Below are 62,856 nucleotides of genomic sequence, written 5' to 3' on the forward strand. Positions count from 1 at the left end.
CACGTGGTCTAGACACTGATAGCTGAGAGTCATGATTATCTACTCTTCCATGTCTCCATAAATCTTAAGAAAAATATTATTGAATTAAAAAATCTAATCATAAAGATTATTAAAATCTTAGCTATACACTTCCTTTTAATTTTCACTTATGTGTGGAATCTAAAAAAAGTAAAAAATTTAACTCCTAGAAATAGTGAGTAGAAAAATGGTTGCCAGAGGCTGGGGGATGGGGAAATATGGAAGAGTTAGTAAAAGAGGACAAGCTTTCAGTTATAGATGAATAAGGTTTGAGGATCTAATGTATAACATGGTGACTATAGTTGATGACATTATAGTATAACTGAAATTTACCAAGACAGTAGAACTTAAATATTCTCACAGGGGGTGGGGGTGGGGGGCTGGAAGACTACTACCTGAAGTGATGGATGTATAACTAACTTGATGAGGGGAATTCTTTCACAATGTATATGTGTATCAAATCATCACACTGTATACTTTAAATTCTTTCAATTTTGGGGTGCCTGGGTGGCTCAGGTGTCTCGGGATTGAGCCTTATATTGGGCTCCACGCTCAGCTGGGAATTTGCTTGAAGATTCTCTCCCTCTGCCCCACCCCCTACTTGCGTGGGACCACACTCTCTCTCTTTCAAAAAAAAAAAAAAAAGAAATAAAATCAATCTTGAAAAATAAAAAAAAGAAAAAATACAGTATTTTCATCACATGTGATCGATGCTAGCCTCATACAATCCTGGGTTTTTGTGGACCTAGGTGAGGAAAAAATAAAGTAGACAATATTGGGCCTGTGGAGAAGCATGGGAAAGCAAAAGTAAAACATTTTAATTAGATCTGATTGTTAATACAACCAAACAAGAATAGGAAAAGTACCATACAGTTAGTTAGAATTAATGTCTAAAGTCTGGTAAAGAGGAAGACATAAATGTGGAAACAAAATTTAAGGCTACTGGAAAAAAAAAAAAACCACTTTGTTGGTTTACTATATTTCTGGTGGGTCTGCAGCTTGTGAAGGTGTAGTGTGAATTATTTTTGTGTAACCCAGATAATTGTAACACAATTCTTTTTATTTTCCTCAGAACCTCTTCTTCATATTGAAGATTTTCTACATTTGAGGCCCCACAATGAGTTATAAAATTGGAATGTAGCTGTTAATTTTAGTTCGATGTCTTTGTGAAATGCATTCTGCTATCCATACGATATTTCTCATTTCTTGTTCCTTCAGCTTTGTGTATGCGTAAAACACACCATAGTGGAATTGCCTGTTGAATGCCAGCACATTCATTTGTACCTGAGGAAGGAAAAGAAAAAAAAAAAAAAAAAAAACTGACCGTCACTTATTGGGAACATACTACATTTTTGAAATAATATTAAATTGCAGACTGGCTTGCGCTTGTATAGTGATTATTTGTATTTAAATAGGCAATGTCCAAATTTGGTCAAATAAAAGAAAGCGGTGACAACTCATCAAGTTCTAAAGGGAACTTTAGAGTCATTCTACAGATAGACCATAGTAGTTTTAAAAGTAAGTTTATAAAAATATAAAGAAATAAAATAAAGGAGGTTTATAGAATCACAAGACAAACTCCAAATCTTCTCAGCACTGCTAGTGAAAAGATTCCTGGGAAAATCTTGGTGTTTGTATGTGAATGTAAGTGCGGAACTTTGTAGTAATACACAGAGTTGGTTTCTAGCTAGTGGGCACATCTCATTTAGGTAGACTATTCATTCTTGGCCACAACTTTGAAAATTCTAAAAAGTTTGTAGGCTGCCTAACTCTCCTCCAGGGCAATGCCACAGGCCTCTGGAATTTGGAATGAGTGACATTTTGAGCTTTCTTAGGATACTCTACAGCAACTTGACATATGGTTGATTTTTTTTTTTTTTTCTGCAGAAGGTATATCAGTAAAAGAAAATTAAAAAAAATCATTCAACTGGGGTAAAGTCTGAACAATGGAACAATTCTTTTATTCTTTTCCATTTTGAAAAAAGTATGAGAGGTACTGAGTCCCTCATGCAGCCCTGAAAACGTCAAGCTAAATATTCAGGAAGTGGAGGTCCTTGCTTTCAGGAACAGATACTTATTTTTCCTGCCAAGGGCAGCTTTCTTAACAGCCTTCTTTGAAGCAGTTGTGCAATAGTGTGGAATTTTAAAAACATCCCTAATATATGGGAATAACTTGCATTGTTTTTACTCTTTTTGTGACAGGCAGTAGAGAGCTGTTGGAAAATATTTAGAGTAGGACTTACAGGAAGGGGCCCAAACTGCTTTCCGGAGTCAGTCCTACCCTAAAATTTGGATAGATTTCAGGGTTCTCTGTCAATCAATTGAAGGGGAAGGGCCAGTGGTTTTAGAGAAATGAATAGAATATATTAGAAAAATTCTCTAGATTTGAGATACCTTATCTGGTATCCCCATCCACCTCAAAAAAAAAAGCCCTTTTGTTGAATACTTTGGTAGCCCAGGAATTCACTATAAATGGAATAAGTACTCTTCTGCTTTTTAAGGAAAGAGAATAGTCTAGATGCTCCAGATGGATTTCCATACAAATAATTCCTAAGTGTGATAATTGTATTCCTAAATTATAATTGTAGACAAAGGCTTCTTAAGGAAGGGATGGATTAGAGAGTGAGAGAGGCACCTAATAGAGCATACACCTTGAAGATAGTCAATATATGATCATGAGAATGTCCTAGTTCTGATTCTTCAGTTAACTATGGAATAGCTGCATTCTTTCCAGAGCTTCACTATATGTACTATGGGTTTCTGGGTAGGACAATTCAGCAGAAAGCCATCATATGTGAACCCTGGGCCTCCAAGGCAGAGATATTAATACCCATTTGTTTGTCAAATTCTGTGCTTAATCACTGGAACTGATCAACTGTAAAAAGAAGCCCCCCAAAAGAAACCCCAAAGTAAGAAAACATCTAAAACCTAGAGCAAGAGAAAAAAAACATATATAAGCTAATAACATTTCCATGTATATCATACCTCACGCTCATAAAACACATCCTCCAATGTCTTTCCTCCATTGCCATCACCCACAGCCTCAAACAAAGGCTTGTATACCTAAAAAACAGAGACTATTTTTAAACAAATTCTCATTTCTTATAAACATAAAGATATTTTCCTAGCAATACAGAAATGATGTGTCTGTTCTTTAAAAAAACCTGTCCAAAAAGACTGAATGTTTTTTGTAGGCTCTTGGTCTCCTAAAAAAAATACCCAAAAATCCAGATAAAAGAGTACAGATGGATTTCTAGTCTAGTAGCTTATTCAGGCTTACAGGGCAAGAGGCAAAAGCAATTCTACTCTCAATGTGCATTGTATGAGCTAATTTCTACATTAGGTTCTTAGGGCTAGTTGGGCACCTTACTGAGGATAAATGGATGCTCATGGCTTAAGCAGCATGGGTTTATGGGCTCTTTGAAATGACAGTTGGTAAAATTCATATGGAATTTCAAGTATGGAAGAGGTGGAAATTGAGAAGCTCAAAATTTAATATTATGCTAAAAATAGCCTCTTGTGATGACATGAGCTACTGCAAAGGTTTATGCAGATTTCTGATTTCTCTTTCCCCGAAGACTTCAGAAACCCATAAGAAAAGGTAAGAGTGTCACTTCAGTTCTGAAAAAGTTACCTGGAAGGCATATGTTACCATAAATCAGGAGGAATGGAATCAGGGGATGAGCTGAGAAGCTGCAGGCTCTTCAGAGAGCATTTGGATGTGGAATAAGAGAAGGACACAGTAGCCCTCCTTCCATTCCTTATTTCTGGCCACTGATTAAAGGGAATGGTAGAAACCAATATGTTCATATTCTCTCTTGTATTTCAAGTAGACATTCTGTACCTAAGCCGGTTTACCCAATGCGCACTTGAAAAGACTGCTGGGCCAGGCTATTTTATATAACTTTGCCATGAGCTCACATATCCAGAACACTGCACCAGTTCCTTGGGGAACTTGCTTTATCAAGCACTTCAAAAGACGTGCTCAGATGACTGTCCCTTGGAGATTTAAACAAGTACTTGCTTGGCAGGAACCTCCAAAAAAAAAAAAAAAGAGAGAGAGAGAGAGACAGTTCTAGAATGACATTGCTTTCTACCTTACAAACCTAACTGTTTTAGAGAAGACATGTAAATTTGATGTGTGAACTTCTAAAGTCCATGTGATGAAGTAACGTGAGATGTTCAGGGCCCCTGGTCTAGTCACGTACTCCATAATGGTCTGCTACTCTTCTCATCTGATCGAAGTCTTCTGCTTGAGCCAACAGGCGCAATCCTTCAGGATAGAGCTTGCCACAGGTCGGGTAGAGGGTCTCCCGGTCATCCTTGCTCAGTTCGGTGCCAAAGGAGTTGAGAGTGATGATAAAAGCCCGTCTGTCAGCCTCAAACTGAATTGGCAAGACATAAAATCAGTGAAATCTAACCATGTACTAAATGCTATGAACAGAACATTTATAAGTAGACGAATTCATTTCCAGAGCGATTTGCTTTCCTTTCCGGATTTATGTCTAATTATAATACAAACATGTGTTATTAATGTTCCCTTAGCCTCTTCTTATAATGGAGTAACTTTGTTTGCCAGAGAAGGATCACACAGTGATAATGGCCCATGACTCTTGAAACCCCACTAAACTTCAGTTCCCAGGCACTCTGGGAACTCATGTGACTCTGTCACGTAGGTCCCTAGAGTCTCAAATGTCTCTTCCATAAAAATGGGAATAATACCTACTTGTCGGGGTCTGTTCAGGGATAGGACGAGATAATGTAAGCGGAAGTGCCTGTCAGGGTGTTCAGAATACAGAGTGCATGTCATAGATGTTAAACATCTCTTTCTGGTTATTGATGTTGGTCTGATTTCTTCTACATAATGAGATTTCATACTACTTGCCATTTGTTTGTACTTTGATGGTTGGGGTTTTCTTCTTGAAAGTCCCAGATTGGATATCAATAAATCTAACCCTGTAGCTCAGGATTATATGGCTCAGGACAAATTATCTTGCTTTGAGGACTGTTTCCTCACTTGTAAGATCATAGAGCTTGATCTCATGATCTTTCAAGTGGGTCACATATACTCACGTCCTGTCTTTGTGCTGAGTACCACTAGGCACTGGAGCAAACAGCTCCACGCCAGACCTATTTCCTCTAACCACTCAGTTTTTCTGGAAATTTCTTACTATTCCTTTGGTCTCCATATATATTCTGTCTCTTGGTTCTTCTCCTATCTTTTCTGCTCATTCCTTCTCAGTCTGTCCTTCATGGGATCCTCTCTGCCTTTCGTAGGAGTTTGTCACAGTGTCCTTGAGCTGAGAAACTCTTCTCTATATACCTGATACACCCTGCACTTACATTATTTTCAAATCTGGAAATTTTTTTTTTCCTACACTGTAAAATCTGAGGGAAATCGTGCCATTCTTGTTTTTATTTTTTAATATCTAGTACCTGACATGTAGGAAGATACATAACTGTTTTCTGAATCCAACAGAATGGCCTGTGATTCTACTATTGGAGAATGTTTTTCAATATTCTCTAATATTCTCTACAACGTTGCTACTCAAGGTGTGTTTCAAAGGTCAGTAGCTTTGATGTAACCCAGAAGCTTATTAGAAATGCAGAGTCTCCCGGTGCCTGGGTGGTTCAGTTCATTAAGTGTCCTACTCTTGGTTTCGCCTCAGGTCATGAAAAAAAAAGAAATGCAGAGTTTCAGGCCATAGCCCCGCCCTACTAAACCAGGGCTTGCATTTTAACAGGATTCCAAGATTATTTGTACACACACAATAGCTAAAATAAACTGCTCTGCGATATCCTTTGAGCAGCTTACTTTTGACTAATTAACAAATCCAGACTTGCCACAGATTTTACTGGAACTCTTGTTAGAACAGGTGTTTCCTATCAGGAGGGTGAGAGTTAGTTCCTTCTGATCCTTTTGATTGATCTCATGGAAAGTATGGGTGACCCAGAAGTCCGGAGTGGCCTCATTTGGAAACAAAGGCAGCTGCCTCTGGCTACTGAACGTAACCAGTACTGTCAGGAATTTTAGACTTTCCAGGGACAGAAGAAATGCAAGAGGGAGATTTCCTGGTGATCAGAAACCTTGAAATGAAAATTAGAGTGGGGGAGCAATAATAGAGTTAATTGTCCCACATGCCCTTTTATGTGTTTTCTAGCTCTAAAATGTTTTATTTTTTTCACTGCCCCCACTCCGCCCAGTTTTATTGAGAAATAATTGACATACATTGCTCTATAAGATGTTAGGATTTTCAGGAGAGAAGCAGGGTGGAATCAGCAGCATCACAGATATACCGGGCAGCAGAGGCCGTTCTGGAGGAGGATGATGCATGAAGTTATAAAGCATGATATTTTGGAGGAATGGTCAAGGCTCAAGACTAGGAAAATATATGAAGAAGTAGGCTGGACAGGTAGCTGTGAAGAGCACAGGACAGGCTTCACAGGCCATGCCAGGAGAGGACTTTGATACAATCAGGGATCTGAACATCCCCACACAACAGGTTATCTGAACACTCCAACTTCTTGTTCTTGTAAATACTTCTTCCTTTTGCCTACGTGTGTACTTCATTCCAGAACTCTCCATGTTGATATCTTACCTGCATTGGAGGCTCCATTAAATGCTTTTTTTTTTTTTTTTTACAAGTAGCCCCTCTATTTCTTCCCTAGTTGAATATGATTTCCTTTGATTCCCTACTATACCTTAATTTCCCTTTTATTATAATCGTGTGTCTTAGTACTTTTTTCTAGTCTAGATGTTCTTTGTGTATGAGTATGTCTATTTATTTATTTATTTATTTATTTATTTATTTATTTATTTATGAAAGACACAATGAGAGAGAGAGAGAGAGAGAGAGAGAGGCAGAGACATAGGCTAAGGGAGAAGCAGGCTCCCTGCAAGGAGCCCAATGTGGGACTCGATCCCGGATCCAGGGATCACGTCCTGGGTCAAAGGCAGATGCTCAACTTCTGAGCCACCCAGTCATCCCGAGTATGTCTATTCTTAGTGAAAACAGTTATACGGGGAGCTTGGGTGGCTCAGTCTCAAGTGTCTGCCTTCGGCTCAGGTCATGATCCAGGGTCCTGGGATCAAGCCTGGAGTTCGGCTCCCTAGCCTGCTTCTCCCTCTCCCTCTGCCACTCCCCTGCTTGTGCTCATGGTCTTGCTCTCTCTCTCTGTCAAATAAATAAAATCTTAATTAAAAAAAAAAAGAACTATAATCTTGAAATTGTGTAAAGGGCTATATTTTGTTTGACCCCCAGGCAGACAGTTTGACATAACAACTGATTATGGAAGATAGTGAATGGGGTGGTATTAGATTTCACTTAAGCTCCCTCTATCATTTATAGAGGGTTGGCATCCTGTGTGGCACAGATGATGCCAAATGTCCCATGTCCTTTCCCTCTTCCTTACACTCATTCATTTTAAAACCATAACTTATTTTTGGGTGTTGTTGCAAAAGGTAATAGTGTACTGTTGACTTACTCAAAATCATTATCAGTTGCACATGATAGAATTGGGCTGATTAGGTCACACATTCTTGCTGGTTCATTATTAGAGGAAAGGAATACCTTGTGGGGGCAGTGTGTGGAGGGGTCAATGGCAGTGCAAGAGAGTGGAGTGAACTGGAATAGAGTCCAGGCTTGCTAGTCAGGAAGATAAAACAACTGTATTCTGTGCTTGTTTTCACTGTTTTTTTTTTTTTTTTAATTTTTATTTATGATAGTCACAGAGAGAGAGAGACAGAGAGACAGAGACACAGGCAGAGGGAGAAGCAGGCTCCATGCACTGGGAGCCCGACGTGGGATTCGATCCCAGGTCTCCAGGATCGCGCCCTGGGCCAAAGGCAGGCGCCAAACCGCTGCGCCACCCAGGGATCCCTGTTTTCACTGTTTGATTAAACATATAGATTGTCAGAGGAGCAAAGACAAAACAAATAATACAAGGCATAAAAGCAAACAGTACGCTGCAGTGAACATAAGTCAATTTCTTTTTATTTCCTTATAAAGTCCCAATCTTGTAATTACGTCAAATTTTTGCATGCAAGGCCAGGTCAATGCTCTCTTTTACCATATTAAGTCTTTTGAAGTCAATTGAGATTAAATAAGAACATATATGGAAGAACTTTATGACTGCAAGTGCTCTGTTGCACAAATAAAATGGGGGGTAATTACATGGTCTGATATATTTACATAAACTTGACAAATCTCTTCTGATCATATCATTAGAATCATTATAATTGCATGCTATGTGTAACTAATACCTCTATATAATGTATAAAGATAATGAAATGGACTTTTATCTTTAACACAGCTTGAATAAAATCTAATCTAATGTGGTAATATCATGGGCATAGGAAAGGGATAATGGGAACACTGGATATATAGCAGTTTGAGCAAACCCTTAGAGTGATAAGGATTCTTTTAATACTATGCTGTCCTTTCTCATTACTGAAGATTACAGATATAATTCTTACCTATTTCTGATTTTTATAGCACACACAATATGATCTTGCTTATAAATTAGAATTTACTTTTTAAAAAAATCTTATTTTTTTGAGAGAGCACAAGCAGGAGCAGCAGCAGAAGGAAAGGGAGGAGAAGGCTCCCTGCTGAGCAAGGAGCCCAAGGCGGGGCTCCATCCCAGGACCCCGGGATCATAACCTGAGCACAAGGTAGACACTGACCCGATTGAGACACCCAGGTGCCCTGAATTAGAACTTGCTTTTGCGAACGGCGATTTTAATGTAGAAGTAATATTGTGGATAAACATTGAGGATCTGGAGCTAGGCTATGTGGGTTCAAATTCTGACATAACCCCTTCTTAGCTGTGTGTCATCAGGTAAGTTACTAGACTCCTTTGTGCCCCAGTTGCCTGTTCTGAAAAATAGATACTAATCTCCCATGTTGTTGTGCTGGTTTTTTATTTTCACTGTGCTGTTTTGAAGTCCAAGTGAATTTAAGTATATAAGCACTTAGGATAGTATCTGGCACATAATAAATGTTAACTATTAATAGTGTCATTGTAGATCTTTTGTAAGGTTATGAGCTTTGCCATAGCTCTTATTTCACATATTTTGTGGGTATAAAGCACACAAGCCATTTCTAAACCACAGGAATTATGCCAGTAGAAATCACACTTTCGAGCCATAGATAATGTGGCTTCTCATAGTGTGGCTAGTAGTTAAAAATTTATGAGAAGGAAGGAGAGGGCTTCATAGGGCCAGCAGGTTACTTATGTTATGTGATCAGAATGAAAGAGACCAGCTCACTTTCTGACGTTTACTATACCATAAAAAATGTTATTTATTTATCAATGCCCACTTCCTGTGTAATAAAGCAAAAATGGTTTTTTTTAGAGTTTTCCAGTGATAAATTTTTACTTCAAGGACTGCTTTTGCTTGAAGAGTTAACAAAGGATAGCAAAGTATCTTTAATTGTACAATTTTAATGATCAGATGTTTTGAGGGGAACTAATTTTATCATATGCAGTTTCAGAACATTAAAATATGTGCATATAAAAAAAGGCTAGGAAAGAATGAAAATAAAATAAATAAAATAAAATAAAATATATGCATATGAAGTTATCCAGGTTTTTTGTTTTCCTTTTTGCCAAAAGGGCAGTTCTTTTCAGGCTTTTCTTGAAATCAGAAGTCATTGAATTATTTAATCTACCTACCAATGAAGTCACCGTGACAGTCTAATGTTTAAAGATATTCTTTAGACAAAACTTCGTATCACAGGACAAAGCAAAGGGCTTTTCTGTCTAGAATGGTATCTGCCCCTGCCCCCTTTTTAAATTCAAGTTGAAGCCAGCAAAAGAGATCTATATGAAACACAATACAAACTATGCCCAGGATGTCCCTAGGTTCTTCTGAACTCTGGCCTAATCTCTGAGATCGACATGTGCAAGCAAGAGGATCTCTGAGCACAGATGAAATCTGTGATGATAAAGAGGAATTAAAAAGATTACAGCATCATTTAGACAGGTAGAAAGCAGTAGTGGCATTTGATATATAACTAAGTAAGCATGCCAACTGTGAATCATCTCACCCAAAGTCTTCCTACCCAGAGATGGAATGCTCAAGGACTGTTTTGTTTTAGTGTCCTTTATTTTGGGATTATATTAGGAACAAGGCCCATAGTGGACTTTGGTTCCATGTTGTGAGAATTCCCAACTTGCCCCATGTTCCTTGTTGGATGGAAGTTGGGTTATTATTACAAGTACTCATAGTCTACCAATTGCTCATCGTATACCAAATTTTTAACTAATTATACTGTACTTTGTTCATATTATATCAAAATGAATCATGACCAAAATTTTATTTATTTATTTATACATTTATTTTTAAAGATTTTATTTATTTATTCACGAGAGACAGAGAGACAGAGAGACAGAGAAACAGAGAGAGTGGCAGAGACACAGGCAGAGGGAACCCAACATGGGACCCGATCCCTGGTCCCCAGGATCAGGCCCTGGGCTGAAGGCTGTGCTAAACCACTGAGCCACCCAGGCCACCCAGCATTGTTCTTTTCGAATTCCAAAATAACTCTTTTATGTAGGAAACTTGGAAAATATCACTCTTAACTGAAGGCATCAAAAGATATGTATGATTAAATATGTTTTGGTTATTTTTAGATAAAGGAGCTTTTCTCCTGCTATCTTTCTCTCTCAAACAAATAAATATTTTATTTAGACAGGTAGAAAGCAGTAGTGGCATAAAATATAAATAATTATATTATTTATAATAAATATAAAATATATATAAGTAATATAATATAATAATATAATATAAAATAAATTTTATTATAATAAATAATATAAAATAAATATTTTATTTATTTGTGTGAGAGAGACAGAGAGCATGAGCAGGGAAGAAGGGGAGAAGGAAATGGAGAAGCAGGCTCCCTGCTAAGCAAGGAGCCTGACTCAGAGCTTGATTCCAGGACCGCAGGATCATGACCTGAGACAAAGGCAGACACTTAAACCACTGAACCACCCAGGCACCCAGCTCCTAGATAAAGGAGCTTCTAACTTAAAGAAATAAAAGTAAGATTATATAAATGAGAAGTATGTAAGCACATTATTTGACATAAAGAAATTGAAAGACTTTCTTACCTCAAGAATGGGACACATGATTTCTGCAGTGACATCACCATGATTCTTACAAAATTTATAGAATGCCTCGAGGTAAGACTTAAAAAGAAGAAAGATCATAAAACAATAAAATGAAGATATTTTCCTTTGGAAATTTCTAGATCAGCTCTTCATGGCTTATTAAATACTTTAATGGTGGTTGAATTACTTGTCCCGTAGGGCAATATTTTATTAAAAATTTGATACAAACTTTTGCATTGAAGCATGTTGCACAGGTTTAAAAAAGAACAAAATTGTACTTATCATACCTTATGATTCCTTAACAAGCAAGTGCTTTTTGCAAGCACTCTTTGCATGGTTCTTGTGTTTATTTCACATGATTAATTTTTGATATTCTAATAAAAGTGCCAAACTCTTTCATGAACTCAACAAATAATTCTAGATTTGTTCCTGTGCTGACATTTAATTTCTCTTGGTGCCCCGGAGACATGTTTGGGATGGCTTTGAATGCAGAGGACATACTGGGAAGGCAGAGCTTGGGCTGAACAATTGGAATGATTGTGTTTGAATGTCAACTCAGTTACTTACTAGCTAAGTGACTTCTCATCTGAGAAATGAGGATAGCACATAGTTTTGCTGGCTGGATTAAGCGAACTAATGCCTATAATTTGCTTAGAAAGGTGCCTTCTGTTAGCTATACCTCAAGGATGCCTCCTCTAAGTCCATACATCTCTTTATAAAAAGGAAAATTGCCTGCAACACAGTGCTCTTGGAAGGACCATACTTTTAGCATAAATATTTATATATACACATATGGCATGACACTATATTCTCCATATATACAGTATACAGTATGTATTCCTTCAGTTACTCAGTGAGAGTATCAAAGATGCTATGGTTGTATGAGTGAAAATGGGCAGATTTTGCTCAGCCCCCAGGACACAGAGCTACTCAAATGGTGGTGGCATAGTACAGATAGCTGGCCAGGTTATGCAAGATGAAATTTAAGGACAGGGATAGATACTACGTAACACAAGGATCATTATGTATACTGGTTGGTTTTTATTTTTAAATTTTTTTAAGTTCTTGTTTTTAAGTAATCTCTATACCCAACACAGTTCTCGAAATTACAACCCCGAGATCAAGAGTTCCATGCTCTACTGACTGAACCAGCCAGGCAGTGTTTTAAAAATGGATATGGTTCACCTTATTCATCTGTCCACCCACCATCCATCTATCCAGTTGCAACCTTTTTTGTCCCAGGCACACCAAGGCAAGGAGCTAGAAATGCAGAGAAGAATGAGAAGTGTAACTTCCTCTTAAGGATCTTGCTGCTTCAGGGGAAGCGGACACATATGTATTGAACTAGAAGACTAGGACTGTAAAAGCTGTATTCCAAGTATGCCAACCTTCATAATTGTAGGAGTTGGCTAATGGGCAAAGTAACTTTTTTTTTAATTTTTATTTTTTAAAAGATTTTACTTATTTATTCATGGAGACACAGAGATAGAGAGGCAGAGACATAGGCAGAGGGAGAAGCAGACTCCCTGAGAGGAGCTTGATGTAGGACTTGATCCTAGGACTCCAGGATCATGACCTGAACCAAAGGCTCAACCACTGAGCCGCCCAGGTGTCCCCAAAGTAACTTTTAACAAAGGACTCTGGTTAGGATGTATTATGTAATAAAGAAAAAAAACATAATAGTTTGGGAAATACTTACTTTGTACAATTTATTGCGCAGTAATTCAATATTCAGTTCATCAAGGGTATTTTCAGACATACAGTCTTGAAAGAATGGAGCTGAAAGCAGAAATTATCACATAAAATAAATAAATGAAAAGCATGATTATAAACTGTAGAAAAGATTTCCTGAACACGTCGCCCTGTGCTCACTCCTGACTAGAGCATTAGAGTGGCAATCCACAGACTGGATAATGACAGAAAGAGTGATTATTTATTGAGCATTTACTGTGTGCAAGCTGTTCACTAAACATTGCTTATATTTCAACTTACTTGATCCTCACAACACCTTGGAACTGTTCACTTTATGGCTTCCTTTTTGAAGACCCTCTACCCCTCATCTAATTGCAGTATTTGTCATTTGCAACCCTACTATGTGCTAAGCATTGAGTTGTACTCAAACTGTGTCTTATTTAGTTTTCAAAGCTCTGTTATACTAAGATGCCATTATTTTTCAAATGAGGAAACTGAGGGGAACTGCACTGGCTCAAGTCACCAGGCTGAGCCTGGAATCAAACATCCATGATTATAAACTTACCCTCTTCCTACCATGCTCCCTTAGCATCACACATTTAATGATGACACAATTTGTTTTTTCTTTTTAAAATTTCTGCTTTCAACGGCAACTATTTTGACATATGATCAACTGCGAATTGCTATGAATTGCTACTACCCAGGTTTCCTGACAATAACGTGGATAAAACTATTCCATTAGCATTTTGAATGCTAGAACTATTATCAGTGCTAAATTATTATGGAATTAGCATTTATTTCATCATTGCTCCAGGTCATTTGACAGGCACCCCCGAGTGTCTCAGAAAAATGGCATTCCTACACTTCCTAAACCAAAATGCTGTCCATATGCAGCCTTATTTAGATAGAAGTTTAAAACAAAAGGATAAGAAATTAATCATATAAAACTGAGCTAGAAAATTAATTTTTTGAAAAATTACAAGTTCTATCATTTATTTACTATGATCTGTACAATGTACCAAGGTTTGGAGGTTGAGAGATGAGCTCCAGCTCCTACCTGGCTACAAATGGTTCTTATGTGACTCTGGGAAGTTTACTTTCATTTGTTGTCATCTGAAAAATGAGGGAGCTGGACTAGATTTCTTAATGTGTCTTCTGTACCTAGGAAGCTGTATAGTATGATGTTGTATCCATGGGGAAAACTATGAATTAAATGTACATTTTCTGATGACTATGATAACACGCACAGGGAGCTATATGATTGCTTATGCTTTCATACCTAATGGTGTTTCAACCAGAACAGCATTAAAGAGATCAGAAGGTGTCTCGGCAATGTTGACAGCTTCCATTTCTGTGAAACGGCCCAATGGGTGGCACTTGACCAGAATTTCTTTCACCGATTTTTTTTGCAAGGCACCATTCATCAGTAGAATCACATTGTCTATCATGTAACTGCACCTGATTTAGAAGAAGTCTCAATCATTAGGAAATCAACTGTATGAGAATAAGAAGCATACCACAAGTGAAAAAAAGTATGTATAGTTCAGGCACATACACTCTTTCATTAAGGAAATATATGAGTCTTCTTTTAAACTCTGGGATTTGAGAGATGTGAATGGAGTAAAATGTCTCTCTGGGGACATCATAGTTTGAAAATCAATGTTGTAATAACTAGGCTGTAACCTTGGCTGGTGGGATAGGCAGAAGATGACCCCTACATTGTAACTGTCAAATGCCGTAAGGTGAGGATGAGTATGAAGTTGTGTGGTTTCTCAGAATGGACTATGGACTTCAAAAGTTGAGAAACACAGAGCTGGAGCATTTCATGCAATCTTCAAAACTGACTTTTTAAACCTATAATAAAGCTCATCATTGATTCAACATTTAAAATATTTTAAAATAAATATTTATTAAATTTAATATTAAAATATTTACTATTTAATTTATTAAAAAATTAAAATATTCTCTATTCTTTTCCTGCTATGAGCCCAAGTAGTGGACTTCCTAGCAGTTTCCCCCCTCCCCAGGTCCCCAAGAGTCCATAGGTCCATATTATATGTGATTATGTTGCACCCAGGATAGTCCAAGCAATGAGGCTGAAAAGTAAAAGAAACAATCCCTTACTTCACAGAGAATGTAGTTTGAGGGAGAAACTGGACAAAGAATCCATTACAACATAATGTAATGAAGCACCGATGCTAGGCAAATTATAAGATGGTGTGGGGATTCCGAGCTGGGCACCAAAGCAAAGATCTGACTTCCTAGGGGAGTGATATTCAGGCTGAAACTTGCAGAATGAGTAGTAGCTGTTCAGGCAAAGTGGTGGGAAATTGAGGGAAAGAAGGCTTCAAGGCAGAAAGAAGAGCATGCAAAAAGCCCCAGACAAGAGAATACAAGGAATTTTCTGCCAGAGACTGGGCCATGGAGGTGGGGCCCAGGCTAAGCATGCAGGGTTCTGATGGGCAAAATGAGTAATTTGGGCCTGGAGGGTGATGGAAGATATTAGATGCCTTTAAACAGAAAGGCGTGTTACAATCTATGTAGAATAATGATTAAAACAGAAGGAGTAAACAGTGAGGTGCTCTACAGAAGTTTTTTTTTTTTTTTAAAGATTTTATTTATTCATGAGAGACACAGAGAGAGAGGCAGAGACACAGGCAGAGGGAGAAGCAGGCTCCCTGTGGGGAGCCTGATGTGGGATGTGATCCCAGGACCAGGACCACAACCTGAGCCAAAGGCAAGCGCTCAACCACTGAGTCACCCAGGTGCCTCTACAGAAGTTATTATTATTATTTAATGAGGATAACAACTCTGTGATGACAATAAATACTGCTTTTATCTCCAGCGGGGCACACAATAACACAGCTAACAAATGAGAGAGCTGAGAAACTCAAGCAGTCTGCCTCTGGAATCTTTCTCTTCGCCTTTATACTATGATGTGTTTAGCTGTCAAGGATGATACATAGGTTTCTAGGTTTAACAGATTGTGAAACCCAAATTTATTGAGATGAGAGCATTGGAAAAAGAGCGGGTTGTCATGGGAGCAGATGCTTGAGACAGGATGAGTTTTGATGCCTGGGAAATATCTAAGAAGAGATGTTAAGTAGGCTTCAGAAGTCTGAGTCCAGAGGACAGCCAGGACCAGACATCTGGGGGGTCTAAAGGGGAAAGTTAATGGTGGAAGCAGAAGTCTTGGGGAATGGTTGGGATCACATTCTAGAGTGCACATAGAGAGTTCTGCCCTGAGAACCCTGGGTTAACCTCACCATTTGAGGACCTTGATGGAACCTGAGAAGGAATGACAAGATAATAGGAAGAAAACCAGGGGAGATAATTGTAGAAGTTCTAGGAAGAAGCGGTCAGAGCATCAAAGGCCACAAGAAAGTCAAGGTAGACAATGAAGTGTCCATAGGATGCAGTAACTAACAGGCCATCTGACAACAGTGAAAACACTTCCAGTGGAGTTTAGTGGAGGAGAAAGGGGAGACGGTGGCAGAAACATGATCTCATGTTTAAAGTGAGAGGGAAATAAGGAAGTTTAAAAAGAAAAACAGAGTTCAAGCTACAAGCTGACCTTAAAAGAAAGGGAAGACAGTTCTATGGAGACCCAGGGGCCAAGGAGCTTTGGACTTCAGTTTTTTTTTTTTTTTCAAATGGGAGAGAAGAGAACATGCTCCAGAGCTGAGAGGAAAGAGGGAGCCAGGAAGGTGAGGTTTTGGATCAAGGAGAGCGAAGAGGCAGCCAACTGAAGAGCTGAGGTCCTTCAGGTCTGACTGTGATGGGACTAACTGCTCCACAATTCAGGCTTGAAAAATAACTGGATAAAAATTAGCCCAGCCAGTTAGAAGCCATTATCACTAGAGCCTGGCTGCATGGGTCACAGACTTCGTTTGCAAGAGAACATATCCAGCAGGAAGAGAGTCTCCTTCATTGTGGAGCTTCTACAATTTACTTCAATAAAAATTCTATCTGAAGAAGTTGAGAAGCAGGCAATTATCCCCTTTTAAAAGGCACATGACTCTAAAGTTTCTTCACCTCCCAAACAGCAGTACCAAATTTAGACATTATAGAATTTTAGACTCCTTTTTATCTCTTGAAAATGATATTAAAATGGAAGTGCTTATTTAACTGTCCCTTTATGGCTCAAAAGCTATTACCTGAGAGGGGAATTGCTAGCACTTAATAATCCTTAGCAGGCTCCAGACATTTAATTGTTCCCCACAGCACCTCGGCAATGTAAAAGCATATGAGCTGCCAACACTCCCAACTCGCAGAAGACTGTTAAGACTAAACGTTGACGGGCAACCAATGTCAATGCTGTGAGGAGTTAGCCCACATGGAACACTCAAGCCTATGTCTCTGCAGTGTGTGCATGTGGGTGTGCACATGTGTACGTGTATGTATTGAGTTAAAAATTCTTTTTAGGGGTGCCTGGCTGGCTTAGTCGGTGTGGCAGGAGACTGATCTTGGGGTCATAAGTACGAGCCCATGTTAAGGGTAGAGTTTACTAAAAAAGAAAAGAAAAATTAAACCTTTTTTTTTTTTTTTTTTCTATTAGTCTAGACTCTAAATTGTAAAGAGCAAGGACTATAACAACTGGATTCTGTTTTATTTCAACCCACTGTTTAAATGGCCTTGTTTCTACAATGGAGCAGTAACACCAGTTCTCATAGTGTTGTTCAGGAAATGAAGTGAAAACCCAGGACAGCCCATGGCAGGAGGCCGAAGGGAGGGGTCTTTTTCCTGCCCCCTTCCGTATCCCCATCACACATATGCACTAGGTATATAATTATCATTGACTATCTTGGGTGGCAGGGGAATGAGGTGCCCAGAAAACAGGTTACTTTTTCCAGGCTATAATCTTTATAGATCCTCAGGGCCACACATATAGTAGTTAGGAATAAAATCACTGCTGATATTGCTTGAGTAATTTTTGAGCTTAAAGACACTGGGGTATTCATCTAGTTCAAAGTCCTTATGTTTTAGATAATTGCATTCACATGTAGTGACAGAGCCAGGATGAGTTGGGTTAATTTTTCTCTTACTAGTGGCCTAGACAAACATTTTCATTTAATAGCCCCTTCTAAACATTTTATTCTATAACTCTAATATTGGCACCTGTGAAAATCACTTCAGTCACCTAGAATTGTGAGTGAATAACTCAATTAAAAAATTAGGTTGTAAAAATTATAGTTTTTAAAATGCTAGCCCTCTTTGAGGTTTTTTCTGTCAGGTATTACGTGCGTGTTCTTATTCAAGCCTCATGATTCAAGGCTCTAAGGACCATTATTATCATCACTTTATTTAAATACCTTGTCCGAGGTCACCCTGCTAGAAAGAGGCAGAGTTGGCACCCCAAAGCCAGAAGTCTTGCTCCGATTAGATTCAGAAAAAAAACAAAAACAAAACAGCTCAAGGCAGATGATATTTTAATATTTCCTTTTGGTCTTAGTGCTATTCTTTCCCTTTTTGTTCCCAAACTTATTTAAGGATCTTGAAGCTAACTAAAACACATTTCTTGTATGCTAACTATCAAATTCTAAGCTGATACAACAGTTGCAGAGGTCAATTAGAGCCCTCACTGGTGAGTTAGAGGCATGATTCTTCAGCTCTAGTCAAAATCTCTCTGCCCAGCCTCAGATCCACTCTTTTACTTCCTTTTTGTGGCTATCACTGCCTGGTTTTCTCATACAACTCAGGCCCATGATCTGAAAGCCTGAATGTCTCCAGTATTTCTCCTTCTTCTGTAATCTCTATCTCTATCAGCAACATCACCACTTTCATTCCTAAAATCCTGTCATTCCTAAAAATCTGTCAATGGCTTCCTTTGGCCTCTGGAATAAAGCACATATTTCTCACCGTTGTATACAAAGCTTTTGATTACCTGGCTTCTGGTTACTTCTCCAGCTATGGATGTGAATAATATCATTTTTAAAAAAAGTATGCATTTTAGACAAGTGAATAGAACAGACCCCCTAAAAGCTCTTAAAAGGCAGGAAGAGACTTTGCAAGTTCGACTGAGGTAGGGCCAGGATGGAAAAAGGAGCACAAAGAGAAAGTGTCATCACAGAATGCATGGGACGAAGACATCGACAACTAAATACCATAGCAAGTTGTGAAAGGGCAGAAAATATATCCGTTGGACCTAGCAATTAGAGTGGGGGGGTACAATGGGGTAGGAAACTTTTTTAAAAAAGAAGTTTAGCATCAAGGTGTGGAAAAGGGTAGAGAATATCACCATCTTCATACAGTCGTTGTGTAAACTGACTCAAATCATACATTTTGTCAATTGTTAAATTGTCACAGTAGAAGGACATCAAGCTTTGAAACAGAGAAACCTAATTCTTTTTTTTTTAATTATTTTATTTATTTATTCATGAGAGACACAGAGAGAGAGAGGCAGAGACACAGGCAGAGGGAGAAGCAGGCTCCCCGCAGGGAGCCCGATGTGGGACTCGATCCAAGGACCCTGGGGTCACGACCTGAGCCAAAGGGAGACGCTCAACCGCTGAGCCACCCAGGCGTCCTGAGAAACCTAATTCTAAACCCAACTGTGTTACCTAAAAACCAGTTTAACAAGAGCTTCATTTTCTGTGGCTTAACATGGAAATATTTCTTCAACTTTGAATGTTTGGCATTTGGATTAGTAACACATATGAGAGCACTAGTAGAGGGCCTCAGATAAAGAAGGCGTGTGCAATCGTACACTCTTAGAAAAAGACAATAAACCAGACTTTGGAAGAAGGGGAACAGGAAATTATAAGCTACATAATCTTTGATATAAAAAAATGTACAGTGTTTAAATTCTTGTATTTTCCAAGATTTCTACACCTCTCTAGTTTTACACCAAGTTCTAGCCAATAGAACCTTTTCTAAATTTACCCATTGCTCTTAGAAGCTAAGAGGCTATCAACTCTTTTGTGGTCTAGAGACAAGGAATTGAATGGTAGTCATGTGGAAGACCGGATCATCCACAAGACCATAAATTATGTTACTTGCTAGGATATTAAATATTAAATCTGACTTATACTTATTTTAGAAAACCTGTTACCATCCTGTTCCGTACATGAACTTTGTGTGGCCATTACTTCATGATGTTTCCTTTAAGATAGCTGGACTTCAAATAGTTTAATGTTTATCTCTTTGGGAATGTAATCCTTAATCTCAAACTATGTCTGTTAACTAGTTGTCATAAATGATAACTTTTTTTTATATATTAAAAGGCCTGAGTCCCTTTGTTTGATGGAGGCTCTTCAAGACTCAGCCTGAACTTCCCCATTGGGTGCGTCTGTATGTCTGGATAGTAGATAACTTGGTGAACTTGGCGATTACAACAGATTCATTATCTGAAAACATTATGACTTGGATTTGGCTTTATCACAAGAGCCATATCCTGAGATCAGGACTTGATTGCTATGGGTTCCTATAGCAAGAGGCAACCAAGAGGCTGGGTCAGCATCCTTTCATCTGCTACACATAATATATAGCATTCTTGATACCAACAATTCTGTTTTAGGTGACCAGAACTGTGATATGTTTGCTAGGCCACACTTGTACAGAAGGAAAATACAGGGACAGGGACATGAAATACATAATCAATACAAAAACAATACGTAATTGTTCATGGAAAGGATTGGGCTATGCGTGAAATAGACTTGGTGTATTGGTGTATGCTAAGTTATTTCATTCCTCATGAAAGGAGCTGATCCACCCTTGACAGGCCCAACAGTATTTATTGTGACATGAACAATACAGCCATGTTGGAAGTGTTTTCCAAAGTATTAATTTTCAAATGAAAATTTTCCCTGATCACATTGGTAAACATTTCTGTTACTACAGATTTATTTAATCCAATGCTAACTCCATTATCCTCACATGGGCAGTTCTGCTATTTAGTCTGACTTGCTAAATAGACTGTTGAGATTTAGAATATCCCCTATAAACATCTGCTGCCTCTTGAAATTTGGCTTTTTTGGGTAGCATTTCTTACTTCCCTAAAGTTTCCCTTTTTTAAATAGAAGAAGTGAAAATTAAAATAATTTTTAAAAGCAATTAATTTTGCTGTCATGCTCATTTTTCCTTCTCACAAAATAAAATACTGAAAGAAGTCAGCATTGCCTATAATAGCATGTTTTAGAACAAGAAAGCTGATCACTATGCATTTCCCAAAACTTTGGTAGCTCTGGAATCTTTAGAAAACTCTTTTCTCAATATTGTACTTCTCTACAATATTGATTTAACCCATCTATTTGGATTTAAAAATTCCTCAAACTTGTTTATCCTTTTCCAGTGTCTTTGTTTCTATTACTCTCTAGATGTATAAAACCTTCCTTCCCCACCAATTGCTAGAAATGGAATCCTTCCCATCTTTTAATGGTCATATTCAAATATCACATTTTTCATTAAGCTTTTAAAATATCTCCAGCTAGAAGTGATATCTTTTTTTTGTCTAAGTTTTGCATTTATATTTATCCTGGGGTGAAATTAATTATCAATGTATACTGGCAGTATTGATGGTGAACATGAATAGTTAGCTCATTCATTCACCAATATTTATTGCATATTTGAGGAAATAAGACCTGGACTCAAATATTAATTCTGCCTTTATTCAACTGTGTGCTTTTAGGTAAGTCATTTTGCATATTCATTTCAAACGTAGTTATTTACAGATAATTCCTACCAATCTTTATTATTTTTTGTGGCCTTCTAGAAGCCTAACCATACGTGTACAGAATAGGAACACAATGATGATGTTTTTCAATCAATGAATAAATTTTTCTTTATGTTCATTCAAGTACATTGACTCTGATACTGGTAAATAGAAGTGAAGGAGATAACTGGCTACCTCGTGTCTTAGCCTGAGGTCCCTTTCTAGAGGTCATAGCTGCCTATTCCTTGCTTTTTCTGTACTTTTCCATTGAGGAGAATTAGAACATAAGGGAGAGTACTCAACTGTCACCTCCTCTTTAGCCATACATGTAAATATTATGATAATTCCTAGGAAAACATCAGTGGAGTGGTTCTTCTTTCCAGTTACGTGGGTTTAAACAAGCTGTGTCTAGTAGAGCCTGTTCATTTGGTGAAGAACAGTTAACAGGCAGATCTCATCTTTATTAGATTCAAGACACCAGTAACAATAGATATTGGAGAATCTCATATCTTCTGATGAGGAAAGAAAAAAAAAGTGAGAGACTAGGAAAGTAACAAAACTTTCAGATATTGTTGGAATATGAGAGAGCAGTCTGCTAATATCTATCAAAATCTAAGACTGGCATATCTATTGACAATTTCACTTCTGGGAAACCATGCAAAAGAATTTCTGGCATGAGGAAGCAAAGATATATGTACAATGATGTTTGTTGCAGCATTACTTGGGATAGCAAGGAAATGAAATAACCTAGATGGACAAAGGGGAAATGGTTAAATAAATGATGGTAGACACGACACAATGGGATATAATATATGTGCTTCAAATAAGATCTTGTGTGCTTATGTAGAAAATTCTGATGAGATTATGTAAAAAAGACAAAGTGCAGACAATACATACATGATCTTGCTGTTCTAAAACAATAAAACCAGCTATGTGTACTTATATTTGTTTACATATAAACATATGCATACATATAAAACTTTTTTCACATAGAAAAAAATTATGCATCAAGCATGAGAGTTGGAGCACCTGGCTGGCTCAGTCAGCAGAGCATGCAAGTCTTGAACTTAGGGTTGAAAGTTGGAGCCCCACCTTGGGTGTAGAGATTATTTAAATTTGTTTCCTTATTTCTAAAATGCCAATAATATTAGTGCCACTCATACGGTTGTCATGAGAATTAAAAACGAATTTAATACATGTATAGTGATTATGTAAATGCTGGCTCGTAATGAGCACTAAATAAAATTTAATTTAAAAAACTCTTAAGAAACACAGGCATAGGCTTTTTTTTCAATTAAAAAATAGAAAATAAACATGATAAAACAAAATACAAGTAAGGCAGTGAATATCTGGACCAGTAGCACGGTGAATTTCAATCTTTCCAGGTTGGGAGACAGTCTCAAATTTCTTTCACTCAACAGTTGTTGGGGAAGGAACAGTGCTTTGGAAAACAGGCTACTGGGCTCAATCATGACCCCTGGTGGTTGATTATCATCCCCACCTGGAATGTGGACGAAGAACCAGGGAAAAAATGTCTACCATGGCCCTGATATATTTCTCTTCGAGAAGAACTGCTGTAGGGACAGCATCCTAAGCTCTTTTACATCCATTGCCTTGACATCCCTAACTGGCAGACACTAATTTGCTGATGTCCCGTGGCATCGGCAACGCAATAGTAGTGCTGGGTAAGCAGCACCATGTTTCTGCACCGGTTGCTTTGCCTCTTCCCAGCCACATCCACTTACAAACAGGGTCTCATCCTTCAAGTCTTTGGCTTTGGCATCACCTCCTTTATGCAATCTTTTCTTGCTTTCACCAGAGGTTATACTAATGCAAAAAAAAAAAAAAATAGCAGCATTTTTTGGGAGTATGTGTATGTGGATATGTTCTAAGTGTGGATATATTCATACATTATGTATATATATTCATATATTATATATGTATATCAGCCAGTTTCATGGGCCTGCAATCTATATAGTCACACAGGGTCCAACACAGAGAAGGGCCCCACACTTAGTTTAATTCTCTGCTGTTGCTCTCTTGAAATTACTAAACATTTTTTTTTTTTTTCTAACAAGGGCCCTGTATTTTCATTTGCACTAGTTCTCGCAACATCCTTAGCCGGCCCTGTTTTCAAATTATGCTCACAATTTTATATTGACTATAATTATTACTATTCTAGATGAGGAAACTAAGGCTTTGAATGATTAAGGAACTTTTGTTTTCAAAATCCCACAACTGATGTATTGTAGACTCAGGTTAGAGTCTACAAATGGTTACAAAAATTTCTCACCTGCAGCAGTGTCCCCTGGAGGGCTTATAAAAAGTGCAGATTCACAGACCACATTCCAGGACCTAATTAAACATAAGTTTTAGAGGCATGGTCTTGGGATCTGCACTTTAAGTAACTCTTCCATTGGCTCAGAGAACAAGTTTATGTTCAGTCACTCTCTAATTTTAGAACCTAGCATAGACCTTCTCTCCTAGCAGTCACTTAGTATATGGTATGCTGATTAAGTGAATGTCATCCAGTTCTAGACAGATCAAGTATTGCTATTGCAGGATAGCACCAGGGTTTTTCAACTCTCAAAGTGCTTGAGGCTTTTAAATGCTGGAGGCTTTATCAGCTTCTACAACTGAGACATTTTTGCTTCCTACTTGCTTTTGCCTTTGAACATCCACATGGAATCTGGCTATAAAACCTTAAAGATGCTGCAGTCCTTAAGATTTTGGAAGGATTTTTCTGGCCAAAGATTTAGAATCACAAATGCAAAGTGGTGTCCAATGGTCGATTATATAATATTATTGGGAATTTTATTGCTAAAATCGAAATTTAATAAATTAAATACTATGGGGACGTTGAGGTCAGGAAGACACAAAACTCGGCCCTTCTAAAATGTTCATGACTTTCCTGGAAGGCTATATAGTCATTTACAAATGTTAGAAACATTTTTGACCTAGAAAAAATTGCTGATATTATATATGGAAAAGTTAAGATTCAAAATTATATTTAGAGTGATTTTTGTTCTTTTAAAATGTATGAAAATAATGCCAAATGATGATGAGATTAAGGGTAATTTGTATACCTGTCTCTAATTTAGTAGGCTTCCTATTCTTTTTGGTTAGAAACAAAACCAAAATCCTTTATCTTACTGGCAGATTCTTTCTGTAGCTTAGAATTTCTAGAAATCATTGCCTATTTTCTCTCACTGATCATAAGTCAAGATGCTAAATTCTGTTAACACCTAATTCCCAAATGTATCTAACCACTGTCCACTCCTTTCTATCTTGGCTGCTCTTTCCAGTCCAGACTTTAAAAATATCTTCCTCTGGTTTCTGTTTCCAGTTCCACTCCATCAACGCACCTTTCACAGTATCAACAGAATCATCTTTCTAAATATGTAAGATCAGTCCCCTCACTTTTCAAGGCAGTGTAAGAGTTGAAAAGAAAAAACAAATGAACAAACAAAAAAGAGAAAGTAACCCCTGTGGCATGCTATCCAGTGATCTGATGTCACATATGAGCTTCTCTGCTTACCAGCTACAAGGCTCTTAAAATATGCTCCAGGAAATGGGCATAATAAAAAAGTTACCAATTATTGAACAAACACTCTGTACACTATAAGAACAGATACTGTCCCATTGGTTAGAGGAGAAACTAATGCCGCATTACATTGCCGTAGGCAGAGGGCCTGTAAGTGTTCAACCACTCTTCCAAATGATTCCCAGCAGAATATGCTCCACCTTATAAGATGGTGACTACTTGGTGAGGAGTATAGTCAACAGCACATAGGAAGCATGTCAGCTGGAAACCTTTCTGAAAAGCCTTGCTTTATTGACTTTAAATCATAAAGACAAAGTCGGAGCCCTAAGAATGTGCCTGGGAATTATATTACTAATTTTGTGACTGTAAGTGACGGGGCAACCAATTCATCCAGTTTTAGTAGTAGAAGACCTGAGAAACCCCTCCAGGTAAACCAAGGTGTACAGTCTCCTAATATATAGTGCAGTGACAAGCCTGTGGAAGGTTTATAATGCATCATCAAGATAGTCAAGAACTTTGATTAGCCTTTCTGAACCAATCTTGGAAGATTTCTTCAATGTGTGGTCCTTAACCTACAGTTCTTGGCTACTATTAGTCCAAGTACTTAAAGGCTATGTTTGACCTCGCTCTTGATTTTCCTGTATTCAGAAAATTTACATCCCCTGAGGTGAAATATTTTGAATATTGAAATATTATTTTTAAAAGATGGCTAGCCTCAAAAGGGATGAGAAGTTGAAATGCTGCCAGGAAGTGTTAAGTAGGAGGGAAGAAAAATAAAACAATTCAGTCCTATATTAAATAGTCTCTTCATTAAAATGCTATGGATTCATTCCTTTGTTTCACACAACTGTGTATAATTATAGTATACAAAACCCCCAGATCTTCCTGCTATTAAGCATTTAAAAATATCCATTCCAGATTTTCAAAATAAGTTTCACATATACGGTAATTATATCACACAAATGTGCAATGCTTAGATTGTATTTATTATAACAACTTAAATTTAGACCATCTACTAAGGTTGACTTCACATCTTCATAAGGATGCCTTGGGCAAATTCCTGATAGAATAGTAATCCTATTTGATGGAAGTTTGTGGGTGCTAGACACCTGACTTCACAAAACGTTCCAGAGAGAAATTAGAAAAGTAGTTTTAGAACTGTTTTTCAGGGATCCCTGGGTGGCGCAGCAGTTTGGCGCCTGCCTTTGGCCCAGGGCGCGATCCTGGAGACCCGGGATCGAATCCCACATCGGGCTCCCGGTGTATGGAGCCTGCTTCTCCATCTGCCTGTGTCTCTGCCTCTCTCTATCATAATAAAAAAAAAAAAAAAAAAAAGAACTGTTTTTCATATGTATACATCTTGTTAGAGTAACACAACTCTAGGTCCTGCACAGAGTATCTGGATGCTGCCTGGACTGGCAACTCACAGGATATGGTGGGACAAATTATGGACTGACATTTAGAAGACCTTGGTTTTGGTGCAGTTGAGCTATTAGGTCTCTGACGAGGAGGTAATGCTCATGAGAATAATTGTGAAAGCGACTTCCAAGTCATAAAGTTGAGGCACCATGATGAGACATTTTTAATCAGAGGTGCATATCAGAATAACCTGGGTGTCTTCCAAAAGGGTGCCTGCCTCACTCCAAGGCCAATAAGCTCAGAATTTCCTGGAATATGAATCAGGAACATACAAACTTTTTAAATGCCCACAGATGATTCTGAATTACTAGCTTTTTTATAAACTACCAGGGCAGTGCAAGATCTTTAGCTTTCTAGATTGATGGACCTGGAATCAAATCCATTCCAAATCTCTTAATTATAGTGTGACTTTAGAAAATTCATTATTTTATTGACCCTCAGTTTCTCTAATTTAAAAAAAATGGAGATGTAAACATCTTCTTTGCAGGGTTCCTGTGTGGAGATGTAAATAAAACATTCAAGTAAAAGTGAATATCTTTGGGGGTCTAATAAGTAACCTAAGATTGTAAGACAAGACAGATCAGAAGATCATAAAAGACAATAGCGAGTGTTAGAGACCATGGCCACTGAAGAATGCAAGCCTAGACTAAATATATTTTTAAAAATTATTTTAAACGCTGACCTTATTATACAAAATGTATCTGCAGGCATGACATCTAACCAATATTCAAGTGCTATATAAAATATAATATCCTGAGTTGTTTGGAAGTATCTACTCACTCTGGGTAAGGTTCTGCTAAATACAGAATTACATATTGAATCAACAAATATTCAGTGCCCATTACATACTAGCAAGTATAGATAGAGATACTAAAAGAAGTAATTCAAATAATTTATAGCCAAGAGAGTAGATAAATTAAAACATGTCCATGACTAACACCATTAATAGTACCAATACTACCTAGACCATCTTTTCATTTTCAGCTTTGTGTTAATATTCTATGAAAGGCTTTGTGACCACCTGTATTCTTAGTATATAGTTTTTAAACATTGCTAATGACCAAAAATATTTAGAATTTTAAGTAATTATGTTTTATTTTATTTATTTTTTAAAAAATTTTATTTATTTATTCATGAGAGACACAGAGAGAAAGAGAGGCAGAGACACAGGCAGAGGGAGGGAGAAACAGGCTCCATGCAGAGAGCCTGACGTGGGACTCGATCCCAGGTCTCCAGGATCACACCCGGGGCTGAAGGCAGCGCTAAACCACTCAGCCATCCGGGCTGCCCAATGATTTTGTTTTAGAAACAGAGTACATTTTATCTTTTCAGTCTTAGGTAGTTAATTTTTTAAAAGTGGAGCCCCACACGGAGTTTGAACTCAAAACACCACGATCAAGACCAGAGCGGAGACCAAGAGTCAGATGCTTACCTGACTGAGCCACCCAGGCAACCCTAGAAACAGAGTACATTTTATTTAACTAGATCAACATGGTTGTTTGCTGTGGAATAAACATGTTTGCTTAATTAATGCTAAGGCTTCCTCCAAGTTTAAGATTCTTTAGTTAAAACACTAACCGTGGAGTCATCGCATAAGAGGAAACATTGACCAAGTGACTCAGAGTCATTCTTAGAGCTAAAGTACTTCCTAATACATTTTGAGCATGTTTCTGTCCTAGGAGACCTGTCTATCAACCCAAAAAGTATGAAATCTGGCAGCCTTTTGACTCCATTAAAATTCAACTGTCCTCTGTCATTACCATGGGTCAGGTTTTCTGAACTCATCTAAAATCTGAGCAAAATATGTATACAAAGCCTACTGCCAACATTTGCCTTATTTTAATTTTAAAGCATGACTCCTCCATCTGTTGATCTGTGACTCAGGCAAGTTACTGCACTTAACTTTAGTTTCCTCGTTCTTAAAATGGTGATGATAAGAACTAAGATTTGTCAGGTTTAAAGGAGACAATGTTTGTAAAGCACTCAGCAGAGTCCTGGCATATAGTAATATTCCATAAATATTGTCTAGTATTTTGATTGTCATTTCTACTTCCACACAGATAGGGCCATCTTGTCTTCCCACTGAGGAATCTTTAATGATGTTTCCATAACTACCCTTGTCAGGGTAATTTTTTGGCAGGAGGCATCGCTGCTTAGAAAGCCTCTCTCCCAGGCAGCCACTGAAGATCTGATATGAACCTGGAGCTGACCCAGTCCAAGCCCAAGCACTTTGTTCCTCACCTCAGCCATACAGGGAGGTAAGAGTCCTATGAGCAAACCTGGCCTCTTCTTTTGTCTCTTTTACATTTTAGGTTTCTGCTTCAGATTTTTATTTAAGAATATATATATTTAAAAAAAAAAAGAATATATATATTTTTAAGTTGGCTCCACACCCAACATGGGGCTCTAACTCACAACCCCAAGATCAAGAGTCACATGCTCTACTGACTGAGCCAGTCAGGTGCCCCTTCAGATTTTTATTTTATTTTATTTTTTTCAGATTTTTATTTTTAAGGAAGGGTCTTGCAGATACTAACACACACATGAAAAATACTCTTCAATGTGATAAAGCCCAACTTCCTAAGCCTGCCATTGAAGACTGCATTTTCTGGTGGGCACCTACTTTTCTAACCTCCCTTCTCCATTTCTCCCTTCCCCTTTTGGCATGGCCCACTCCCACCAAAACTGACCTGTTATTCATCATGCATGCAGCGTCCTTACCATCTACATACTTCAACCTCAGATACTCCACCTTCTCCCTCTCTCCAAATTCTACTATTTTTCCAGGTTCAGCAACAATGTCAGATCTTTGGAAGGCTTCTCAAAGAAACTTCTTCTCAAAGAAAGTGCTTGGGCTTTGGATTGAGTCAGACCCAAACTTTCATCTCTGACTAGCTGTGTATTTGCAAATTCTTTAAGAAATCAGCACCTGGGGTCTTGTCTTTAAATAAAATCCTAACCTATATAGCACTGATGGGAGGTCTGATTGCACAAACAATGTATATCGGCACTAACCACATGTCTCAGGTATACCAACCATTACTTCCTGCCTCAAACCCATGGTCATCTCTTCTACTTGCTTATTTATGGACATGGAATCAGAACAACTGGATAGCTATTGGGGAAAAACAATTTGAGCTGGATCCCTAGTCTCATTCCTTACATTAAAATAAATTCTAGATGAACCAAGGTTTTAAATGTAAAAAACAAAACAAAACAAAAAGAGAAAAGAAAAAAGAAACATCAACAATAACAAATAAATGAAATAAAAGACAGGCAAATTTGCTATAAATTCGGAGTAGAGGGACACCTGGGTGGCTCAGCGATTGGGTGCCTGCCTTTGGCTCAGGTTGTGATCCCGAGATCCGGAATCGAGTCCTGCACGGGGCTCCCTGTGAGGAGCCTGCTTCTCCCTCTGCTTGTGTCTCTGCCTCTCTCTCGCAGTCTGTGTCTCTCATGAATAAATAAATAAATGTTTAAAAAAAATTTGGAGTGGAGGAGGGCTTTCTAAGCAGGATACGACAATCAGAAGCCAACGAATGAAAGGACTGATGATTATAGCTAATTTAAAAATTCCAATGTTTCTACAGGAAAAGAAAAGCTATAAAAATTAAATTATATCACACTGAGAAAATAATTTTGCCACATATATTAGGAAGAGCTAGCTTTCTTACGTTACCAAGAGCCGTTCCATAGCAACAAAAACTGCTGAATACTCCAATAAAAAAATTGGACAAAGTATTTGGTCAGGTAGCAAACACACATGATTAATAAGTGCAAAATGATGTTCAATTCTGCTAACTCAATTCTGCTAACAAAGAAATAGAAGTCAAAGCAAAAGATACAACTTCTAACTTATTGGATGGGCAAAAACTAAAAAGATAATATCCAATGTTGGTGATGGTGTAAGGACACAGGCTTTCTCATGCACTGTTTTGGGGGGTGCAAATTGGTGATACTTATATTAAGTACAACTTAGCAAAATTTATAAAAATTTAAAAAATTCCTTTGATTCACTATTTCTACTGCTAAAAATTTAGCTTAAAAATAAATTCAAGACCTACACAGTAATAAGCTAGTTGCAAAACTTTTTGCAATGGAAAAAAAATAGTTCTTTGTTAATAGATGCCTGGTGAATCGAGTCATGATATATACCAAACATGGAATTCTAGGCAATTATAAAGAGAATGATGCTGACAAGGATATTTCTAAGAAATATTAGGTGGTGGGGCGCCTGGGTGGCTCAGTGGTTGAGCATCTGCCTTCGGCCCAGGGTGTATTCCCAGGGTCTTGGGATCGAGTTCCGCATCAGGCTCTCTGCATGGAGCCTGCTTCTCCCTCTGCCTGTCTCTCTGCCTCTCTCTGTGTGTGTCTCTCATGATAAATAAATAAATATATATTAAAAAAGAAATATTAGGTGGGGTAAAAAGTGCAGAAGGAATATGATCCATTTGCATAAATTTGAATTATGAATTGAGGTCAGTTGAGTGTGTATCAATAAATATACTCAACTGTAAGTATTTTTCTAGAAAATACATATGAAATGGAGAAGCATTTACTTTTGTAGAAAGGAACTGAGTGGGGAAGAAAGGGGCATGTGGAATAGAGGAATATTTTAATTTTATACCTTTCTAAACCAGTCTAAGGCCTGAATCTAATATTCTCGACTTCGTATATTACATTGAAATGGTATATTCATAATAATCAGCTCATCTATTGTGGACATTTGTTCCCAGCTTCTCTGTTAGAACTGGAGAGGCCCAAAGTATTGAACACTGGATAAAATGTATTAACTGGATTACTAAAGGTACAATTTATTATTGTGTAGAAATTCAAACACTGTTTAGAATGAAAAGCCTTCATAGTGAAAAATTGCAACTACTGGTGATGGAAAGGAATAAAAATAAAACATGTGACTATGATGGGAGCTACTTCTGCTTGTTGCAAAGGGAATCAGGAAAGGGTAGTTGTAGCCTTAATAATAATTTGTGATGTTTCAGCTCCACCCTGACAAGTGATCCAAAAATGTCACATAATATTTACCTTCAGTATCAGCAGCCAGAATGTTTTAAATCAGCATGCTTACAATTTTTCTTAAAATGTAAACTGAAAACAGTGCCTTTAAACAAAAAAACAAACAATAAACAACAACAAACTAAACTTTACGCCCAACTTGGGGCTTGAACTCATGACCCTGAGATCAAAAGTTGCGTGCTCTACCGACTGAGCCTTCTAGGCAGCCCTGAAAACATGGCTTTTTGTGGAGGCTACCACCACCTACAAAATTATGTTTATAAATAAATGAAGTCTATCTTCTAACAATGAATATGAGGCTCGGTGAGCTTATCAGTTGCCAAAATTTGAATGTATTCAAATTTACAAACAAGAGAAAAAGGTTTTAAGCCTCATGCCAACCTAATGCCCCCCGACCTATAACTATTACGGGTTGTTTGCACTAATAGGGGATCAATAGGGCTTCCTGCTACCACTTACGTCATGTATGTAAAAAATGTGCTCAGCGGTTCCAGGGAATGATTCCGGAAATATTCAAATTCTCTGCATAGCTTTTTCCTCATCTCCGTGTCAATTTTGGAAACAGTAAGAGGATTTGTTTGATTAGCCAAGAAGTTGCCATAATCAGTGGTCTGGAGATGAATTTTCACATCTGAAATTAAATGAAACCTCAAATCAGATTAAATTTTGAACATGCGTTAAGTAGCTTTTACAACATTAATTGAATTTATTGTGACTTTATGATAATTTGCATATTAATTATCTTATTAGACCTTAACATAAAGTCTACGTATGAGTTAGCTTTGAGTGTTACTATCTAAAGCAATAGAAAATCAATGTTAGTACAGATATTCTAGTACAACAAAAAAATTCAATTAGTCAAGTAATCTAGAATTATTTAACACAGGTGAAAACATTAACAACCACCTAGTCCTAAGTTTACCTGAGCCAGTTGTAGTCATTTGGAAAGAGCTGCTCAGAAAACTGTTGAGAAGGAGTCTAAAGCTTCATCTTGGTTTGATGGAAAAAAGAAGTTTCTTAGTAATATTTACCATGGGTATGGGAGGTGGAATGGGCAGTCTTCAACAATATCCTTTTATTATAGATGAAGAAATTGAGTCTCAATGAGGCTAAGTGGTGGGGTTTTATAGTAGTAAGGCTTGAATTAGGAGATGGATCTCCTTACTCTTGAAATTGAACATCATTTCCAGAAGACCATGCCAGGCATCCTGTAAATGGCAATGTTTTTGAATGCCAGGTAATTGCTGAAGCATTAAGTGGGAGAGAAGGAGAGGTTAAGAAATGAAGCCAGAGAAACAAGCAGGGGTTGTCTCAAGAAAGGCTTGGTATGACTTCCTTTATCCCGAGGATAACCGGATTTCATTGTTGGCTATGAACTTATTGCTGTGGTAGCTGATGAGAGAGTGGATTTGCAATTAGGCCTCAAGTGACTCTTATGTATCTGAGATTCAGTGGACAGGCATTCTTTCTTACTATCTGGAGGAGATTATGTGCCGGAAATATTCTTTACCTGTCTGCAGAATTTATTTGCTCAATTAGCTATTTAGTTAACTTGGTTTTTAAAAATTATACTTTTTTTTTGGCGGGGGGACACGTCTTACTTGGCTTTTATTTTGGCAGCTTGGATTTTTATACAATTTGACAGGTTGCGTTCTCAACACTGAGGAATATTTGCCAACAGAAGAAATACAAATGTTATTTCTTTCAAAACCATGATATTTTGCTCATGTGGCATATGTTTCTTTTAAGCAAAATAACTTCCAAACCTTTTAGCTGCCAATGATATCCTGAAATTCAACATCTCAAGTATTTCAGATCCCACAGGAATCGTGTAATACTGTTGTCAATGGAGAGGCAAATGAAATAAGAGGAACCTTTTTTTCCCCAGCACCAAAACAATCCAAGGGACGCTTGCAGGGAGATTCTAAGAACATCTCAAAATCTGAAATGTTTGCTCTGAGCTGATGATAGACTGCTAATAATATCAGCAACGCTTATCGTTTTATAGTTTTCAAAATGGGTTCACATAATTTTTTTTCTCCATTTCCCCAACTGCTTATTTAAATAGGTACGTGATAAAAAGGACTTTGTGGTCAAATAAATTTGAAATAAACAGGCTTCTCAGCTGTAGGAATGGAAAGCCTTTAACACATTACTTTGAGTGATTTTTGAAAAGAGTATGGTACAGAACCTCCCGAGCCCACTAGAAAACAATGGAGCCACCCACGGAGCTCGCTTTGGAAAATTAGACTGCTTTTTCATCCAGAGAAGTGACGTTTTTTTTTTTTTCTTTTTCATTCAAATGAGGAAATGGAAATGTTTTCCAAACTGGGATCACTACAAACTAAATCAATTTAATAGGTCCCAAATGGCAAAGAATAAAAGTATTGGATTAGGCTTTTATAACAAACATGAGTGTATAACACAGAACAGCATATACATATGTGTGCACACAGGGTCATAGTGTAAAAATGTGTCTTCTGTGGGTTGCAGTCACTGGGTTCAGTGGAGTGATCTACTTGGCTCCTGAGGCAGGATAGTGATCTGGGACGTCATGATCACCTTCCATTAATTTGTTGGTCAGATCAGTTTTTAAAAATGAGAATTTTTTTTTCCCTGTGCAGCTTCCTGTTCGGGGCTCTCTAATAAAGTGAATGTCCAGACCTTTCACACTTCATGTAAGTTTTATGCCAAGGAAGCACCTGCAGAGGTACCTGCAGGGGGTGCTATCCTTGAGGCATCCCCTGCCTTTTCCCTACACTCTGCTGGCATTGAACTTAATAAGACGTAATCTGACCTTTCTGAGCCCAGTTTCTTCACCTACAAAATGGATATAGAACCCATGCTTTGGGGTTGTTGAGGGAATTAAACAAGATGATGTAGGTGAAGAGCCAGCATGTGGAAGCTACTACATAATACTACCTTTTTTTCTTTTTCTTCTCATGTGTACCCACCCACTTCAGCAATAATTTATTTCGGTTGGCTAAAGACTTTGGTATTTTTTCTCTAAATCAGAATATTCTCAGCTGATGTATTGGCATTGGCCATCAGATCTTATAATTACTCAGATATTAATATATATACCAGTAACTATAAAACCGGAACTTCTCCCTCCATTTTTGCTAATTTACTGCCATCCTTACTGTGATAAAACTTCAAGTCCTTTTTGGTGCTTTCTTAAGCCAAATCCCCTGCCTTGTTCCTTCATGTCTTCTCTGGTTTCCACTCTTCATGCCCTTGGTTTAGAATGGCCACCTGACATCAAGATTACTGCTGTGAGCTCTAAATTGATTTTCCCAAGCTCATTTCTCCTCAGGTACTTACTCCCTGCCTCCAGTTTCATCTTTCCTAAGAATTCTTTTGAGTTAGTAATGACCCTATATGAATCTTGGAGTCATTGACAGTTGTAGGCAGATCAAAAAGGACTTTCCTAATATTTGTACTGTTTTACCACTGACAGAGTGGTTCTAATGGACATCATCTCTTAACCTTAACAAATATTCCTATTTTATAGATGAAGACACTGAGGCTCAGAAAAATAGCATGTTCATGTTTTCTATGCTTATGAGTATTTGACCAACGATCTAAACAGGTCCCTTGACTTCACTCATTTTCCTAAAGCTCCATAATCAGGTCTCCAAGGTCCTTCAAAGTTTTTCCCAGCTGAAATTCCAGCCTTATCTCCATGTATTCTAGTATTGCAGCCAAACTGGTTTACTCCTCATCCATGTTTTTATTAAGTACAGGAATCTGTAGTTCATTAATTTTCCCTGCTGGCCCAGAATGCCCAGCCACCTCAACCCTGCTTGCCCGCATTTCATTGGCATTTTTCTAGCCTTTAGTCCTGAAGATCTGCTTCCCTTTTGAATATATCTGCCATCTACAGGTTCAACTCATTCTTGTATTTTATTTATTTTTTTAAAGATTTTATTTATTTATTAGAGATACACAGAGGGAGAGAGAGAGAGAGGCAGAGACCCAGGCAGAGGGAGAAGCAGGCCCCATGCAGGGAGCCTGACGTGGGACTCGATCCCCAGTCTCCAGGATCAAAACCTAGGCTGAAGGCGGTGCTAAACCACTGAGCCACCCGGGCTGCCCCTCATTCTTGCATTTTAAAACTTGGATTGTTTTTACTTATTTATGAGATCCTCAACTAGAGAACTGTTTAGAGAGTGAATAATATCTTACTGCTTATCATATTCTCCACTATCACCTAATACGATTTTTATCACATAAACTACAAATATTGGTAGATTTATTTTGTGCTAAAAACTTAGGACCACATAGTACTTCATTATACAATTCCATGGATGTTAACCAGGGTTGAAACTCCTCATTTTGGTTCTTATTCACCAAACAAACTGGTGCTCTCTGAAGAACAGAATCAGCTACATAGAACCATATATATATATACACAAAACACCACTAATCATAACCATGAGATGGGAAGAATTATTCCAGGAATTCAAAAGTCTAGCAAAACAGGGGAAACTAGTTCTTGTTGTACACACACTGTAGTTGAGGGAGGTACTTATGGTTTCCTAGGAATTCTTATGATTTAAAGTTTACAAAATATTTTCAGAATTTTCTGATGCTCCTGATCACTGGGAGTTAGGCCAGGGAGATATTATCTAAGTATCAGATAAGAAAGCCTCATGCTAAAAGTTAAGCAACCTGGCTTAATATCCTAGAGCCAGAAAGTAGAAATGCTAGGACTTGAACCCAAACATGCAGGCATTTCTAAGGTGAATTTTCAGATTCTTACCATGTGCAAAACACAGCTGTAGGCTAGGGGAACTAGCACAGTAAAGCATATAGCCTCTGCTCCTTTTAAAAAAATGGATATTTCTTTTTAAAATTTCAGGTTCATCGAAGTACAACTGACAAACAAGACTGTAAGGTATTTAAAGTGTACATTTGATATACATATACATTGTAAAAGTATCCCCCCCACCACCTATCTGGTTCCTTGGTGGCCTCACATATTGATAGTTTCTGTCCTTGAGAAACTTATAGTATAGGAGGCAATAGATTCATTTATTCATTTATGAGTTAAGCCCTTAACTGTTACTTCCAGGGGCTAGATAGTCAAGCGAGACAAGTGTCCTCCCAGCATGACGCATCTATGCATGTCAGAGAATCAGGTCCATTTCAAGGTACAATAGAGTACGAAGGTAAGGCCTGTCGACTGTACCCCAACAGGGCTGCAGTCGAAAGATTTACAGAGGAAGTAACTCGAGTGGAGACTGTAAAGAGGAATGAGTGTTCTCCAGGCAGACAGATTAGAGAATGGAATTTGTCACCGAAGGAATAAACTTCACAAAAGGTAGAAGAGTTTTGAGAAAATGCTTGCAAGGTAGAGATCAGCAAGACTGCTCCAGCCTTTTGAACCAAGGGTAAAGTTTATCCTGCCTGATGAAAGCCACTGAAGTATTTTTGAACAGGGACGTGATGGCATTAGATATGCATTTTTAATACAAGGTGGAAAAACTAAGTGCTATAATTGGAGGTTCAAATAGCATTTAAGGGAGCATGAAGAAAGCCCTTTGAATGAAGTCCTCCTCCTATATATATTTTTTCATTTAAAAATAGATAGTAGGTATAAATATAGATAGAAAGTGAAAGGTTGCCTGTGCTTGTCATCTACCACCACCCCCGCCCACTCATTCCTAGATGCAGGTAACTACTATTTTTAGTTTTGCTGGAACCTTTTAGTTTCTTTGTATCTAGACCAGCATATAGAAAAAATATTTTTAAATTTATCTGCCCTTTTACTAAAGAGTACTATGCCACACATAGTTCTTCCCCTTAATAGAATTTCCATATCAGTCCTCTTAAAGGGGTGTCGTCGTGTTGTTGTTTTTTTTTAATAGCTACAGAATATTCTGTTATGTGAATGTTACATAAGTAGTTTAATCAGTTCCCTGCAGATGGACATTTGATTTGCTTCCATCTTTTGCTATTCTAAACAATGCTATATGAGGTCCCAGGCCAAGCATGTATGCATTTGGAATTTTGATAGGTCCTGCCCAACTGCCCACATTAAGAGTTCTTATTTTTTAATATTTTTATTCTTCAGAGTGGGAACCCTTGTAGGGCAGAGACTCTATCTTATTTAGTTTTACTTCCTCGACTCTGGCCAGAAATGATTAATATATTGTTGTTAAAATAATTCCTATTGGAAAGGAAGGAAGGTCATGTCCCCTAAAAGGGACATAATTGTTGGTGAGATATAATTAGATTTCCTCATTCCCTTAAAAGAAAATATATGGCAAGAGAGGACAAAGTGAAGTTTCAATCCACAAGGCCAGTGGACACTTCTCACCATATATTTTAGAAAAGATCAATGACTAAATTCTAGAGCTCTCAAGTATTAGTTTTACCACCTTGTCTTCTTTGAAGAGGAGAGAATATTTACCGCAGTCTTATTTGTAATTTTAAAAATTCTAATGAAAACAGCAATGTTGCCATGAAAAGAAATGAAGAGAACTTAAATGCATGTGATTAAGTGAGAGAAGCCAATCTGAAAGGGCTGCACGCTGTATAATTCTAACTATATCACATTCTGGAAAAGGCAAAACTATGAGACAGCAAAAAGATTGGTGGTCGCCAGAAGTGGGGTTGCGGGCCGGGAATGAACAGGTGCAACAGAGGATTTTTAGGGCAGTGAAAATACTTTGTATGACACCATAATGACGGATACATGTCATTATATATTTGTCCAAGCCCATAATGTATAACACCGAGAGTGAACCATAACATAAACTATGGACTCTGGGTATTAAGATGCATCAGTGTAGGTTCATCAGTTATAACAAGTGTACTGTGGGCTGCAGTGGGGAATGCTGGCGGTGGCGAGGCTGCGTGTGGAGGCAGGAGCTATATGGGAAATCTCTCTACTTTCTCCTCAATTTTGCTGCTAACAACAGCAACAACAAAAATTGCTGCTAACTTAAAAGCTGCTCTAAGAAACAGAGTCTTAATATTTTTTTTTAAAAAGTGTTAATTCTTTAAAAGAGTATTTCATGTCCCTTTAGCAGTATTATTTTGCTGCAAAATCACTTTTAAAGACTTTAAAGTTTCCATGTGATACAGCCTCCCAGCACTACCAGTGGGACCAGGCCATGTGAACTAGCTTTGCTCCTTTGTTTCTGGGAAAGACTGAGTCACGGAGTGTTCTAGCAACTGATTCAGGTCGCTGTTAGTCAGGGGCAGACCTTGGAACAGATGAGTATTTCTGATCACACTGGCACAATTATATACCCAGTTAAGCAGTTATGAATGAATTCTAGGATTTTTCAAAAAGCTTTTCTAGACAATCTTCATTTTCTCTTCTAAATTTACCTGAAACCTTATGTGTTCTCTCTAAGTAATTCTAAAGCAATTTGTTGGCGTCAGAACCCCTTTGAAGCCCAGAGAACTTGAAAAGACTAAAGGCAAATTTAATATTTGCCAAGTTAGCTTTTCTTTACCTACTCTTCTTCACCCATTGTTGGTACAGTGCACATTTTATGCAAACGGAAACAGAAACCCTGAAGTCCTTACCAGCTAGCCCCCCCAAAAAAATGACCTTGATTTCTTTTTTTTTTTTTTTTTTTGACCTTGATTTCTTCTCTTCAACTCCTCCCCCCTTTTTTGGTAAGGAATAACTCCTTTTTTTTTTTTTATTTTAAAGATTTTATTTCTTTATTCATGAGAGACACACACACACACAGAGAAAGAGAGAGGGGCAGAGATACAGGCAGAGGGAGAAGCAGACTCCATGCAGGGAGCCCAATGTGGAACTCGATCCCGGGACCCCAGGATCAATCACGCCCTGGGCTGAAGGCAGACGCTCAACCACTGAGCCACCCAGGCGTCCCTCAACTCCTTTTTTTAAAATTTTATTTTTAAGTGATCTCTATACCCAGTATTGGGCTTGAACTTATAACCCCAAGATCAAAGAGTCACATGCTGTACTGACTGAGCCAGCCAGGCTCCCCTCTTCTCAATTGGTAATCCAGCTCAGAAGATAGTTGAGTTTCTCTCCGTACATGTGCAGATGCAAACAGTGCATTGCTTTTCACAAATTATCTCCCAGCAGCCTATGAAATAATCGGGTAGGGCAGGCCTTATTATTTTCTATATCAAAATGGAACTAGCATCAACACAGACAATCATTTAGCTCCAGTTCATGCTCAGGAGGCACAGACATTTTAGTAGGAAAAGAGATGCAGATACGTCTATACTCCCTGACAAGAGTGTCAGACTAGACACAGTCATTCTAAGCCTCAGTATCCTCAACTGTTAACTGCAGACATGAAGTCCTCATTTAGATTTACTTTCTCAGCAGCCATTATAACCCGCAGTTTATTGACTCACACTTGATATTCCTGGGAGTCTCCAAACAGATTGGTACACAGATTCAAACAGGGGTGTGAAATGACTGGCTGAAAAAATATATTATTAGGAGGAAAGAAGGATAGAAACCTGAGGTATGGGGACAATAAACAATTGGTGTATGTGCCAGGGTTTCTTAACCGTGACCCCTGATACTCCATGGAAAATTTTGTATGTTATGCATTTGTGTGTATTTTTCTAAAAAGATTCTTGCTTCAGGTCTTCAAAAGGGTCTGAAAACCTTTTTCCACTCCCAAATTGAAGCTGAGGGTGGTTTCTCTGGATTCTTTGGTGAGCAGGCTAAACCAGATTTTGTATCACGTTTTATGTATTGTTTGTGTTAAATTTGCATTCCTAAATTCGTTTAAAAGCTTGTCTGGTGGCGCTAGGCTGGCTCGGTTGGAGGAGAGCTGGCTCTTGACCTTGGGGTCCTGAGTTCGAGCTCCACATTAGGTGTAGAGATTACTTAAATTTAAAAAAATAAAAGCTTGACTGACAACTAAATACAAATCATTCTAGTGGCTTCTGTTAAAAAACACTCATTCTTCCCTGCATTCATTCACTTTTTCTTCTTTAAGCACATTCCCTCTCTCTTTTTTTTTTACATTCTCTCTTTTTTTATTCAAGTAGAGTTGACATATATTATATTAGTTTCAGGTTATGACAATGATTCAACAACTGTATACATTATGGAATGCTCACCATGATAAGTATTAGTTACGCTCTATCACTCTACAAAGTTATCGCAATATTTATGTAGATTTTCTGTACATGATTAATATTCTCTAGTCATTAAGCTTCTAATTTAATATGTTGAAATGATTTAGGATTTGGGATTATATTGCAATTATTTGTAGACCACAGAATTATTTATCATCTGAAAGATTTTTTAGCTGTCTCCATTGCTAATGAAAGGAGAGCATCTATCTCCATTTGAACAGCTCCACCTTAATTAACTCTGGCTTTAACAAGTCAAAACCACAAGCAAATGACCCAGGACCTTCAGCCTCAGCAAAGTCACCTTCAGGTTTTTTGTTTTGTTTTTTGCTTTCAACACACTTTCTAGCAGTTTGATCCTTCTTACTTTGTTTCTTCTAGAATAATCTGGAAGTTTTAAAGCACCTTACTATTGACATATATTGATTTTATAAGTACATTTCAAAATGAACTAGTGTAGATATTTTTATAATAAAAATGCTGTATTATAGATGCAAAATGTTTGATAGAGTTTTGAAAAAACCATAGCTTAAAGATCATTTCCAAAGTAAAGGGAGAAATGAGGAGGTTTTAGTCAATGGGTACAAAGTTTTGGAAACACAGATTAATAAGTTCTAGAGATCTACTGTACAGCATAGAGAATGCAGTTGACACACACACACAAATAATAGAGGGCAGGAAGAAACTTTTGGAGGTAGTGGATAGATTTGTGGCATAGATTGTGGTGATGATTTCATGGATGCATACTTACCCCTAATCTCATCAGGTTGTAATACATTAAATATACACAGTTTTATGTATGTCAATCACACCTCAATAAAGTGCTTAAAAAAAGATAATTTCCATTCACATGTGCTTCACATTTTCTAACATATCTCTCAAGTATTACTTCATTTATTTCTCCAAACAAAGCAGGCAAAGCAGGCATCACCACTGCATTCTACAAGTGAGGACTCTGAGGCTCAGAGGTGGTGAGCCTTAGGCCACCTGTCTCCACTCAGCAGAAGTCAAGGTTAGTACTTTTGAATACAGGGCTTGGCCTCACCACCCACCCATCTCTTTTTTCTCAAGCTTCAGTTAGAGATAAACCTCAAATAAATCTTATTATCAATATATACTGAAAAACTACATATAGAATAAAATTCTCTAGACCAAATTTCTTAGCATTTTGAGGGGCAGGGGGAGCATGTGTCGTTGAGCAGTTTGATGAAGTCCTTCTCCAGATATTATTTATAAATATGTAGGATGAAAATACATAGGATTGCAAAGTGAACAAAATGTGTTAACTATAGTGATCAAGATGTTTTAAAATGTGTCACACTCTGTAACGCCTGGGTGGCCCAATTGTTTGAGTGTCCCACTCTTGATTTCAACTCAGGTCATGATCTCAGGGTGGTGAGAGTGAGCCCTACCCAGGGTCAGCTTAAAATTCTCTCCCTTTTGGGACACCTGGGTGGCTCAGTGGTTGAGCGCCTGCCTTTGGCTCAGGTCGTGATCCCGGGTCCTGGGATCGAGTCCCACATGGGGCTCCCTGCAGCGAGCCTACTTCTCCCTTTTCCTATGTCTCTGCCTCTGTCTCTGCGTCTCTCATGAATAAAAAAATAAAATCTTAAAAAAAAATTATCTCTCTCTGCCCCTCCCCCTTCTAGCAGGTGTGCTCTCTCTCTAAAAAAAATTAAAAAATAAAACAGGCGTAACACTGTACTTTATTAAGACATTAAATATCAAGATTAAAGAATAAGTGCAATGCCAAGTTTAATTGTGAAATCATGAAAATATAAATATTTCAAAATATCTGTGAGAATCGTAGAGGGATATGAAAATATTGCATTTCTGTTGGTGACAAAGTACTAACTGACCACTGTGACTTGTTGCCTACATTCACAATAAAAGGAAATGCTAAATTTCACTTAGAGAAAATGGAAAAGAAAGATGTGATTTTTTTTCCCCTTCCTCCAAGTGCATGGGCCGCTGAAATCTGGGCCCTGGGAATAAGAACCTGTTTTGGACTCTCAGGCCATAGGAGCACAGTCCCTTCCCCAGGCTTCCAATGGGCAGCATCATTTCCTTTTCCCCCTTTTTAAATGGTGGGAAGAGCAGGGCTTACCTTCCAGGGTCTCGCACTGGACCAGGTTGATGTAGTCCTGCTGGGTCAGGAGGCTGGCCTTGCACCCACGCACCAGGCCTTCCAGGTAGCCATGGTCCACGTTGAAGTACAGCTCGGCTCCCTCAAGCATGGGGAAAGAGATCACTGCCAAGTGGGGCTGACACAGCTCTGGATCCTGGTCGGCTCCTGAAGATTTGCTCTAGTCTGGAAAAAAGTGTGAGCTGTTATGAGGCGCTATCAGGAAGAGATCTATCAGCTGATAGTCAGTACTCAGGGTTTTTATGACTAGTTTCCTCTGGTTTCTGTGGATCTCAACAGCATGCTCAGCCCTGTTTTCACAGCAACAGTGAATCAGCAAGACAAGCCAAGGAAACCTCCACAGGGAGAAGTAGAGTAGGAGGGAGGGAGGGTCAGGGCTCTGCTCTTTCCCTCCCAGAGCAACTGGCCCCCTCCCAGCTTTGCCACTGGAAGGCCTGAGACACCTCTGTGTTTTGGGAACATTCCTCCCTCCATCTGAGTGCCTGAGCTTTCCATTGTGAATTGCATTTGTCCTAAATTTCTTGAGGATTGTTAATATGAAAGAAGGGAGGGCTTTTCTTCTTTTTTTAAAAATTAAGTTTTGTAAATAGATCGGTTGTGAGCCGGCAATTTGAAGAATCCTGAGAAGCAAATTCAGCAATGCAGTTGTTTGTAAAGCAAATGTTTAGGAGCTCTTAACCCTTGCAAAGGCAGATAGTTGTTTACCCCCCAGCCCACCCCTCCCCCTGCCCCCGCCCCTTGTCCCCTGCCCCCAGCCCCAAGTCTGGGAGCAGAGCCCAGAAAGCAATCCTGAAGGCAAATACACAGAGCTGGGATCCTATAATAAGCCACTACCTTTGCAAAATGGGACCGTTTATAAGACACTCTTTATTTTCTTTTTCCCATTTAAACCTCACAGTCAATGGAACATATATCTGGGCAGATAGTATTATCACCCAAATCACAGATAAGAAATCAGATCTCAACATCCATGAGGCACCTCAAAATGCACAGGTGGTAATACAGTACGTACTTAATTAAGCCAGGACTTAATTATTGAGTTTCATGCTCCAAAAAGTAGTGCTTGTTCTTTTCTATACTTAGCTCAAAAACTGTGTCAAATACCTTGAACACTATTTTACATATATCGTAATTCACTTTCATATATATTGTGTTAAATTCTTAGTTGAATTTAAAGTGCCAGAAATTCTCTAGTCTGTCTCCGTATTTTCTTTTCTTTTTTTTAAAAATATTTTATTTATTCATAAGAGACAGAGAGAGAGAGGCAGAGACACAGGCAGAGGGAGAAGCAGGCTCCATGTAGGGAGCCTGACATGAGACTTGATCCCGGGACTCCAGGATCACACCCTGGTCCAAAGGCAGATGCTCAACCACTGAGCCACCCAGGCGTCCCTCTGTCTCCATATTTTCAAACTGGGATAAGCTACATAAGATTGAATCACAATCACAAATTCTGCTTTAGTTGTTGAAAATCACAGAGTCAGACTTGAGTTAGTACAATGCTCAGCACTTGAGAGCATTTAATAAATAGTAGAAGTCCTTTTGACTACCATCCATCATTATCCAACCCTACCCCCAACATTTCCAGCATCTCCAAGCTCCCTGAGTATGTTTTAGGTTGAATCCTATGAACTTCTAACTCTTGTAGCTCAAAAAAGTGGTTGCCTGTCAGTAATTTTATACAGTTCAGTTTAATACAAACCCACAATTAAATAAATTATAAATCAAACTCATCATCCTCTGATTATTTTATTATATTATTATTTATGCACTTGAGATTAAGTCTACTGTATATATTTGGTAGATAATCTATATAATGGTTTGCTGCTGTGTATTCCTTTTCAAGCAAGGTTTAATGGTATCACTATTGTAGCTTGAAGTTGACCATGGTGAGAGTGATTAGAACATGGAAATAGGCAAATGGTACAAATCAGGGCTTGGTGATTTGTTGGTTGTGAGTAAAGGAGAGGCAAGGTTAGGTAGGGAGAGATAAATAGGGGGCTATGTGATCAAGCTCATGGAAATCCCCAAAATACTGAGGTGTAAGGAAACCAGAGATAAGGGAACAGAACAGGCTAGACCACCTGCCCTGGGTGGTGGGGTGGGGAGGGTGTCTTTTTTATGACAGTCATCTGTGACCAACAAAGAATGCCCAGACCTTAAAGAAGTAAGCCATTAGGGATCCCTGGGTGGCTCAGTGGGTTAGCGCCTGCCTTCAGCCCAGGGCGTGAACCTGGAGTTCCGGGATCGAGTCCCACATCAGGCTCCCTGCATGGAGCCTGCTTCTCCCTCTGCCTGTGTCTCTACCTCTCATGAGTAAATAAATTAATTAATTAATTAAAAAAAAAGAAGTAAGCCATTAAGGACGTTATCATGAGTTCTTAATCAAACCAAGACAACACAAGAATGGTAAGACCACAAGATCTCTAAATAAATAAGACTTGTCAGTGGAGGCCCACGTTGCTAACCCTGTCAGGATCTCTCTCACTCCTGAGAACTTTCTCTGTATTCTTGCTTAATAAACTTCTATCACTTTACTTGCTCTGCTTTGTCCTTGAGATTCATTCTTTGACTCCGTGAGACAAGAACCTCGCTCTCTCACTTCATTTGTTTGTCCAGGCTTGAGAAAATGTTAGTAATGCAAACTAAGCTTTAAAGTATGTGGTACCTCTAGCCATTACATTGTGAATTGTAAAATTTGGAGACATAAGTCTTTCAGTTTTCAAAGATGATTTTCTGATTTAACAAAGATAGCCCTCATGTAATAAGGAACAAGTGTAGTTCGGATACATGTCTTTACTGATTCACTTTCATCCTACTCTTTAATGTAAATAAAAATATCCAGCACCATTCATGTTGGAACTACATTTATTTTGTCAAACCAAAGATTGGCTACAGATACTCGAGTTGAACAAAGATCAAGGAAAGCATTCTGTGAAAATCAATTGATTATATGGAATTTACAACATGCAGCATTATTTCATTGTTATTTGTAGATCGGGTGGTACGCATCCTTTATATTAGTAAAATTTATAATAAACATATACACACATATTTTGGAGGGAGAGCCAATTGTTAAAACATTTATAGTACAACATACAATCCTCATAGTTTTGCCCAGAGCTATCTTTGCATGTTAACATGCTCAAAAAAGACTTTTGTGTATGTGTGTGTGTAAAAAGACTTTTACATTTATACGTAGAGCCAAGTTCCAATGACAGATACCGGGGGCTGTTCTTTGGCTGTAGAGCATGCGACCCTTCATCTCAGGGTTGTGGGTTTGAGCTCCATGTCCGGTATAGAGGTTACTTAAAAAAATATATTTTAAGGACTAAAAAACAATAAAAAAAATGATATATGTCAACTTCCTTTGCAACGACAAAATTCATGAATGAGGCAGGCCAAGTACTTCTTCACATTATCCTTCAAACTTGGCACAAACAAAAATGTCTCATTCCTGCTAAAGGTACTTGTCAAAGATGAAATCCAACTTGTGAGAGATGAGAGGGAACCCAGCACAGTGACATGTATCTGGAGTTTCTTTATAAATCTGTCCCCATGGTGCAAACAAAAGAAAAATGTTTATTTCAGTGTTTAAACTACCAACGATGTTGAGGAGACCAGCTTGGACTGTGGCAGAGTAAGGGTGTAAGTAACTTCATCTCTAAGCACCAGTATTTCCATGTGTAAAATGAGCATAATAATACTTGCCTCATAGTTTATTGTAAAAATTAAGTGAGATAAAATCCTTAGAATGCTTAACCCAAGGGCCCCTGGATGGCTCAGTGGTTGAGCGTGTCTGCCTTTGGCTCAGGTCATGATCCCAGTGTCCCAGGATCGAGTTCTGCATCAGGCAGGTTCCCTGCATGGAGCCTGCTTCTCCCTCTGCCTGTGTTTCTGCCTCTCTCTCTCTCTGTCTCCTATGAATAAATTTTTAAAATCTTAAGGAAAAAAAAAAAAAGAATGCTTAACACATTTAGGCATGTGTACTAAGTAGGTAATAAAAGAAACTCCTGCAATGGCTTCTCCTCTTCCTCCTGTTACTACCAACCACTGTTATCTTAACCCTGTACCACTAGATCCTCAGTCCAGAAACAGTTTTTTACTCACCTTTCTGTCTCTCAACTGCTAAGTAGCATAGCTTGAGGGGGGCTGTTTGCTGGAAGAAGCAGCACTGGACTTCTAGAATGACCTAACTTGCTCGTATAGTCGTTAGCTCTGCCTTTCTCTAGGAAACCCTGTATTTGGTAAGTGTATTATTTGAGGAATGAGGTTATCTTGGGGGGGGGGGGGATGTTTACAGCATGATACATACATGTATATGCTTATCTATAAGATATATAAGATTTATTGTGACTTTCTCTCAATTTTAAGAGCTCTCTCAATCTTAAGAACTTTCTTTGCTTTTCTTTTTGAAGATTTTATTTATTTGAGAGAGAGAGAGAGAAAGAGAGAGCACAAGTGGGGGAGCAGCTGGCAGAGGGAGAGGAAGAAGCAGGCTCCCTGCCAAGCAGGGAGCCCAATGTGAAGCTCAATCCCAGAACTCTGGGGTCTCCACCTGACCCAAAGGCAGATGCTTAACCGACTGAACTACTCAGGTGCTCCATCAATTTTAGGAGCTTTTAAGTGTCATTAGCTTCAGAGCATTTAGAGGATCAACTTATTTTTCCAAGAAATAGAGATACCCCTTGGAGAGGTACAGTGTCTGTTGCCCTGAAAACAAAAACTTTCTTTCTAGATATAGTAGGTTTTTTAAAGGACAGTGAATAAGCAAAGGAGATTCAGGTTGCTTCCCATGAATAGTCTTTTGGATTGTTGTGGTGCAACTGACTAAAGCAGGCCAAGGCCTTGCTAAGCTCTGAGGTAGTTCTCCAAGTGGACAGCCACACCCACTCCTGAGTGGTCCCTGGGAAGGCCTTGAGCGGTAGAGTGTTGGGTAGGATGCACCTTGGGGTGGAGAAAGGATGCCATCCTCAATGATCAAGGCAAAGGCCAAGTCAAAGTCTTTTCCTAAAGCTGTAGTACTGGTGGGTTGGTTTAAATTTTAAAACACTAGGTGTCCCATAAGAAGAATTATAACTACCATGTAAGCATCACCCAGCTTCAGTAATAATCCACTCACAGCCAATTTTGATTTAGCTATTCCAGGTATCAGCAAGCTTTTTCTGTATAGGGCAAGATAGGAAGTATTTTAGGCATTGTGGGCCATACTGTCTGTTGTAACTACTCAACTATGCCATTGTTGCAGAAAAGCAGCCAAAGACCACACATAAATAAACAAGCATGACTGTGATCTAATAAACTTCATTTACAAAAACAGGTGGTGGGCCAGATTCGGCTTCTGGTCCATAGTTAGCCACCACCTGATTTACAACCTTGTCCACTCACCCCTCTCCCTGAATTATTTTCAAGTAAACCCAATATATCATATTTTTTTGATGCACAGATTTCAGTATCTCTAAAAGATAAAGACCCTTTTACAATATAATTATAATTCTATTATAATACTAAGGTTATTTATTAACATTAAATATCCAATGTTCAAATTTTCTCAACATTCTTTTTTGTTTTTTTTTTTAATTTGATTTGTTTGAATGAAGAGACATTACACTTGGTTTATATGTCTCTTAACTTTCTTCTAGGTATAGTTCCCCTCCCATTAGTGCTATTTTTTGTTTAAGAAGCTGGGTCACATGTTCTATAGACTTTTCCACAGTTTGGAATTTGGTGATTGCACCTGAGGTGTTATTTAACTTGATGCTCTGTCTCCTGTAATTCCTATAAATTGGTAGTTAGATCTGGAAGCTAGGTCTTTTTTATGTTAGATTGTTTTGTAAGAACACTTCACAGTGGTATTGAATATTTCCATCAGCATGCATGTAACATCTGTCTCTCTCCCTCTTTCTGAAAAATTTTTCTTATTTTTAAGTAATCTCTATGTCCAACATGGAGCTTGAATCTATGATCCTTGAGATTAAGAGCTGCATGCTCTACCAGCTGAGCTAGCCAGGCCCCTCATATTTCACTTTTTAAAAATGTCATCCGCTATTTGTGATTATTACCTAGATCCATTATTTCATTTGAAGTAACAAAATGGGTTTTTTTGTTTTGTTTTGTTTTTTTAGTTTATCATTCTGTCTTCATTGATTAGCTGGACTAGTATAAAAAAGAAACTTTTAGTATCAACTACTGGTTACCCTTAGCATTCTTTTTTTCTTAAGATTTTATTTATTTGAGAGAGAGAGAGAGAAAGAAAGAGAGCATGAGTGGGGAGAGGAACAGAGGGAGAGAATCTCAAGCAGACTCCCTGCTGAGTGCAGATCCTGATGCAGGGCTTGATCTCACGACCCTGAGATTATGACCTGAGCCGAAATCAAGAGTTGGGTTGCTTAGCAGACTGAGTCACCCAGGTACCCCTAATGTATAGTTCTTATATAGGAAAGTAGGATGAAATCTTAATTAACTACTACTTACCACTTTTCCAAATAATGAGTTTGTCACCTAGCCTCCTCCAAAAGTAACTGGTGTTTTATTTTAATAAAAAATAGTATTTTTAATTTTTATGTATTTTTAAGATTTTATTTATTTGTTTGACAAAGAGAGACAGAGAGAGAGAGAGAGAGAGAGATAATGAGCAGAGGGAGAAGCAGGCAGAGAGAGACAGAGAAGCTGGCTCCCCGCTGAGCAGGGAGCCTGACCCGGGGCTCCATCCCAGGATGTTGGGATCATGACCTGAGCCAAAGGCAGATGCTTAAACAACTGAGCCACCCAGGCACCCCCAAAAGAGTATTTTTAATTTATTAATTTATGGATTTAAACATAACATGTTCTTTTGCTATAACCCTGATAGTCTTTGATAGCTTCCTTGCTTTCTGTAATGACAGGATGTTCCATGCTCATTTTGTACAATTTTTGCCCAGACTTGGAATCAGCCATTCCTCCCAAAGTTCTGGTTTAACACTGCAGTCCTTCCTGTGTGTTCAGAAAAAGGCAAACTCTCTGCAGTGTGGTGGGCAGTGCAGCAGGTGGTGTGATGGCCCCACGCTGCTCACTGGAAGCAAAGGTCAGAAACCAGGGGGGGCCGATTTCTAAGAGCAGATGTGCTCAGTAGAGGCAGTGCTCTTGCAGATGTGTTTGCCATTACCTTTCGTTAACATTCTCCTGCAGTACTTCAGCTTTTCTAATTAGACTTGTCAAAACAAAACAAACCCCCCATGTCAGCCCAAGAAAAACATTATCCTGGGGAAAAAAAAATGAGTTTGAAAGCCACATGAACCGAACTCCTGTGTATGTTCTTCAAGAATCTCAATTTGATTAAAGTGAATTACGGTGAGAAAGAACAGAAAGCCTGTGACTGAATTCAGCACAGGAATGCTACAGGCAAACCAAGATTGCTCCCCTGACGTTGATTCAGAACAGCTATCGTGTTACCCGGCAAGAACACACTTCTGGTTTAACTTACCTCATATAAACAGGAGAATTTGCAAACTGTCATCAGGATCGTTGACTTTTCTGGGCTACTTCAGTGAGAAGGATTTTTTATGTTTGGGATTAGAAGTGGAACCATCTACATTTTGTTGAGTTTGGATAATTCAAAGTTGTAAGGGTATTTTAATATTTTCTTCTTCCTTTTTTTTTTAAAAAAAAGATTTTATGTATTTATTCATGAGAGACACAGAGAGAGAGGCAGAGACATAGGCAGGGGGAGAAGCAGGCTCCATGCAGGGAGCCCAATGTGGGACTCCATCCTGGGACCCCGGGATCACGCCCTGAGCCAAAGGCAGACGCTCAACCGCTGAGCCACCCAGGTGCCCCTATTTTCTTCTTCCTGAAGAGGAAACTAAAAGTATTTCAGGTGTTGGCTGGCTATGAAGTCTCTTCTGTCAGTGATTTGCAATGTGCTATCTGCTCTAATGATTCACCTTTTGTACTTTAACAAAATAATATTTTTGCTTCCATATATTAATTAAACCTATACCTAATACAGTACATGTCTTCCTTCATAATACCTCACTGTTCCTCAGTGACCCTATTTCATTTCTTATTGCAAAATTTGCTCTATGGCAAAAATTGTTAATCTGATTAGAAAAGAACAAAAATCAATCATCACTCATAGTATCCAGATACAATATTTACACAAGTGTAACTATGCAAAGTTAAAAAGCTCACAATCTTGGAATGGCTATTTGCTTCCAAAGCTTAAGGACACTAGCTAGTACTTTAATCCAAATTCCATATTCTGAGTAATAACCTGAGAAAGATGATCACTTCCTCTTACATTTTGTTCTTTTTTGTTTTCTTTTATGCTCATCAAAGCAATGCGTACTTCTTGTAAAACTTCACCCATTACAGAAATATATAAGATGAAATTTCCTCTAATACTACCCTGAAGAGATAACCCCTGATAATAGTTTGGGTGAACACTGGAAAAGGTTACTTAAGCTCTAAACTATTTGCCGCTATGGTGTCAGAATTAATTTTCCAAGGAGAGGATCATTTTGCTTTGCAACCACAAGAGGTCACCATAACATTATAGTAAGCCTCTTTTCATTTGCTTTCCCTTACCTGTTAATTTTTTTCATTTGAAAAATGTCACATCAAAATTTAGACAAGTGACTTCCAGTTACTTATGTTAAAAGATATCTTTTAGACATCCCACTAATTTCAAGAAGTCCAACCATGACCTATCTCTTACTCCATTCTCCAAGCCCTCGTTGGTCTTCACAAATGCAAGCCTTTCTTTCCTTCTTTCTAGACTTTTTTTTTTTTTTTAACTTTTTCAGCAGTTATTTCACAAACTGGATTGATTTGCCCTTTATATTCACAGCAGCTTATCTTGTCTTCAGCATCCCTGAAAGATGTTCTGGGGGACGCAGGGGAAGAAAATCTCTGTGGACAAACAGGTTTCAGAAATGCAATAGATAAGTATATCCCACCCTGGCCAAAGTGCATATTAACATAAAAATTCTCTGAGATGTCTTTTGGTGATTAAAGTTGTTTTACTTTAAAACAGCATTTTTCAAACAATTGGTTGGACCGTAGCTCACTTTCTTTGGGGAATTCATGCCTTTAACAACCTGAAGTAGCATTCTTCGGAACATTTGGGAAATTCTGATTTATAACATGAAATATTTTTAAATGTTTTAAAATTCATTTTGTACTATTATATGAACAATCTATCTGTAACTTGAAGAAATTTTATATATATATATATATATGAATTCACATGTATTTTAAAATGTAACAACCTTACAATGTTTTCTTCTCTCCTGTAAATATTTGCCATTTTAAAATTTTTTCTATCTTGATAGCAAAGATCCCAGGACCTGTCTTGCTACAGCGGTAAGCTTATGGTAATTACATGAATGATGGAAAATTCACCACTAGATATAATAAATGGTATTATTATGCCAAGAATATATTTCTATGAGAAAGTATGAACTAAGGAAACTAAATTATTATAGGAAGAAAGGTCATTATTTTACATGATTATAAGGCTAGAAAAATGTCACAGAAGAAAGATTTATAGTCAGAAAAAATTTTAACTGATAAACCTTACAATCAGAATAGGATGGGACCTTGGATGTCATTTGATATAATGTCACACCAACTCCAGAAATAAGGAGGAACTCATGGCTTTTTGAAGCTAATCATTAAATTATCAGATATTTCCAAATATTAAAATATCTATTTCTTAGAAAAGAAAAACATGCTCCCATAGAACTCCAATCCACTAGTCTATTTCAGCAGGATAGGTTCCTTTTTTAAATATTTGGTTCACCAAATTCTCTTAAAAATTATTACAAAATGGCTCTTAAAAATATTTGAAATTATTTTTTTTTTCTGGAAAAGAAACCTCTTGATGTAAGAGTGCTTCAAATGCCACATGGAATAGAATTATAAAACATATAGGGAAGTGACCGAGAACGTGGGAACATAAGAAACAATCCTTCTCATCTTAAAGAAAGGGAAGCTCAGCTTCTAAAGAGTTAACAATAAAAAAAAAAAAAAAACAGACATGAGAAATCAGTAATGGCAGAACTGGATTTAAAACAAAGCTATTCTGAATTCAGGTTTATGATTCATTCCATTACTTTAAAAGTGATTTATAAAACTGTTCGTAATTTTACACAAATAGGAGTTTATTATTCAGTTGACCTTAGAGCTATAGTCTGCAATGGAGTTATTTGGGGAGGGGGGGGACACCCTATTTCTCTATTTACACCACTAGATGGCAGGTTACTAAATGACACGCGAAAAGCACAGGACCTCCTATAGGTCTAGAGAGGTAAACAGGGTCAATGAAGAGTGGTGACTTGCAAAGTCACCAAAGAAAGGAAGTGAGAGGATTTAGGTGAATGGGATTTGCTTGCTGAGAGTGAGGTCATCGTTTCCCCCACTTTACTTGGAAAGCAGTGAGAGCCAGTTCCAATGAGTCTTGCACCCCAGGACACAATTTACTTTGGGAATCTCACATCTGTGTGGTGAGTGGAAAGTGAGGAGGTGTTTAATCAAAAGTACTGAGGCTGATTTGCACGGTGCATTTCAACATCAGAATGTTTCCACTGTAGATGGCCTTTTGGAGTACAATGCAAGAGGCAGAAACAATAAAGGAAAAGCGCTGAAAGATTTTTACACAAATATTTTTTTTTTTTTTTTTTTACACAAATATTTAAAATACCTTTGTGATGGCACGCTTAGCTGGCTCAGTCAGTAGGGCAGGAGACTCTTCATCTCAGGCTTAGTGCTTACCTGAAAAAAAAAAACAAACAAAAAAACAAAACAGCAATCCTGTGTGATGAAGGGGATGATGGAAGCACATTTCAGTGTCCTCCACGCAATGGAACCAAATATTCAATAATAAAGGAATGCTTAATTATGTGATAGAGTACATACATGATAGCATGCTGGTCAGCCATTTAAAATCATCTTTTAGATAAATACATGTTTTTTTGATATAGGAAAATAAGGATAGTGACAAGCAGAAAAAATGTTGCATTGCATTATATACACCATGATATTTTTAATAAATAATAAGATACAAACATGGAAATGAATGACATTTATATACATCTATAAGTTAAAGCTGTTTTCTCTCTCTCTCTCTCTCTCTCTCTCTCCTCTCCATCCCCCTCCTCCTGTGGTTGCTACCTTATACCCTTATTTCCCTGAAGGTAAGGCATTTGGGGGGGAGGAGTCTATGAATTAACTTTTTGTTATGAGTTATAGCACAGAATATCACTATGAATCTTTTTTTTTTTTTTTGGCTGTGAATCTTTGGTTTACGTTTTAATGACTTTTTAATTTGAATGCCTAAAATAGTATTTTCAAACTGTGGTTTGTAGACCATTTGCATTGGGTGCTTGTTATAAATGCAGATTCTTGGGCTCTTTCTCAGGCTCGATGAATCTGAAATTTGGGGAATGGTATTCTGGACTTTGCATTTTAAACTAGCTCCCTAGGTTATTTTTATGCATATTTAAGTTTGAAAATAAACGGGAATGGCTGGGATCAAGGGTGAGAAAAATGAGAGCAAAAATATTTGAACTAGTGAATGATTTTAAGCTTATTAGACTTCTTGTCTGAACTATTTTTCTGACAAATGGTTATATACTCAACATCTTAAAAAGCACATATGTACAGGGACAAACCAATGATGTAATTTTAATAACCTGAGATCTTCCCACCCGTCCCCCCCCCCCCCCCCAGAAATTGACCACGTTAAAGCACCAGCATGATTTGGAAATTGAAGTGAATAAACCGAGAAAGAACGTCTTGAAAAGCAAAACAGCGTTTCAGAAATAAATGCTGGAGGAATAAATGGAGGAATAAAATCTGGATCTAAACATTCTCTGCTATTCCTGAAGCCAAACAGCACCTGACACATTTGGACACCAGAAGAGTTGATAATAGAGTGAAGAAAATTAGTCTTGAAAGCTTTCACAGCTGGCTTCAGCTTGACCACAGGCTTGTCTTGGGCAGAAGGGCTTTGTCTTGCATTCTGGGCCTAATGTTTGGAAGGAAACTGTGACTTCCAATTTCAATCCACAGCAGGTTTCCCCAAAATGTTGGCGTGAAAACACTGGTCACAGACTAACAGTTGGAGAGAAAAGTTTTGCCAAGAATGCAGTGGACGGTGTTCTAGGAAGAGAAAGCTCTTTCCCTGGAGAGAATTGTAGGTAAATGAACAATATCTTGTAAGTGTGGAAATGCCTTGGAGCCACAAGTCAATCACGATCCAGGTTCTTTTCCCTGTTAACTTCTTTTAAAGAGTTTTGTTTGGCTTAAATAGTACAGCAAGGAAACCCAGGGCATGTTTCAGTAAATAGTAACAAAGCGTTGATTTATTTAAATTAGAAATCAGTCCCTAAGCCCCTGGTGTTTGAAATATTTATGAAAACTTTGCAAAAGTTCTTTGAGTATGAGTTTTGATTTATGTTTGTTAAAACGCTCATCTGAAAATGGCTCGTCTAGTGAATTCAAATACTGCTTTCGTTTCATAATGATTGCATTGACACTTGGCATCTGAGGCAGGCATGAGAACTGCACCTTGAGAAGTTCTTACTTCTGGGAACTTGACTGAGGTCCAGCCTCTGAGCTTTGAAATCCACTGCTGCATTTGCACAGAGGCCACTTGCTCCCCCAAGATCGGTGTGAGGGAAATACTAACACCGGTTCCTGAGAGATGGGGAGGGGGGTCTCTTCTCAGCTGACTTTGGCTCAAGGACTTCCCAATGACTTTCTGCATGGCACTTGAGGACTCAACCTTTTTTGATGGCTCTTTTAGTTTTTTTTTTTTGGCTCCCTCCCTGTTTCCTTTTGCACAATCATTTCACCGAATAAAATTCTTGCACGTTTAGTCCTATTTTGACATCTGCTTCTCCCAGAGTCTGGAATAACACGGTCATCTCTTTGGTGGTTTCTTTCTCAGAATTGCATTCTGATTGGAGGTTAAAGTGGTTGAATTTGAAGTGTAGGAGTAGAGATGCATTGGTGGTTGTTGTTGTTTTTCATAAATAATTTGGAGCTAGGAAAAAAAAAGAAGGGAATCCCTGGGTGGCTCAGCGGTTTGGCGCCCGCCTTTGGCCCAGGGTGTGATCCTGGAGACCTGGGATCAAGTCCCACATCGGGCTCCCTGCATGGAGCCTGCTTCTCCCTCTGCCTGTGTCTCTGCTTCTCTCTGTGTGTTCCTCATGAATAAATAAATAAAATCTTTTAAAAAAAGAAAAAAAAGAATATGGAACTAGGATCTAGACTGCAGTGATGGAAAGTTACAATATGTCCTACTCTGCTGAGATGCTGCTGGTAGTCGTTTATCCCCTTTGTATTTCCATTCTCCTCTTAAGTATCTTCAATCCTCTTTGAAATTTTCATTCCTCTATCTCCTAGAAACTGCACATTTTCCTTGCAAGGGATTTTATTTGAAATCACGTGAGTTTGTAGTTATCTCAACTTAATTTTGTTTTATTGTTTCTGTAGTTATCTCAGACCTTTGAAAAGTGTATAAGATGAAGTCCCTAGAGAACTGCAACAGAAGTAAATATACAGGGGCATCTAGGTGGCTCGGTTGGTTAAGTGTCTCACTTTGACTAAGGTCATGATCTCAGGAGTCCTGGGATGGAGCCCTCCCCAATTCTGGGGAGAGTGCTTCTCCCTCTTCTTCTGCCCCACCCCCCTCTTATGCTCCCTCTCAAATAAATAAAAGAATTACCTTTTAAAAAGATGAATATAAAAGGCTTACCGTGGCAAAATCAAAGAATTTGATTACAAAGATATGGATATAAATATATATATTTTTTTAATTTTTAAAAAAGATTTTATTTATTTATTCATGAGACACACACACACACACACACACACACACAAAGGCAGGCAGAGGGAGAAGCAGGCTCCATGCAGGGAGCCTGATGAGGGCTTGGTCCTGGAGTCCCGGGATCGAGCCCCACATCAAGTCCTCTTGATCCCGGGACTCCAGGAACAAGCCCTGGGCCAAAGGCAGGAGCTAAACCACTGAGCCACCCAGAGATCCCTATAAATATATTTTAAAATGTATAAACATACAGATGTACCTAAATTCATATTGATTCAGACTGATAGTAGATTTAATTGGCTGCAGACTGAATCAACAAGTATTTATAGAGATCTTCCCTTTTTTTCTAACAGTTGGATGGGCACAGTGGTCTGGGTCCTCAAGAGACTTACTGTCTAGTTATGATGAGACTTGATCACATGAAAGAAGAAGGCGTAGAAGCCCAGGCTTAAAAGAGGTTTGAATATTCATCAAGTGCAATCACTTTGAATATTTTCTTCCCCCGCAAGGCCAGGTGCTTGCAAGACTATTTAACTCCACATAGAGAGAGAGCCTACCATTTCATCCCTAGTTATCTTTGACTTTCTAAGTTCCTCTTTCTAGTGCAGTTTCACCCTCTGGTCTTAGTTCTGCCCCGGAGGAAGCCAGTTTTCAAGACGGCCCCCTCCAATGCCCACCTCCTAGTAGTCATCACACCCTTGCGTGCCTCCTGCACAAATGGTACCAGAGTTGCCGTGTGACCAAGAACAAATGGCAACCGTGATGGGATGTCACTTCTGAGATGAAGCTGTAAGAGACTGCAGCTTCTGTTTTGGGTCCTTTCCTACTCATTCACTGGTGCATGCTCACTTGTTTTCCTTCCCTATTGTGGGGGAAGCTGGCTGTTGTGTAGAGAGGACATTCAGGCAACCTGTGGAGAAGCATGTGTGATGAGGCTGTTTGTCCAACAGCCAGTGGGGAACTGAGACCTGCTGATAGTTCCAGACATAAAGTTGGAAGGGCATGCAGGCTCAGTCGAGCCTTGAGATGCCCGCAGCCTCATTAGACAGCTTGACTATAACTTCCTGAGACCTTGAGTCAGATGCACCCAGCTAGGGTGTACCCCTCCTAGACACTTGCTCTTCAGAACTGGGAAAACACAGAGGCTTGCTGTTTGAAAGCTGCTAAATTTGGGGGGAATTTGTTATGTAATAAGAGATAACTAATACTACCCCTTAAAGCCATTTACTTACATTCATTTTTAATATAATATATAATAATTATATATAATATATAGCAATAATGATATTTACTGAGTTTCCAAGTACTGTTCTCAGCACTTTACATGAGTTAAGTTATTCACAACAACCCCATGAAATTTATATTTTTATTATTTCAGGTTCCTTTTTAAAAAAATTATTTATTCATAAGAGACACACAGAGAGAGAGAGGAGAGAGAGAAAGACACATAGGCTCCCCTGTGGGGATCCTGACATGGGACCCGATCTCAGGACCCTGGGATCACGACCTGAGCCAAAGGAGATGCTCAACGACCCAGCCACCCAGGCGTCCCTATTTCAGGTTCCTAGATAAGAAAAATTGTGTGTGTGTGTGTGGGGGGGGGTGCCCAGAGGGTTAAGTAGCCTTCCTAAGGTCATAGAGCAGGTTAAGAGTGTTACTGGGACTTGAAGGTGGGAGTCCGACTTTCTGAGCCAAGCTCTCAGAAGGTTGCATCAAGCTGTAGGCTGGGGCTCTAGCCATCTCAAGCCTCGGTGGGAGCTGGAGAATCCGTTCCCAAGATCGCTCACATAGTTGTCAGCAGGCCTAATTCCTTACTGTTTATTAGCCAGAGGCTTCCTTCCTCGCAACAGGAATATATCTCATTAGCGAGTTTAAAAATGAGATCACACCATATAGGGCTTTCTTTTTTTTCACTCACCAACATATTGTAAAGATTTTTCCATATAACTAAACGTTTCTAACCATCAATTTTTAAAGGCTTTGTATACAGGGATCCCTGGGTGGCGCAGCGGTTTAGCTCCTGCCTTTGGCCCAGGGCGCGATCCTGGAGACCCGGGATCGAATCCCACGTCGGGCTCCCGGTGCATGGAGCCTGTTTCTCCCTCTGCCTGTGTCTCTGCCTCTCTCGCTCTCTCTGTGTGACTATTATAAATAAATAAAAATTAAAAAAAAAAAAAAAAAAGGCTTTGTATACAAACTCCCACCTTGAAAAGACAGATTTCTTTAGGCAAATCAACTGAAATTGTGAAATACTTTCCCGCTTTAATTTATGCAGTAAAACAGGGAAACTTGATTCACCACGATGGCTGTCAGCTACTATAGAAAAAGTGAAATTTGTGTTTTTGACAGCAGAGCTCTTACGTACAATATAGTACTATATACTAATATTTACCTTCTTTTTTGTAATTACAAGATAAAGAATGTTTAAAACTTGATATTCTACAAAAATTAAGTACTCTTTATTTAGTGCCAAATGCAATGAATAATTCATTATTGTAGCGAAGGAGAAACATTTCAGTCATTGAAAATTTCTTCCTGACTTGCCTGGATTATGGTCTTTCTTCTTCTTCTTCTTCTTTCTTTTTTGGTAAGGTGTCATGAGAGTGAGAAACGTCTGCCAAGGGAAGGGGGGAAAGTTTCTCCCATCTCTGACTTTCACACAAAGGCATCCTACTTAGAGAGTCTTTTATTATTTGTTCGGGGGAAACAAAGCTCATCCAGCAGGTTTGCGCTGCTGCTTGCTTGCAGTCGCATCGCTGTGTATGTGAAATTGGCTTAAAAGAGCCCCAAGCGAGTTGCCATTACAAACACAAATCTTACACCTTGGGAAAAGGAAGTCAATCAGATGAATACCTTCAAACTGATGTTTCAGGCATGAGATCACTTCAGGGAAAATGGATCCCAGCAGGGAGTTGGGGTGGGGGGGCTCTAAAGAGAAGTTAAGACTTGAAAAACAGCCACAAAAAATTGCAGCTATTCCAAGAGGATTTAACTTGAGATAAAACAAATTCTTCATGTTATCTGTTTAAAAAGTCATTTGATTATAGATGCATATATACATAGACATTTTGTTTTTGAGATACAGGAGGGTATAGACTTATAGGGCTTCCCAGTGCATCACTCCTTGTGATATCTTTAATTTCTTGTTTTGCTCTCCTTTACTGAAGATTGGTAATAGACTGGAATACACAATGTTTATAATTTTTTTCATGTTTTCCACCAACATCACTCACGTAAGAGTTATGTGAATTTTCTCTAAATTCTAACCTAAGTCTTTTATTATTATTATTTTTTCTAATCTAAGTCTTTAATTGGTTTTGATTTGGCATAATTCTTTACATGCTCTCAGTGGAATACTCTTGAAGAGTTGGATTATAACCTGTGGAATATAGCTTTCACAGGTCAAGTTACAGAAATCTATTTATGAGGTATAAGCCAGAGCGTTATTGTAGGAAGTTTCTGCAGGTCCAGAATCTGTATCGCCCAGAACAATATTTAGGATTTACCCTCTTTTTTTTTTAAGATTTGGCTTCTAATTCTGATTTTTATCTTTTTTATTTTTTTAAATTCTGATTTTTAAAAACTAGTTGTAAGACGGAACCTGGCATTTATTACAGCAATATATTCCATACTGTTATGAATATTATGGCTGACTACTTCATAAGAATTTGTGACTTTTGGGCAACTGGTGGAAGTTAAGAATGGGCTAAGTTTTTTTTTTCTTTAGCAGCTGGAGGGTCGATTCATCTAATGCTCTTCAGAAAACACCTCAGGAGTAGAGTTTAGCCCAGAACCAGGAGCCAAACACCATTTCCATTTATTCAGCTCGTATGAATGTTATAGGAAGTAACTTATAGGCGCTAAACATTTGATGTAAAAATAAAAATTCATTTAAAACTGGCCTTGAGTCTAAAGTTCATTTTAACAATTTTATTACTTCAACTAGGATAAAATATATAATTAACTATAAATAATGTATAAATAGCATGTAAAAATAACTGTGTTTGAGAAGTCTCCCAAATAATGAAGCAATTATGCACAATACAGGGGCACCTAGGTGGCTCAGTTGGTGAAGCATCTGCCTTCAGATCAGGTCAGGATCCCAGGGTCCTCGGATGGAGCCCTGCTGGGGCTCCCTGCTCAGCGGGGAGTCTGCTTCTCCCTCTCCCTCTGCCCTTCCCCCAAGCTCATGCTTTCATGCTTTCTCTCACTTTCTCTCAAGGGAATAAATAAAAATCTTAAAAAAAGAGAGAAGAATACACATAGAAGGCTGTAGTAGGGTGTTTTTCTGCATATAACTTTAGGTTAACAACCTTTCTCAAGGCTAACTTAGGCTCCAAGAGCATACTTACCCGTGATTTTAACATTTCAGCATTTCAAAACTTGGCACAAGCCTTAAAGTAGAAGTTTTGAATGCATTAAGTAGTTAATCTTTTTTTCCTCCGGGCACAAGATTTATTTTTGCCAATAATACTTCCAGTTACTAGTTGGTGCTTCCCAAAAGAGAACTAATCAATGGTTCTATTACTGTTTTCCTTCTTAAAGACTTTAAGATCAGTGACCCTATTGGCCAATTTTCAAAGAATGTGGTTCAGGCTTAGTGAGAGGCTCTTGAAAAAGCTCTTCCTGCTGTGCAGCCAGTTGTGGCCAGGACACAGAGCTTGCGCAGCCAGCATAGCACCCAGACCACAGAAGGGCTGCCTCATAGCGACCCGGCGCCTTCCCTGCTGCCCAGGCTCAGCATTTAGAGTAAATGCTTCCTATTTGCTGGGCCACACATATCCAAACACCCCATACACTAGGGCTCTCTGGGTAACGAATACTTCTCTTCTTCTTCTTCTTCTTCTTTTTTCCAATATTATTTATTTATTTATTCATAGAGCCACACAGAGAGAGAGAGAGGCAGAGACACAGGCAGAGGGAGGAGCAGGCTCCACGCAACAAGCCTGATGTGGGACTAGATCCTGGGTTTCCAGGATCACACCCCGGGCTGCAGGCGGCGCTAAACCACTGCGCCACCCGGGCTGCCCCATGGAAAACTGTTCTTTAAACAGCACCTTGACATTTTACTTCTGTCCATTTGTTCCCTTTTTCTTTTCATTTCCATTTTGCTTTATGTTTTTTATTCTGCAACTTAGTTTGAAAGCTTGAGACCCCCGCAGCAGTTTAAAACCTGCTTAAAACCAATCTTCTCTCTTTGTTTCCCAGTACTTGGAAAATCCTGGGGGTTCTTTATCAAGAAAAATTCATTTTTGGGTAGTTTAGCTCCCTTTGCAGGATAGGCTCATTTTTCTCTCAGTTACCCATAAGACATGTCTTAAATTTTCCTTCAAAATAGAGTTCTTCTGGGCAAATTCGCGGCTAACTGACTCATCAGAGATATTCTGTTAAGTCAAACTAAAAATTAAATGAAGTTATAAAGCAAATTGAAAGAGTGCCACATTGGAAGTTTGGGACTGGGCCTCCGGTTCCGCCTCTACAACTTGCTAGGGGTGCCTCATCTTGATTAGCTTGGTCTTGACTGAATCTCAGTTTCCACACATCTTTTACTTAACATTTAGCAATGTAAATTATATATAATCAATATGTTGATAACTAATCAATACATAAACTAACATTTATCAAAAAAGAAATATTTATCAGATATATACAATATGCACACCCATACATGTAGGGATAGTTATGAAAGCAAAGTTGAATTATCTAAAACATAAGATTATATATAGTATAATAACTATATTCATAATATAATTATATTAGATATTATGTGATAATATTACACAGTCTCCACATAATATAAAGAGAGTATTATCATTTTCTCCTTCTTCTTCTTTTTATATATTTTGTTCTTGTAGTTGCATTACGTGTTGGGCTGGGTTCTAGACATCTGGTTTTCTCCCAGTTTTTCTCTTTGCAATGCCTCATCCAGAGGGAAGGCCCTTCCTGCTGTAGGAGAGTTAGTGCAGTACCAGAAAGAAACTAGTGTGTTTAATAAATGCAATAGGGCAGCCGGGGTGGCTCAGCTGTTTGGCACCGCCTTCTGCCCGGGGTGTGATCCTGGAGACCCGGGATCAAGTCCTATGTCGGGCTCCCTGCATGGGGCCTGCTTCTCTCTCTGCCTCTCTCTCTCTCTCTCTCTGTGTGTCTCTCATGAATAAATAAATAAAATCTTAAAAAAAAAATAAATGCAATAGAGCAGCCTCTTATTACATACTTCAGATGTCACAAGCTCTTAGAGTTTAAACCATATACGCATTCAATGTTCCTGCCATCTGGATATGAGCTCGGCCCTGGAAACAGGAAGATCCTTGAGAGATGATGAGATCCTT

General features: G+C 38.3%; 1 protein-coding gene across 1 annotated transcript; it reads right to left on the minus strand.

Moving 5' to 3' along the window:
- Positions 1 to 812: 812 nt before the first annotated feature.
- ATP6V0D2 (ATPase H+ transporting V0 subunit d2) lies at positions 813 to 43,043 on the minus strand. Its single transcript, XM_072803790.1, has 8 exons — positions 42,679 to 43,043; positions 31,935 to 32,106; positions 14,108 to 14,286; positions 12,836 to 12,915; positions 11,137 to 11,214; positions 4,227 to 4,403; positions 3,004 to 3,081; positions 813 to 1,302 (listed from the first exon to the last, which is right to left on the minus strand). Exons 1-8 carry the CDS (start codon positions 42,806 to 42,808, stop codon positions 1,141 to 1,143), a joined length of 1,056 nt encoding a protein of 351 aa, XP_072659891.1. The 5' UTR covers positions 42,809 to 43,043; the 3' UTR covers positions 813 to 1,140.
- Between the last annotated feature and the right edge of the window lie 19,813 nt (positions 43,044 to 62,856).

The sequence above is a fragment of the Canis lupus genome, chromosome 28 (assembly GCF_048164855.1).
Source record: "Canis lupus baileyi chromosome 28, mCanLup2.hap1, whole genome shotgun sequence".
Taxonomy (NCBI): domain Eukaryota; kingdom Metazoa; phylum Chordata; class Mammalia; order Carnivora; family Canidae; genus Canis; species Canis lupus.

What these genes read in the sequence shown, in the direction of transcription:
- ATP6V0D2 (XM_072803790.1), bottom strand. Translation starts at nt 42,808, where the DNA reads ATGCTTGAGGGAGCCGAGCTGTACTTCAACGTGGACCATGGCTACCTG. An exon ending in CCAGTGCGAGACCCTGGAAG is followed by an intron (nt 32,107 to 42,678) that starts GTAAGCCCTGCT and finishes ATTTAATTTCAG; the next exon opens with ATGTGAAAATTCATCTCCAG. An exon ending in TCATGTGTCCCATTCTTGAG is followed by an intron (nt 4,404 to 11,136) that starts GTAAGAAAGTCT and finishes TTGCCAATTCAG; the next exon opens with TTTGAGGCTGACAGACGGGC.